Here is a 71,349-nt window from a genome sequence, read left to right as displayed (position 1 = left end):
GTTTTGGCTATGTTTGCTTTTTTTTCCTTCAATTTGATCGCCGTGGTTGGCTTTTTTTTTTGCTTCTTCGAACCAGAAGGACAAAATGCACTGTAATCCGTGCAACTCGGTGACCAAAAATATCTATCCATCCACCTCAAAACTCCTGAGACGAACAATCTGCCAGAAAAGCGTGCCGGATCATGTGCCTGATCTCGCCGGCAACCCGCATGTTCGTGCAGCGTGATCTCGCTCCCGGCATGGCTCGCCGCGCCTCAGCCGGGACGAGCCGTCGCCCACGCGAGGCGCGCGCAGCGCGCTGCGCGATTCCTGGCCGCAGAAGCGGGTGGCCCTGGACGATGCTGTGGGCGCCATGGACGATGCCGTGGGCCGCTGCCGATCAAATTCTTGACGCCGGAGGTGTCCACTGGGGCAGCTTCCATCGCTGTCTGAACCCCTCTCTAGGTCTCTATCCACTCACCTATCCTTGATCTCAGCCTCTTATCCAGTTTATCCGGGGTGTAAACTCTGCTAATCCGCCATTGCTGTTGCCGAATGATTGAGTTCAAATCCACGAGCGGTCAAGCACATGAGGATGGATCGACGCCCATGCGGCGGTGCCTCCGTCCCTGGACAATTGTACACGAGCTGAATTCGCCATGGATGCCGCTTGTGGGCTGTGGGGTCGCACCCATTTGTATTGTCCAGTTGTCGCCGCCGCTGCAGAGCGTGCAACTTGGCTTTGAGAACGAATCGATCGCGAGGGAGCAGGCGTTGGATCGCTGTGACGCGAACACACGACAGCCACAGGTTCTTAATTCTGAAGCGGGTTATCCATGTCCGCCATGACTATACCCTTCGCATCGAGCGTGGCCGCATCTTGTGTTCATCATCAGAAACTTTCAGCAAGTCCTTGACGATGTTTTTTTTCCGGTAAAGAAATTAATCCCACTAACAAATTTTGCCAGTTTGTTTCAATCCGCAGGTTGTCATGAGTATACCGAATTACTTTACTGTTATGTCTGTGTTAATTGGTTTTTGCCCTGTGATTAATAATCGAGACCAACCCACAAGCTCAGATATTCAGTTTGTCACTTCAAAAGCACACATAACTACTCAACAAGAAACGATATGAGAGCCCAACTTGAGACCATTCGAGTGTCCATATTAGCCGCATATGTCATCTCAAGTGGACTCATCCTAACGAGAAAGCTACAGGCCTGAGAACACTCATGTGCCAGTGTTCCTTGGTCATCAACACACACGAAACAGAACAAATTAATTCCACTTCAGGAGGTTTAACAACTGACAGCACGCAGAAAAATATACTAGTTCTCCACTACTATATATAGCAACAGCATTGTTGAGCTGCTGCAAACTGCAACACAAAGCTAGCCACCACTCACCCACACTCACACTGACACTAGCTACCTAGTTTGACGGCTGAAGCAAATACTGCAAAGTACACTTCCTCTAGTACAAGTAGCTAAGCTGCTAGCACCATTTTCGAGCGAGGTGAATGTCATTGCCATGGGCGGGAAGCTGCAGCAGCTGATGTCGAGGCTCCACCTGGCCAAGGGCGGAGGCGGGAGGGGCGGCGCCGCCGTGCCGAGGGGCCACTTCGCGGTGTACGTTGGCGAGTCCAGGGCGCGCTTCGTGGTGCCCACGGCGTACCTCAGGCACCCGGCGTTCGTGGCGCTGCTGGAGAGCGTGGAGGAGGAGTTCGGCTTCGACCACCACGGCGGCTCCGGAATCACCATACCGTGCTCCGAGAGCGACTTCGTCGAGCTCGTCGGCAGCCTGGGCTCGTCGTCACCGTCGTCGTGGCGGCATTGATTGCGTTTCTTCCTCGCCGTCGACGAGGAGATCTTGTTCATTTTCCTTTTTTTCGTGGCAGTGGCACTATGTACATAGCTGTCTTTTACCGTCGTGGCAAGTCTGCATGCATGCGCCAATGTTCTAAATTCAGGCATTCTGGAGCAGCTAGTAGAATGCTTTTTTATTACGACGGGCCATGTTTCGATCCGATGGATCTGATCCGTATTTAAGTCCAAATATAGGATAGATGGATTTAAAATGATATTTGAATTTCATGGGGATCAACCGAAATTTTGTCTAAAACTGGAACACTGAGTTCGGTATGAACTAGTAAAAAAAGGAATTTATTTTTGTTTCAAGCTGGGGTTAGAAATAATTGCTCATTAAGAATAACATTAACACATGTGCTGATCACGTGCACCTAATCATCATCAATATATGGTGATTAGAGTAACTTACGGGTACATGAAGAATTTTACATGTCTGCTTAATGCAGGCATGGTGTAACCCATGATGTGGTCGAAGAAGATGTGCAGCAGTGCCGACGACACTACCCTCCTGGTATGTCTTAGCCTCTCTTAGCACCTCAATTGTATCTAGGTTCTGGACATGACTTTTTATGTAGATTGTTAGTTTACACCAGAGGAGTCATTTCCCTTTTATACTTATTAGGCGCTAAGGAGATGGGACGGGGACCAAGTTGTTAATATTTGTTGCCTCCAATTAGGGCGAGTACGTGGGATTCTCCATTTTCTTTTAGTTTGTTACAAGTGACATATCAAACTCCAACATTCTCCTTCCTTGATTGAAAGGTTAACAAACATCATAGATATCACTCTTAATAAAAATAATATACCAAAATAAAGTGTTGCAATGGCCAATGAAATGTCATTGAACCTCTTTATACACAATACATCATTATATCGAAATGGAAAACATAAGACTTCATCAGAGTTGGTTTATTTGGCGGTCCTTATATCCAGGATCAAAAGGCCTCCCATCAACCCACGCCTGCAGCATAATCATGAAATGAGTGATAAGCCTCCGGGAAACTGATCTGTAGAACATACAAATTGTATGTATGTGCTTAACGTTAAAAACTTGATCTGAATTCTATCTTTCACAACATGAAACATAGTGTCAATGATCTTGGCAACACCATTTAACTTGTTACTCACATGGACGACCACATCTCATAACGTAGTGAGTGAGATTTAAAATGTTTCTACAACCTTAAGTACGGGAATAACCTTTTGACATACTACATGCCCGGTGGCATCTTAACATGTCACATAATAGTTTGCATCATTATGATGCCATCAATGCCATTTTGAAGCTTTTCCACCATATAACTCCACATGCGAGGGTGAGGATTTAATATTAAGTGGAAACCTTAATATCTACACACCTCACAAAAACAATGTCTAATAACCCATAATATTGAGGATACCATATTTCTTATTTGTGAGCATGCATACTTTATTGCCTTGCATGTTGAAATGACAAGATGTCGCCTAGAGGAGGTGGGGGTAAATAAGTGTTTTAAAAATAATTACGAATTTGTCTGGTAAGAATGAAGAATTAAACTAATATTTATTCTACAAGTGCAAAACCTAAATAAGTTAGGTTTAACTAGGTGCACCAACAAAAACTTAAACTAACCATGATAGTACAAGATATATATATATATATATATATATATATATATATATATATATATATATTCTACCGCAAACCCATCTTTAGGAAAGAAATCTCCACATAAACATTTTTAGACCTTATGTTGAAGCCACCACGATGCTAGACAACGCCACCACCCTACACATGTCCAACATGTCTCCGTTGAAACCCTGTTGCGCGACGCTGATGCATGTAAAATGCATACATGAACTTTGTAGTTTATTGTGTCAAGATCATTATTATTATGCAACTTTATTATATTTATTTCTACTAACCTATTAATAGTTGTAAAAGTGCACAATTCTTGTTTTATACTATTTTGTGTATAAATAAGGAAAATATGGAAGGATCCCGGTTATTATGGTGAAATCTCGAGTTTCCTCAAATCTACCCCTGCAGAACACTTTTCAAAATATGACACGTAAATCTCCGAAGACAACGTCCAATGAAAAAGTTGGTAACACAAAGTTGTAGGAAATTTTCTGAGCATGCTTCTAGATAAAAAAAATCGTCCCAAACGGACAACATAAGCTCATTTGAAGCCCAATTATTGCGGTGTCTAGATGCAATTTCGGGATTCCAAAAGTTGGTGAAGTGATTGATACAAACTATTGCCATACTTGATGGCATTGGCCAAGCCACAACTTTATGAACTCATAAAGGACAGATGGGGGGTCCTAGGAAGGTTCCAGAGGTATCCAAGAACTCTTGGATCAAAGGGGCATCAATCCCATGGCCTATGTTGCATCTCCACATCTATATATTGAGGGGAAACCCTATTTTTGCAAGAAGTCCCCCATAGCCATGAAATTCTTCCTCCTCGGAAACCGCCAAGGAGGGGAATATTATCCTAAAGATCAACACCATGGCCAAAGAAGAAGAAGGGGCAAGGTGCCTCCGCCCCTAGGGAAGCCACCGCCCTAGGAGGGGCGTCAAGGCACCGCTGCCTCCTCCATGTCGGCGTCGCCTCTCCCCCATGGGGAGGCACATCTCCATCACCATCTACAACAACATACCATCATCTCCCACTGTAATCTCTTGGCAAACATGATTTATGATGCAATATATTGTTTTCCCATGACCTATTGTATATCTATGTTGATGTTTGAGTAGTGACTTGTTTATGGAAATTATGATATAGTTTGTCGTTGGTTGCATACAAGTATATGTTATCTTCTCTGATGATCTTGTTGTACTAACATATGAGTGAACACATATGTTACGGATTCACAAGGTTGTCACATTTGCATGTTGATAGGATGAGGGATAGCCAGAGTTTGACATAAACCGAATCCAAAGTCTTAGAGATACATGTTGTATTAATTCATGGTTAATCAACGGGGGTATTGTCATGTGGACCTTAGATCTAAATGTGGTGGCTGGCCTTGGGATCAATCACTACGGGGTGCATTTGCTCATGTATATGGTTGCACCTATTCATGGCTCCTCCTTAGAAGAAACAATAAAAAAGACTATCTCTATGCTTCACTGATTGTGACAACCAACCAAATGAAATACTCCCTCCGGTCCTAAAAAAGAGTCGGAAGGGACATTTTGCAGAAGCATCCTTGCATTTGTTTGTATCTTAACCCGCACTCCACCCTATCCTCTTGGTCAAACTTCCCGGAACGCAAGCATACCACTCCATCGTGCTCCTTTCTCCTCCACCCAACCAAACCCTCACAATAGCGCCGGCGGCGGCGTCCCACATGAACCACGCCGGTGGAGGCGCCCCACCTGAACCGCGTCGGCGCTGGGCTTGCTCGCCGACCTGCGCATGCATCCCGCGTGGCACTCCATCGAGCTTGCATGGCCGCGTCTCCGTCCTTCGATTATCCCCACGCTCCATGATCCACGCCGTCCTTCAACCTGTTGCCGGATACTGGTGGCAGCCCAGGTGCCTGGCCGGCGATGGAGAGCCACCCTGAGTCCCTAACCCAGTCTCCTCCCGATCTGAGCGCATATCGACGGGTTTCTGGCATCTTCCGTGACCAGACAATCCACAGGGTCTTTTTCTGATTATATAAGGGTTTAATTGTAAAACGTAATTACACTAACCATCGGACACTTTTTTCGGATCGGAGGGAGTAGCAATTTGCTTAAGCACTTGCTCCCTCGGGTTATCCACCTCCACTTCACTAGCTCCATTTTACTTGCACTAGTTTACCTATAGTATTTGCATCCAAAAACTTTATTCTTTTCTAGTTAGTACAAAAAAACAACCACACACACTATAGTTCCTAGCTTTGCATAGAAGGCCATATAAGTAGGTTATAGGTATTTACAGAATATATAGTTTACCTTCAGCTTCTTGTGGGTTCGACACTCAAATACTTATCAAATTGTACTACGGTGATCCCTTCCACTTGGGGGTTATCACACGCCACCGAGACTCGTCGTAGTCGATGCACTAGAAACAACTCGGCTTCTTCATGAAACCATCCATTGGTCGCTCTCTGTGATGCACGCCTCCAGATTGATATCCCCAAGGGGGCACGACATAGCAGCATCGCCATCATTAGATCCATGAATATGTGGTTTTCACTGGAGGGTAACAGAAGGAGCTGCGAGCTTCGGCTCAATGATGCCTTCAAGAACGCAAAATATGTCGCCATCACCGCCTCCGGCCAAAGGTCGAAACATAGGATTTTCACCCGGATGTGCCACACCATGTATCCGTCCAGCAGCTTGTGCATCAGGAGCGACCAAGACGAGCACCTCCAGCGGAAGGAGGAGGCCACACCATGTCCACTTTCCTGTCGACGAGACCTCTCCGGCCACCACCACATAGAGGCAAGACGCCACAGGAACGGACGAGGGATAGGGGACCCACCGACCACCACCAAGCGTGACTGCGTCGCCTAGTGCGCTAGATCTACACGCGCGTGGTCGCCCCCACCACTAGCCGTTGAGCACCGCCCGACCACTGTATCATGTTGCCATGGCGATCTGCCTGCAGGTTCATCACGCCACCTCCACCGTCTGCCGCGTCGCCGCTAGAGCCCAAGCCCAAGTTGGACCACGCTGAGACCATGGACGAGAGGATGAAAAGGATCCTCCGCCGGCCAGGCTTCGCCTGGTCGTGCCTTGTGGCGGCAGCGAGGAGGAGGGATGGGGTGTTGGCGACAAACAAGATTAGGGTTCCCTCTCGGTGGCCACACAGGGGCGATGCATGAGGGATGAGAGGGAGATGGCTCCGCTCTTGACATTAAGTAGCAAATCATAAAAATATCAGTTGCAACCTATGTTGCAATTCAAGGTTAGCACAAATCACGACGCAATTCCATGGACTAATTTTTACTTTAGATGGGGTCTTGTGAAATAAAAGTTGGTTTTGGGTTGCGTTTTTGCAATAATTCGGGTTTCATTACTTGTCACATCAGCAAATGTGAAGTAGCTCCAGTGATCGGTGTGTATTCGGGGAGCCTAAGGGCCTGTTTGGTAGCATGGGCCGAAAATCTGCACCACTGCGCCAGGGAGAAGAACCCCCCCTCCCACATGTGAATTCCAGATGGGCCACAGGTTAGAAAATCCCTTTTGTTTGGTAACCCGTGAAGCCATTTTCTGCACCGGATAGGGAAGCTAGCCCCCATTGTTTGGTTGCCTACAGAAACGCTTTTCTGCCCAAGTGGTGCAACGCACACCTTGTTTGGTTGCAGACATGAACGTGTTGTGGTAACCCTTACCATTTGAGTGGTGAGGTTACCCAGTAATGCAAACTGCATAACAACACATTTAGCAACATTTAGTTCATCAAAAGATGTTGATAGTACACATCAACTAGTTATCGTATGGGGCGATGCATTACGAGTAAAGCAACTGTAGTTCATGATGCTGATGATGGCTACTAGCAACACCAAAAAGGTCTTGATACGTTGGGATTCCAAGTGCAGAGTGTTGTATCAGCAGAGTATCTTCCCCACAAGGGTGACTCGAGGGTTTATAACGAACCCTCGGGGAACAGGACAAAGAGTATTCTCTTCTCTCTTCTTCTAGCAATCCTGCAAGTAAAATAAAAGCCTTGTGTCCCCAACTCCACTGTGTGGTTGTCAAGCACAAGGTTTCGCGTAAGTAAATAAATACAAGTAAAAATAAAGTGAATAAAACTAGATGAAATAAACTAACTAAGTAAAAACTGTAAAGGGGTTGATTGTTTTTGGTGTTTTAGATGTAAATAAGAAAGGTAAATATTTTTGTATTTTTGGATTAAAATAGTGCAGTAAATAGAAAACAAGATAAAGGCAATATAAAGGTGTTTCTTATGATAAAAAGTGGAGCGGGGTTTATGGGTTCACTTGATTATATTCCCTCTTTTAATTTGTAGTGGACAAATAGTAATTCATCAATGAGATATGAAGATGCAAAATAATAATATGAGTAAGATAAGCATTCGTATGGGCATCACGTCCTCACATAAAGATGATGCATGCAACACATCTCTCTTATACTCCACAAGGGAAAACTCCATGCAATCTTGTATTAAGAATTAACAGAGCATGTCAATAAGTAATTTGACATGATGTTTGAATATCAAATGTGCTACCTTGAACCAACAAGATCATCACTACTGTCACGTGACGAATATAGCACATGCATTCACTTTATCCCTAGTGAGGTAAAAAAAGAAAATGCAAAGCAATAATATATCATGGATTTATTGTCACTATCCAATCACTAAAATCATGCTACTCCATCTAATACACACATCATCCCACACACGCTCTTGCATAGATGTTGGATCAGAGCAAATATTTAAGAACGGGGTACATAATATGCATCTATCAATACATATTACACATAATACGATCAGATCTCATAGAATATCTACCACATAGGTATTACAAATATGGCCATGTCATGTGAGGCAGCTCATATGGCACTAAGAACTATGAAGAACATGCGAGAAATAGATCAAGCTACTGCCACATACTCATAGTCTACAGATGGACTATTCTCCCTTGATCATGGTGATGATGATGAAGACGTTGGAGAAGGTGGAGATCCCTCCGACGGTGATCCCGGTGGAGTTTCTCCTTCAATTTTCTCTGTTGCAGCCTCCGTTTTTGTATTTCTGTCTTTCTACGGCGCTCCTCTCCCGAGAACTCTTCAGGGCCATATATATAGTGATTTTTAGGTTAAAATACGTCAGTGGGTGAAAAGATCACGCCGTTTCAACGATCGATGGCCGAAAGAGGTTGGGTCGCGCATCCTATCTTGATGGGCGCGCCACTTATGCTCTTTCGGGCCTCATGCCTCTCCAAGTGTGGTTCCAGGGTCCAGGGTGTTTCTCCCGATGAAGAAATGACGCTCCAAAAATTTCAGGTCAATTTGACTCCGTATAGGTCTCTGAAAGTGAAAAATACACAAAATAGGGTTCTCCTATTTTACAGAGTTATAAACCAAATAAAGGGGATCATTGGTGAATCCCCATAAATTAATGTAAAACATGGTATTATCATCATTTATGTTGAAAATATATGGTAATTTAATATGAAAAAGCACAAAGTTCATGTATGCATTTTACATGCATCAACATCCCCAAGCTTTAACATATGCATCAACATCAAAATACTCTTGATGACGGCTACTAGCAACGCCAAAAAGATCTTGGTACGTTGGGACTCCAAGTGCAGAGTGTTGTATCAGCAGAGTATCTTCCCCACAATGGTGACTCGAAGGTTTATATCAAACTCTCGGGGGACTGGACAAAGTGTATTCTCTTCTCTCTTCTTCTAACAATATTGCAAGCAAAGTAAAAGCCTTGTGTCCCCAACTCCACCGTGTGGATGTCAAGCACAAGGTTTCGCGTAAGTAAATAAACACAAGTAAAAGTAAAGCGAGTAAAAGTAGATGAAATAAAGTAACTAAGTAAAAAACTGTAAAGGTGTTGATTGTTTTTTATGTGTTGGATGCAAATAATAAAAGTAAATATTTTTGTATTTTCGGATTAAAATAGTGCAGCAAATAGAAAACAAGATAAAAGCAATATGAAGGTGTTTCTTATGATAAAAAGTGGACCGGAGTTCATGGGTTCACTTGACTATTCTCTCTTTTAAGTTGTAGTGGACAAATAGTAATTCATCAATGAGATATGAGGATGCAAAAATAATAATATGAGTAGAATTTACAGAGCATAGCAACAAGTACTTTGGCATGATGTTTGAATATCAAATATGTTACCTTGAACCAACAGTATCATCACTATTGTCACGTGACAAATATAGCACATGCATTCACTTTATCCCTAGTGAGGTAGCAAAAGAAAAGTCAAAGCCATAATAGATCATGAATTTATTGTCACTATCCAATCACCAAAACCATGCTACTCCATCTAATACACACATCACCCCACACAAATGCTTACATAGATGTTGGATCAGAACAAATACTTAAGACCAGGGCACATAATATGCATCTATCAATACATATTACCCATAATACAATCAGATCTCATAGCACAATATCATAGAATAAGGATCCACCACAAAGGTATTACAAATATGGCCATAATCAAGTGATGCTGCTCATATGGCACTAAGAACTATGAATAACATGAGATAAATAGATCAAGCTACTTTCACAAACCCGTAGTCTAAAGGTGGACTTCTCTCCCTTGATCATGGTGATGATGATGAAGACGTTGGAGAAGGTCGAGATCCCTCCGGTAGTGATCCCGACAGTTTCCCCCTCCAATCTTCTCTGATGCAGCCACCGTTTTTGTGTTTCTATCTTTCTACGGTGCTCCCCTCCCGAGAACTCTTCGGGGCCATATATATAGTGATTTTTAGGTCAAAATACGTCGGTGGGCGAAAAGATCAAGCGGTTTCGATGATCGATAGCCGAAAGAGGCTGGGTAGCGCGCCCTACCTTGCTGGGCGCGCTACCTATGCTCTTTTGGGCCTCAGGCCTCTCCAGGTGTGGTTGCAGGGCCGAGGGTGCTTCCCCCGATGAAAAAATGACGCTCCAAAAATCTCAGGTCAATTTGACACCGTATAGGTCTCTGAAAGTGAAAAATACACAAAACAGGGTTTTCCTGTTCTGCAGAGTTATAAACCAAATAAAGGGGATCATTGGTAAATCCCCATAAATCAATGTAAAACATGGTATTATCATCATATATGTTGCAAATATGTGGGAATTCAATATGATAAAGGACAAAGTTCATGTATGCATTTTACATGCATCAGATGCATCATAGGTTCATCACATGAGGGGTTAGTATATGCCACCTCGAACAAGTTCATTATTACAGATCGGGAATCAGGTTCAAGCAAGTTCTAGCTAATGGAGGGATATGAGAGCACTTCCCAAGATCAGCAGATCATGAAGAAGGAAGCAGAAGCACTAAGAAGGAAACTGCTTGCATAGCCAGGTCCTAAGCCAGGTCGCGCTCTCCGATGGCTGCAACTAACGGTACTCGGGATACTCTTCTTTGTTGTCTGCCATCGAGTTGATTGCCCTGACCAACAAGTTAGGTTGGTACAGCTGCGCCTTGCTGATGGTGCTTGATGTAGCGTAGTCGAACACCGTTGGGAACCCCAAGAGGAAGGTGTGATGAGCACATCAGCAAGTTTTCTCTCAGTAAGAAACCAAGCTTTAATCGACCAATAGGAAAAAGGCGTGACTTCTGAAGGTGTTGCTAGCTGACTTGTGGCAGGGCGCACTATCAGCGTCAGCAACAACGTGGAACCTGCACACAACACAACAAAAATACTTTTCCCCAACTAACACTGAGGTTGTCAATCTCACCGGTTTTGCTGAACACAAAGGATTAAACGTATCGAGTGGAAAGAGAACAGTGCTTGCAGAAAGTAAACAGAACAGGATTCCAGTAGATGAATTTATCAGTGTAAAATAAAGGACCAGGGTCTAGAGTTCACTAGAGGTGTCTCTCCATAGAGATAAATAACATGTTGGGTGAACAAATTACAGCTGGGCAATTGACAGAATAAAGACCATACATGACAAGATTATTATTATGAGATTCGTTTGGGCATTACAACATAATACATAGACCGTAATCCAACTGCATCTATGACTAATAATTCACCTTCCGGTTATCATCCGAACCCCTTCCAGTATTAAGTTGCAAGCAACAGATTATCGCATTAAGCAATGTGTGTAAAGTAAACAATAGAATTACCCTTGGATAAAACATTGTTGTTTTCTCCCTAGTAGCAACAACACATCTACAATCTTAGAAGTTATTGTCACTCTTCCATAAAACTAGAGGCATGAACCTACTATCTGATACGTCTCCAACGTATCTATAATTTCTTATGTTCCATGCTACTTTGATGATGATACACACATGTTTTATACACACTTTATGTCATTATTATGCATTTTCCGGAACTAACCTATTGACAAGATGCCGAAGTGCCAGTTCCTGTTTTCTGCTGTTTTTGGTTTTAGAAATCCTAGTAAGGAAATATTCTCGGAATTGGACGAAATCAACGCCCAACATCTTATATTTCACGGAAGCTTCCAGAGAGCCAGAGAGGGACGAGAGGGGAGCCCTGGGGGGCCCACACGCCAGGTCGGCGCGGCCAGAGGGGGGCCGCGCCACCCTATTGTGTGGTCCCACCAGGGCCCCTCCGAGGCTGCCCTTCCGCCTACTTAAGGACTCCGTCGCGAAAACCCTAGCGGAATAAGCCACGGTACGAGAAACCTTCCAGAGCCGCCGCCATCGCGAAGCCAAGATCTGGGGGACAGAAGTCTCTGTTCCCGCACGCCGCCAGGACGGGGAAGTGCCCCCGGAAGGCATCTCCAATCGACACTGATGTCTACTTCCCCCTCCTTTTCCTGTAGACAGTGTTGGGCCTCCAAGAGCAGAGGTTTGTAGAACAGCAGCAAGTTTTCCCTTAAGTGGATCACCCAAGGTTTATCGAACTCAGGGAGGAAGAGGTCAAAGATATCCCTCTCATGCAACCCTGCAACCACAAAGCAAGAAGTCTCTTGTGTCCCCAACACACCAAATAGGTGCACTAGTTCGGCGAAGAGATAGTGAAATACATGTGGTATGAATATATAGGAGCAGTAGCAACGGTGCCAGAAAATAGCTTGCTGGCGTGTAGTTGATGGTGGTAGTATTGCAGCAGTAGTAACACAGTAAAACAGTAAACAAGCAGCGATAGCAGTATTTAGGAACAAGGCCTAGGGATTAGACTTTCACTAGTGGACACTCTCAACATTGATCACATAACAGAATAGATAAATGCATACTCTACACTCTTGTTGGATGATGAACACATTGCGTAGGATTACACGAACCCTCAATGCCGGAGTTAACAAGCTCCACAATTCAATGTTCATATTTAAGTAACCTTAGAGTGCATGAAAGATCAATTCGACTAACCAAGTACTAACATAGCATGCACACTGTCACCTTCATGCTTATGTAGGAGGAATAGTACACATCAATACTATCATAGCAATAGTTAACTTCATAATCTACAAGAGATCATGATCATAGCATAAACCAAGTACTAACACGGTGCACACACTGTCACCTTTACACACGTGCAGGAGGAATAGAACTACTTTAATAACTTTGCTAGAGTAGCACATAGATAAATTGTGATACAAACTCATATGAATCTCAATCATGTAAAGCAGCTCATGAGATTATTGTATTGAGGTACATGGGAGAGATGAACCACATAGCTACCGGTACAGCCCCGAGCCTCGATGGAGAACTACTCCCTCCTCATGGGAGCAGCAGCGGTGATGAAGATGGCGGTGGAGATGGCAGCGGTGTCGATGGAGGAGCCTTCCGGGGGCACTTCCCCGTTCCGGCAGCGTGCTGGAACAGAGATTCCTGTCCCCCAGATCTTGGCCTCGCGATGGCGGCGGCTCTGGAAGGTTTCTGTGGTTTTCGCCGAACGTATCAGGGTTTTCGATCCAGGGGCTTTATATAGGCGAAGAGGCGGCGCAGGAGGGTCGAAGGGGCGACGAAACCATAGGGCGGCGCGGCCAGGGGGTGGGCCGCGCCACCCTATCATCTGGGGGCCCAGTGCCCCCCCTCTGGTCCTTCCCGGGTGTTCTGGATGCTTCCGGTGAAAATAGGAACTTGGGCGTTGATTTCGTCCGATTCCGAGAATATTTCGTTACTAGGATTTCTGAAACCAAAAACAGCAGAAAACAGGAACTGGCACTTCGGCATCTTGTTAATAGGTTAGTTCCAGAAAATGCATGAATATGACATAAAGTGTGCATAAAACATGTAGATATCATCAATAATGTGGCATGGAACATAAGAAATTATCGATACGTCGGAGACGTATCAGCATCCCCAAGCTTAGTTCTGCTCGTCCCGAGCAGGTAAAACGATAACACAGATAATTTCTGGAGTGACATGCCATCATAAACTTGATCATACTATTGTAAACACATGTAATGAATGCAATGATCAAAACAATGGTAATGACATGAGTAAACAACTGAATCATAAAGCAAAGACTTTTCATGAATAGTATTTTCAAGACAAGCATCAATAAGTCTTGCATAAGAGTTAACTCATAAAGCTATAATTCAAAGTAGAGGTATTGAAGCAACACAATGGAAGATTAAGTTTCAGCGGTTGCTTTCAACTTATAACATGTATATCTCATGGATATTGTCAACACAGAGTAATATAATAAGTGCAATAAGCAAATATGTAGGAATCAATGCACAGTTCACACAAGTGTTTGCTTCTTGAGGTGGAGAGAAATAGGTGAACTGACTCAACATTGAAAGTAAAAGAATGGTCCTCCATAGAGGAAAAGCATCGATTGCTATATTTGTGCTAGAGCTTTGATTTTGAAACCATAAAGAGAGCATAAAAATAAAGGTTTGAGAGGTGTATGTTGTTGTCAACGAATGGTAGCGGGTACTCTAACCCCCTTGCCAGACAAACCTTCAAAGAGCGGCTCCCATTTTATTTTATTTTAGGTGGCACTCCTTCCAACCTTTCTTTCACAAACCATGGCTAACCGAATCCTCGGGTGCCTGCCAACAATCTCATACCATGAAGGAGTGCCTTTTTATTTTAGTTTTATTATGATGACACTCCTCCCAACCTTTGCTTACACAAGCCATGGCTAACCGAATCCTTCGGGTGCCGTCCAACAATCACATACCATGGAGGAGTGTCTATTTTTGTTAATTAATTTGGGACTGGGAATCCCATTGCCAGCTCTTTTTGCAAAATTATTGGATAAGCGGATGAAGCCACTAGTCCATTGGTGAAAGTTGCCCAACAAGATTGAAAGATAAACACCACATACTTCCTCATGAGCTATAAAACATTGACACAAATCAGAGGTGATAAATTTTGAATTGTTTAAAGGTAGCACTCAAGCAATTTACTTTGGAATGGCAGGAAATACCATGTAGTAGGTAGGTATAGTGGACACAAATGGCATAGTGTTGTTTGGCTCAAGGATTTGGATGCATGAGAAGTATTCCCTCTCGATACAAGGTTTAGGCTAGCAAGGTTATTTGAAACAAACACAAGGATGAACCGGTGCAGCAAAACTCACATAAAAGACATATTGTAAACATTATAAGACTCTACACCGTCTTCCTTGTTGTTCAAACTCAATACTAGAAATTATCTAGACCTTAGAGAAACCAATTATGCAAACCAAATTTTAGCAAGCTCTATGTATTTCTTCATTAATGGGTGCAAAGTATATGATGCAAGAGCTTAAACATGAGCACAACAATTGCCAAGTATCACATTACCCAAGACATTTATAGCAATTACTACATGTATTATTTTCCAATTCCAACCATATAACAATTTAACGAAGAGGAAACTTCGCCATGAATATTATGAGCTAAGAACACATGTGTTCATACGAACCAGCGGAGCGTGTCTCTCTCCCACACAAGCATGATGTAATCCAATTTATTCAAACACAAACAAAAATAAGAAACATACAGACGCTCCAAGCAAAGCACATAAGATGTGACGGAATAAAAATATAGTTTCAAGAGAAGGAACCTGATAATGTTGTCGATGAAGAAGGGGATGCCTTGGGCATCCCCAAGCTTAGACGCTTGAGTCTTCTTAGAATATGCAGGGGTGAACCACCGGGGCATCCCCAAGCTTAGAGCTTTCACTCTTCTTGATCATAGTATATCATCCTCCTCTCTTGATCCTTGAAAACTTCCTCCACACCAAACTTAGAACAACTCATTAGAGGGTTAGCGACAATAAAAATTAACATGTTCAGAGGTGACACAATCATTCTTAACACTTCTGGACATTGCATAAAGCTACTGGACATTAATGGATCAAAGAAATTCATCCAACATAGCAAAAGAGGCAATGCGAAATAAAAGGCAGAATCTGTCAAAACAGAACAGTTCGTATTGACGAATTTTATCGAGGCACCAGACTTGCTCAAATGAAAATGCTCAAATTTAATGAAAGTTGCGTACATATCTGAGGATCACTCACGTAAATTGGCATAATTTTCTGAGTTACCTACAGGGAAAACAGCCCAGATTCGTGACAGCAAAGAAATCTGTTTCTGCGCAATAATCCAAATCTAGTATGAACTTTTCTATCAACGGCTTTACTTGGCACAACAAAACACTAAACTAAGATAAGGAGAGGTTGCTACAGTAGTAAACAACTTCAAAGACACAAATATAAAACAAAGTACTGTAGCAAAATAACACATGGGTTATCTCCCAAGAAGTTCTTTCTTTATAGCCATTAAGATGGGCTCAGCAGTTTTAATGATGCACTCATAAGAAATAGTAATTGAAGCGAAAGAGAGCATCCAGAGGCAAATTCAAAACACATTTAAGTCTAACATGCTTCCTATGCATAGGAATCTTGTAAATAAACAAGTTCATGAAGAGCAAAGTAACAAGCATAGGAAGATAAAACAAGTATAGCTTGAAAAATTTCAGCACATAGAGAGGCATTTTAGTAACATGAAAATTTCTACAACCATATTTTCCTCTCTCATAATAACTTTCAGTAGCAACATGAGCAAACTCAACAATATAACTATCACATAAAGCATTCTTATCATGAGTCTCATGCATAAAATTGTTACTCTCCACATAAGCATAATCAATTTTATTAGTAATAGTGGGAGCAAATTCAACAAAGTAGCTATCATCATATATAGGAGGCATATTGTAATCATAATTAAATTTATCCTCCATAACAGGTGGCAACAAAAGACTACTATCATTATAATCATCATAAATAGGAGGCAAAGTATCATCAAAGTAAATTTCCTCCTCATTGCCCGGGGGACTAAAAAGATCATGCTCATCAAAACCAGCTTCCCCAAGCTTAGAATTTTCCATATCATTAGCAACAATGGTATTCAAAGTGTTCATACTAACATGTTCCATGGGTTTTTTAATTTTCGGATCAAACCATCCATGTCTTAAATCAGGAAATAGAGTAAAAAGCTCATTGTTGTCCATTATGCCAAACTAGTGTAAACAAGAAACAAAAAGTTGCAATTGCAGGATCTAAAGGAAATAGCTTCGAGTACTTACAGCGCCGGGAAATAGCTTAGTAGCCGAGATCCGGAGTGTGAGTACCTTTTACCTTTCCTCCCCGGCAAGGGCGCCAGAAAATACTTGATGCTGTCCAGGACTGGCGCGGGGTTGACGAGGGAGGAAATCCCTGTTGTGTAGCTTTCTGGTCCCCGGCAACGGCGCCAGAAAATAGCTTGATGTCTACTTCCCCCTCCTTTTCCTGTAGACAGTGTTGGGCCTCCAAGAGCAGAGGTTTGTAGAACAGCAGCAAGTTTTCCCTTAAGTGGATCACCCAAGGTTTATCGAACTCAGGGAGGAAGAGGTCAAAGATATCCCTCTCATGCAACCCTGCAACCACAAAGCAAGAAGTCTCTTGTGTCCCCAACACACCAAATAGGTGCACTAGTTCGGCGAAGAGATAGTGAAATACATGTGGTATGAATATATAGGAGGAGTAGCAACGGTGCCAGAAAATAGCTTGCTGGCGTGTAGTTGATGGTGGTAGTATTGCAGCAGTAGTAACACAAAGAAAAAGAAACAAGCAGCGATAGCAGTATTTAGGAACAAGGCCTAGGGATTAGACTTTCACTAGTGGACACTCTCAACATTGATCACATAACAGAATAGATAAATGCATACTCTACAATCTTGTTGGATGATGAACACATTGCGTAGGATTACACGAACCCTCAATGCCGGAGTTAACAAGCTCCACAATTCAATGTTCATATTTAAGTAACCTTAGAGTGCATGAAAGATCAATTCGACTAACCAAGTACTAACATAGCATGCACACTGTCACCTTCATGCTTATGTAGGAGGAATAGTACACATCAATACTATCATAGCAATAGTTAACTTCATAATCTACAAGAGATCATGATCATAGCATAAACCAAGTACTAACACGGTGCACACACTGTCACCTTTACACACGTGCAGGAGGAATAGAACTACTTTAATAACTTTGCTAGAGTAGCACATAGATAAATTGTGATACAAACTCATATGAATCTCAATCATGTAAAGCAGCTCATGAGATTATTGTATTGAGGTACATGGGAGAGATGAACCACATAGCTACCGGTACAGCCCCGAGCCTCGATGGAGAACTACTCCCTCCTCATGGGAGCAGCAGCGGTGATGAAGATGGCGGTGGAGATGGCAGCGGTGTCGATGGAGGAGCCTTCCGGGGGCACTTCCCCGTTCCGGCAGCGTGCCGGAACAGAGATTCCTGTCCCCCAGATCTTGGCCTCGCGATGGCGGCGGCTCTGGAAGGTTTCTGTGGTTTTCGCCGAACGTATCAGGGTTTTCGATCCAGGGGCTTTATATAGGCAAAGAGGCGGCGCAGGAGGGTCGAAGGGGCGACGAAACCATAGGGCAGCGCGGCCAGGGGGTGGGCCGCGCCACCCTATCATCTGGGGGCCCAGTGCCCCCCCTCTGGTCCTTCCCGGGTGTTCTGGATGCTTCCGGTGAAAATAGGAACTTGGGCGTTGATTTCGTCCGATTCCGAGAATATTTCGTTACTAGGATTTCTGAAACCAAAAACAGCAGACGAGGAACTGGCACTTCGGCATCTTGTTAATAGGTTAGTTCCAGAAAATGCATGAATATGACATAAAGTGTGCATAAAACATGTAGATATCATCAATAATGTGGCATGGAACATAAGAAATTATCGATACGTCGGAGACGTATCAGACACCACCGCCATCTTCATCACCGCTGCTGTCTCCCATGAGGAGGGAGTAGTTCTCCATCGAGGCTAAGGGCTGTACCGGTAGCTATGTGGTTAATCTCTCTCCCATGTGCTTCAATACAATGATCTCATGAGCTGCCTTACATGATTGAGATTCATATGATGAGCTTTGTATCACTATTAATCTATGTGCTACCCTAGTGATGCTATTAAAGTACTCTATTCCTCCTCCATGATGTAATGGTGACAGTGTGTGCATCATGTAGTACTTGGCGTAGTTTATGATTGTAATCTCTTGTAGATTATGGAGTTAACTATTACTATGATAGTATTGATGTGATCTATTCCTCCTTTCATAGTCTGTCGGTGACGGTGTGCATGCTATGTTAGTACTTGGTATAATTACGTTGGTCTATCATGCATTCTAAGGTTATTTAAACATGAACATCGAATGTTGTGGAGCTTGTTAACTCCGGCATTGAGGTGCTCTTGTAGCCCTACACAATTAATGGTGTTCATCATCCAACAAGAGAGTGTAGAGTGGTTTTATTATGTGATCAATGTTGAGAGTGTCCACTAGTGAAAGTATGATCCCTAGGCCTTGTCTCCAAATACTGCAATCATCGCTTATTTACTGTTCTACTACATCTTTACTTCCTGCAATATTACCACCATCAACTGCACGCCAGCAAGCTATTTTCTGGCGCCGTTATTACTGCTCATATTCATTCATACCACTTGTATTTCACTATCTCTTCGCCGAACTAGTGCACCTATACATCTGACAAGTGTATTAGGTGTGTTGGGGACACAAGAGACTTCTTGTATCGTGATTGCAGGGTTGCTTGAGAGGGATATCTTTGACCTCTTCCTCCCTGAGTTCGATAAACCTTGGGTGATCCACTTAAGGGAAAACTTGCTGCTGTTCTACAAACCTCTGCTCTTGGAGGCCCAACACTGTCTACAAGAAAAGAAGCGTGAGTAGACATCAATCTATTTTCTGGCGCCGTTGCCGGGGAGGAAAGGTAAAAGGCACTCACACTCTGGTCCCAGGTAACTAAGTTATTTTCTGGTGCCGTTGTAAGTGCTCGAAGCTATTTCCTTTAGATCCTGCAATTGCATCTTTTTGTTTCTTGTTTTTCACTAGCTAGGCATAATGGAAAGTAACAGTGAGCTTTTTAATTTATTTCCTGAGTTAAGACATGGATTGTTTGCTGCGAAAATTAAAAAACCTATGGAACCTTATTTGCATGCTAGTAGCAATAATATTAGTATGAACGCTTTGAACACCATTGTTGCTAATGATATGGAAAATTCTAAGCTTGGGGAAGCTGGTTTTGATGAGCATGATATTTTTAGTCCCCCAAGCATTGAGGAGAAAATTTTCTTTGATGATACTTTGCCTCCTATTTTATGATGATTATAATGACAGTGGTCTTTTGGTGCCGCCTACTATGGAGGATAAATTTAATTATGATTACAATATGCCTCCTATATTTGATGATGAGAATAATAATGATAGCTACTTTGTTGAATTTGCTCCCACTATCACTAATAAGATTGACTATGCTTATGTGGAGAGTAATAATAATTTTATGCATGTAGCTCATGATAAGAATGTTTCATTTGATAATTATATTGTTGAGTTTGTTCATGATGCTACTGAAAATCTTTATGAGAGAGGAAAATATGGTTGTAGAAATTTTCATGTTACTAAAACACCTCTCTATATGCTGATATTTTTGAAGTTACACTTGTTTTATCCTCCTATGCTTGTCACTTTGTTCTTCGTGAATTTGTTTATTTACAAGATTCCTATGCATAGGAAGTGGGTTAGACTTAAATGTGTTTTGAATTTGCTTCTTGATGCTCTCTTTTGCTTCAACTCTTATTTCTTGGGAGTGCATCATTAAATTTGCTGAGCCCATCTTAATGGCTATAAAGAAAGCACTTCTTGGGAGATAACCCATGTTTTTATTTTACTACAACAATTTTGTTTTATATTTGAGTCTTGGAAGTTGTTACTATTGTAGCAACCTCTCCTTATCTTACTTTATTGCATTGTTGTGCCAAGTAAAGTCTTTGATAGCAAGGTTGATACTAGATTCGGATTACTGCGCAGAAACAGATTTCTGTCTGTCACGAATTTGGGCAGGGTTCTCTGTAGGTAACTCAGAAAAATCTGCCAATTTACCTGCGTGATCCTCAGATATGTACGCAACTTTCATTCAATTTGAGCATTTTCATCTGAGCAAGTCCAGTGCCTCTAAAAAAATCGTCTTTACGGACTGTTCTGTTTTGACAGATTCTGCCTTTTATTTCGCATTGCCTCTTTTGCTGTGTTGGATGGATTTCTTTGTTCCATCAACTTCCAGTAGCTTTGGGCAATGTCCAGAATTGTTAAGAATGATTGTGTCACCTCTGAACATGTGAATTTTTGATTATGCACTAACCTCTAATGAGTTTGTTTTGAGTTTGGTGTGGAGGAAGTTTTCAATGGTCAATAGAAGAGGATGATATAATAGGATCAAGAAGAGTGAAAAGTCTAAGCTTGGGATGCCCCTGTGGTTCATCCCTGCATATTTCAAGATGACTCAAGCATCTAAGCTTGGGGATGCCCAAGGCATCCCCTTCTTCATCGACAAATTATCATGTCACCTCTAGTGAAACTATATTTTTATTCCGTCACATCTTATGTACTTTACTTGGAGCGTCTGTGTGCTTTTATTTTCATTTTTGTTATTTTCATTCTCTGAATAAAGATCATGCTTGTGTGGGAGAGAGACACGCTCCGTTGTTGCATCACATGTGTTCTTAGCTTTATTCTTAATGTTCATGGCGAAGGTTGAAACTGCTTCGTTAATTGTTATATGGTTGGAAACAGAAAATGCTACATGTGGTGATTGGTATAATGTCTTGGATAATTTGATACTTGGCAATTGTTGTGCTCATATAGATCATGTTTAAGCTCTTGCATCATATACTTTGCACCTATTAGTGAAGAAATACATAGAGCTTGCTAAAATTTGGTTTGCATGATTGGTCTCTCTAAGGTCTAGATATTTTCTGGTAAGGGTTTGAACAACAAGGAGGGCAGTGTAGAGTCTTATAATGCTTGCAATATGTTCTTATGTAAGTTTTGCTGTACCGGTTCATACTTGTGTTTGCTTCAAACAACCTTGCTAGCCTAAGCCTTGTATTGAGAGGGATTACTTCTCGTGCATCCAAATCCTTGAGCCAAAAACTATGCCACTTGTGTCCACCATACCTACCTACTACATGGTATTTCTCTGCCATTCCAAAGTAAATTGCTTGAGTGCTACCTTTAAAATTCCATTCTTTGTCTTTGCAATCATATAGCTCATGGGAAAAATAGCTTAAAAACTATTGTGGTATTGAATATGTACTTATGTATCTTACTTCTTATTAAGTTGCTTGTTGTGCGATAACCATGTTCCTGGGGACGCCATCAACTATCCTTTGTTGAATATCATGTGAGTTGTTATGCATGTTCGTCTTGTCTGAAGTAAGGGTGATTTATCATGAGTTGAATGGTTTGAGCATGCATATTGTTAGAGAAGAACATTGGGCCGCTAACTAAAGCCATGATCCATGGTGGAAGTTTCAGTTTTGGACAACAATCCTCAATCTCTTATGAGAATATTATCTGTTGTTGAATGCTTATGCATTAAAGAGGAGTCCATTATCTGTTGTCTATGTTGTCCCGGTATGGATGTCTAAGTTGAGAATAATCAAAAGCGAGAAATCCAATGCGAGCTTTCTCCTTAGACCTTTGTACAGGCGGCATAGAGGTACCCCTTTGTGATACTTGGTTAAAACATATGTATTGCGATGATAATCCATGAAAATCCGAGCTAATTAGGACAAGGTGCGGGCACTATTGGTAATCTATGCATGAGGCTTGCAACTTATAGGATATCTTATACATAACACATATGCTTTATTACTACCGTTGACAAAATTGTTTCTTGTTTTCAAAATAAAAGCTCTAGCACAAATATACCAATCCATGCTTCCCTCTTCGAAGGGCCATTCTTCTAATTTTATGTTGAGTCAGTTTACCTACTTCCTTCTATCTTAGAAGCAAACACTTGTGTTAACTGTGCATTGATTCTTACATGCTTGCATATTTGCATTCATCATATTACTTTATGTTGACAATTATCCATGAGATATGCATGTTACAAGTTGAAAGCAACCGCTGAAACTTAATCTTCCTTTGTGTTGCTTCAATGCCTTTACTTTGAATCTATTGCTTTATGAGTTAACTCTTATGCAAGACTTATTGATGCTTGTCTTGAAAGTACTATTCATGAAAAGTCTTTGCTATATGGTTCAGTTGTTTACTCATTGTCTTTACCATTGCTTTGAATCACTTCATTCATCTCATATGCTTTACAATAGTATGATCAAGATTATGTAAGTAGCATGTCACTTCAGAAATTATCTTTGTTATCGTTTACCTACTCGAGGACGAGTAGGAACTAAGCTTGGGGATGCTGATACGTCTCCAACGTATCTATAATTTCTTATGTTCCATGCTACTTTTATGATGATACACACATGTTTTATACACACTTTATGTCATTATTATGCATTTTCCGGAACTAACCTATTGACAAGATGCCGAAGTGCCAGTTCCTGTTTTCTGCTGTTTTTGGTTTCAGAAATCCTAGTAAGGAAATATTCTCGGAATTGGACGAAATCAATGCCCAACATCTTATATTTCACGGAAGCTTCCAGAGAGCCAGAGAGGGACGAGAGGGGAGCCCTGGGGGGCCCACACGCCAGGTCGGCGCGGCCAGAGGGGGGGCCGCGCCACCCTATTGTGTGGTCCCACCAGGGCCCCTCCGAGGCTGCCCTTCCGCCTACTTAAGGACTCCGTCGCGAAAACCCTAGCGGAATAAGCCACGGTACGAGAAACCTTCCAGAGCCGCCGCCATCGCGAAGCCAAGATCTGGGGAACAGAAGTCTCTGTTCCGGCACGCCGCCGGGACGGGGAAGTGCCCCCGGAAGGCATCTCCAATCGACACCACCGCCATCTTCATCACCGCTGCTGTCTCCCATGAGGAGGGAGTAGTTCTCCATCGAGGCTAAGGGTTGTACCGGTAGCTATGTGGTTAATCTCTCTCCCATGTGCTTCAATACAATGATCTCATGAGCTGCCTTACATGATTGAGATTCACATGATGAGCTTTGTATCACTATTAATCTATGTGCTACTCTAGTGATGTTATTAAAGTACTCTATTCCTCCTCCATGATGTAATGGTGACAGTGTGCATCATGTAGTACTTGGCGTAGTTTATGATTGTAATCTCTTGTAGATTATGGAGTTAACTATTACTATGATAGTATTGATGTGATCTATTCCTCCTTTCATAGTCTGTCGGTGACGGTGTGCATGCTATGTTAGTACTTGGTATAATTACGTTGGTCTATCATGCATTCTAAGGTTATTTAAACATGAACATCGAATGTTGTGGAGCTTGTTAACTCCGGCATTGAGGTGCTCTTGTAGCCCTACACAATTAATGGTGTTCATCATCCAACAAGAGAGTGTAGAGTGGTTTTATTATGTGATCAATGTTGAGAGTGTCCGCTAGTGAAAGTATGATCCCTAGGCCTTGTTTCCAAATACTGCAATCATCGATTATTTACTGTTCTACTGCATCTTTACTTCCTGCAATATTACCACCATCAACTGCACGCCAGCAAGCTATTTTCTGGCGCCATTATTACTGCTCATATTCATTCATACCACTTGTATTTCACTATCTCTTCGCCGAACTAGTGCACCTATACATCTTACAAGTGTATTAGGTGTGTTGGGGACACAAGAGACTTCCTGTATCGTGAATGCAGGGTTGCTTGAGAGGGATATCTTTGACCTCTTCATCCATGAGTTCGATAAACCTTGGGTGATCCACTTAAGGGAAAACTTGCTGATGTTCTACAAACCTCTGCTCTTGGAGGCCCAACACTGTCTACAGGAAAAGAAGCGTGAGTAGACATCACTATCTAGCATAAATACTCCCTCTTGGAGTCACAAGCATTTACTTGGCCAGAGCAACTACTAGCAATGGAGAGCATGCAAGATCACAAATAACATATGACAAATACATATAATCGATCTCAACATAGTATCCAATATTCATCGGAGCCTAGCAAACACAACATGTAGCATTACATAAGGATGATCTTGATCATGATAGGCAGCTCACAAGATCTAAACATGAAACATAAATTGGAGAAGGCAACCATCTAGCTACTACTATGGACCCATGGTCCAGGGATGAACTACTCACGCATCACTTCAGAGGCGGGCATGGCGATGTAGAGGCCTCCGGTGATGATCTCCTCCTCCGGCAGGATGCCAGGAAGAGCTTCAGAACCCTCCCGAGCTAGGGTCTGCAATGGCGGTCACGACGGAACTTTTCGTGGATGGAGGCTCGGGTGTTTAGGTTTTTCCTAACATCGTGAATAAATAGGCGGAAGTGCAAGGTCGGTGGAGGCCAGGGGGCCCACACCACCCCTTGGCGCGGGCCTAGGCCTGGCCGCACCAAGGCATGGTCTGGCCACCCTATGCCTCCTCTTCGTCCCCCCTCTGGACTCTGTCTTCGTTACGGTAAAATATTGACTTCGGCTTTTGTTTCGTCCAATTTCGAGAATATTTCCTGTACAACTTTTATGAAATACAAAACAACAGAAAACATGGAACTGATATTGTGGCATCTTGTTAATAGGTTAGTGCCGGAAAATGTATAAAAGTGCAACAAAGTGTGAGCAAAACATATATAAATTGGTGTAAAACAAGTTGATACGTTTGCAACGTATTAGCATCCCCAATCTTAACTCCTTCTCGTCCTCGAGTAGGTAAGTGATAACAAAATAATTTTTGAGGTGTGACATGAAGCCAACACAATCTTGATCAAGTTATTATAAAGCATTGTAAGCTGGGATTAAAGTACTCTAAACATAGGCATGATAAATATAATTCTAACAATAGAACTTAGCAACCATGTTATAACATGAGAAGTAACTCAAACAAAGGATCATGAATAATTGTGCATTGAAAGAAATTGTTTGTTTATGAGCATAGAGAAAACATAGCAAAGTGGTACTCAACATGTCCTTTATAAAGTAGCAAAACATAAATACTAGGAGACCTTTAAAGTTCAAAGGGTGACTAGATACAAGTAATTTAAGAACAAGCAATAGCATAATCATGAATCAATCACTAATAATTTTGGAACTATGCACATTATACTAAGAATGACAACTATCCTCTCTTAATTGGTGCATAAACAAGAAGATGAAGACTCAACATAAAAGTAAAAGAAAGGCTCTTTGCAGAGGAAGCAAGATTAAAAAGTTTTATAATTCCAAAAAGTATGGTACTCATTAGCTTTGAGCTCTCATTACCCCTATCATAAGCATCTTGAATAGCTAAAGTTAATGTGAGGGCAAATATGAGTTATATGCTTGACAAATCACAAGTTGAAAATCTCATGCCCCTTGAATACGAGTACCTAAACCTTATGCTACTCAACTTAGGTCCCAAATAAGTTCTTGTCATTGTAAGTATACATGTATCATTGAGAACGCCAACGGGGTACCTCCTGCCCCATGATATGAAAGTACTCCTGCATAGGAGCAATCCCATACCAAAATGACAAGACAAACAGACAATGAGCTTCTCAGCAATTATTTTATTTACTATGGGCATAGCTCTTTATTGAAGATGCTTCATAGAATGCTCACTATGGTTCGCTGTAAATTTCCACCTTGAATGATGCATGGCTTAAATTGGCGGCCCAGGTGTTTCTCTAACATATATACAAACTCCATGGACTTACAAGTTTCCATTTTATTTTGCACCGCTAGGCATCCATAAACAAAAGAACATGACATCAACTAAATAGGAATAAGTGCAATGTTGAAAGTGTTCCCCATCAAAGCATGGTTGTGCTAACTCCCAACTCGCAATTTGCAAGCATATAGACTTCATAAGATAGTCACAATGACTCAAGTTTATTAAGTGCAAGAAAAGTAAATGTGCCATCAAGTTCGTGAGAGCTTTACTAACTAATTTTCTCATGATTTTTTTTAATTTGGAAGATAAATAAAATACAAAACAGCAGAAAACAGGGAACTGACACTGTGACATCTTGTTAATAGTTAGTGCCGGAAAATATATAAAAGTGCAACAAAGTGTGAGTAAAACATATATAAATTGGTGTAAAACAAGCATCCAACATCAAAAATTATAGATACGTTTGCAACGTATCACTTGCAGACAAACCGGGGCGTGAAGATCGTCTTCATCTGAGCATAGTTCGTGATCGGGGTGTTGATGTACTCACGATGCCTCGGGTAGCGCTGCAATCCAGAAGGAACAAGTGTTAGTGCGAATCACAATGACATACTGTCAGATCAATGAAGGAACTCAATGAAGCTTACTACCTTCATGTACTCATCCAACGTCTCTTTATCAACAAGATAGAAGTAGCAACCATCTTCGCTCCACTGGAGAGTGCGATTGGATTTGATCTTGCTTATCACGCTCCATTTGGTCCTCCACTTTCTGATATGGTTGTAGACCTGAAGAGTGCTCACATATATGCGAGCGGATGCAAGAACATCAGCAACTACCTTATTCATCTATGCCTATTTGAATCCCAGGTTAGAACAGACGTTGCTATGGACGAGCTCAACCAAGCGTTTCAGCACAAACTCTGACAGCTTAGGTTGACAAACCATGGCAGGTTTATTTGCAAACAAATAATGTTTAGCACTAATAGATGGAGTAGAAAGATCAGGGGAGCCCAATGGTATGATCGCCTACATGACAAATAGCAGAAGAACGTAGCCAAGCATTAGCACATCAATGAACTACCACATCCACATTCTTAAGAATTAGCACATCAATGAACTACCACATCCACATCCTTAAGAATTAGCACATCAATGAACTACCACATCCACATCCTTAAGCATTAGCACATCAATGAACCACCACATCCTTAAGCATTAGCACATCAATGAACTACCACATCCACATCCTTAAACATTAGCACATCAATGAACTACCACATTCTTAAGCATTAGCACATCAATGAACTACCAGAAAAGAAAGAGCGGTCTTACACTCAGAGTAGCCACACGCAGCACCGAGGTCGGGGAAGCAGGAGACCCTAGCAAAGAAGCAAGCATCACAACCGTCCCCGTGGAAGAGTCATATGCAACCTTGACAACCATCCCCGTGGAAGAGTCAGAAGAAACCTCGACAATTGTCTCGTGGTAGAGTCAGATCCAACCACGACCGACGACAAAGGAATTGCCTACGATGGATTCTATCAGATCCCCCTATGTACCCAAAAGTTCTAGATCTAGGGTTTGTAGAAGCTTACAACCGGAATGATCGACGCATATGAAGACGACAAGCCGTGGTCAGTCACCGCTGCCACAACCAACATCGCTGCCGCCAGCCTCGCCGACCATGCGGGTGAGGACGAGCCGGCCATGTCGCTAGATCGAGATGGGTGGATGTGGTCGAAATAGGGGGGATTTGGATTTGGCGGTGCCCCTACATGCGGTGGCGAAATTTGGAGGCCGGTTACCGAATTCATCCCGCCTATTTTTCGTTGTTACGCGCGAGCTCACACCATCTCCATTCAGTGTCTCTGCGGGAACGTGGCGTTATTGCTTTTTTGCGGAGACGAGGGTGGCTCGTTGGAAACGGCTGATTCAGACATTTCTCATGGGCATAGCTCCAGTCTACTTTAAGATGCACGCGATGCAACACCTCTAATCTAACGGGGTTTTAAAATTAACGAAATCACCACACGCAGCTGCTAACTATTAATGGAAACGTCTCTTTATAAACCAAAATCAGAGTATCAAGAGATTTAGAGCATCTCCAGCCGCGTCCCCTAAAGGGATTTGGGCGCGCCGGGCCAAAAAACCTTTCCAGCCGCGTCCCCCAAAGCCCATTTTTGTCCGGCGCGGCCCGATACGTTGTCTGGCGCCCCGAGCCCGTCCCCGTCCCACAGGGGACGCACCGGGGACGCCGGACACACCGAAAAGCGAGGCAAACCGACGCGGGCCCGGTGCGTCAGCGGCTCAGTGAAAAATCGTCTCCCACTCCCGCCAAATCCCGCCCCTCCCGCCATATCGCGCCTATCCCACCGCGCATTTCTAGCCTCCCAACACTATCCCGCCGCTGATTCATTTCTCCTTTCCCCGCCGATTTGTTTCTCCCTCCCACCGTCCACCCGCCGCCGCTACCTTCTCCCCATTCCATGACGCCACCGGTAGCCCCCAAGAAGATGGCCAAGAAAGCGGCCAAGAAGCCGCCGGGCAATGCGACGAAAGGGGCGAAAGCGCCATTCGCGAAGCCGCGGAAGGCGCCGGCCCCGAAGAAGAAGCCGGAAGGATGGACCGATGATCAGTGGCACCAAGACTGTCTGCGCCGGAAGATGTCGACGGCGGAGCGGAAAGGACGGAGGGCGGTGGAGCAGGAGAAGAAGGCTCTGGCGGCGCGCCAGCACCAGCACTTAATGGCCGGGTGTCTCGTCGCCACCAACGCGAGCCCATATAGTACGAACGTGCCGGTGTACGTTCCGGGAGTCTTCTCTCCGTCGTCATTCGTCTTCTACAACGACGGCCCCTCCGGCACTCCCGGGTGTGTGACGCCTAACTTGTCGCCGCATTACCAGGATGCGCTGCCGCATGGCGGCTTCAACCCCAACAACCTCTACTCCCCGGCGTACGAGCAGCGCGAGCCAGGACCCGGTGCGGACGACGACCCTTTCACTGGCCGCAGGGGGCCGCTCGAATTCGACGGCGCCAGTACTGAGGGTGCTGAGGAAGAGGGCGGGGGTGAGGGCGAGGAGGACGATGAAGAGGAAGGGGTGGAGGACGAGGACAACGACGAGGATGAAGAGGGCGGCGAGGAAGAAGACGAGGAGGGTGCCGGTGACGATGATCTCGTGGAGGTCGACGCGGACGACGTGAAGAAGAAAAAGAAGAAGAAGAAGAAGGTGTCGGGCACACGAGGCCCGAAGTGGACGGCTTTGGGGGATCTTTGTCTGTGCGAGTCGTGGGCGACGGTGAGCCATGACTCCATCATCGGCGCCAACCAAAAACACGGGAAGTATTGGGCGAGAATCAAGGCCGAGTTCGATGAGCGCAAGCTCATCAAGAGCGACTACAACAAAGTGACAATGAAGAGGAGCCAAAAGGCAATGTCGACGCGATGGGCCATCATCCAGGCGTCGGTGAACTCCTTCCATGGATACCATCAGGAATTACTGAGCAGAGCCGAGAGCGGCGCCAACCTCTCCCAAATGATACGACTCTTTCTTCCATAATCTGTAGCGCCTACATTGTGTTCGATGAAATGATTCCGCTTCCTTTGGCTAGTTTGATAGGGCCATGGAGGTTTACGTGAGGAACTCGGATGGGCATAAGTCGTTCGCGCTGATGCATTGCTATACCAAGCTCAAAGGGAATGAGAAATGGCGATTGACGCGTCTGTCGCTGACATAGGCATCCCCAATGGGCCTGCCGAAGATGGTACCTAGGGTTTACTGAAGGCCCACAACCCGAAGGATAAGAAGAATCGGAAGCCCAAGTTGCTAGTTAAGGAAAGCTAGAGTTGTATTAGGAGAGAACACTTGTAATATTGCGGGATGAGTTGGAAACCCTCCCGGACTCTGTAACTTGTGTATCACGAATCCCTCGGCTCCACCTCCTATATAAGGGGGAGCCGAGGGACAAAGAAAGCATCGATTCATTGTCTCACAAACCCTAGTTTTCATATCGTCGAGTACTTTTCGGCTGAAACCTTCGAGATCTACTTGCCCTCTACTTCTAGCTAAAACCCTAGTCTACAAGGCATTGACAAGTTTTCCCCTTGTCAATTGGCGCCGTCTGTGGGGATTAGAGGCGTCAAGGATCTGATCTCGATGGCACGTTCAAGATCGTCGACTTCGTCAACAGCAAGCAACGCGATGGATCGAGGTAAACAGATCGAAACTGGTCCTGTCGATTTTGTTCCTCACCCACCCTCCCGTTTGGATGCATATGCGTATCTGGAGGAGCCTATGGAAATGACGTTCGGAAGGTTCCACTTTCGTGTCGAGAAAGAGGGAGCGTATCGTCTTGAAATTCCGATCTCGTCGGGATTAGAGGCGGTCGATTCCGATTTTTCGAATTCAACATCGTCCATCGAGTCAGGCGAAGAGGAGACTTCATCGCCACGCTTCATCAGCACCAGGGCAAGCGAAAAGCTCGCCAAGATCTTCAGCGACATGTCCTTTGAGTCATCTGCGGACTCAGATATAAGCGATGACTCGAATAGCTTCGACAGCTTCAACTTCATCGACAGATCTACTACCGTTGGCAAGGTCTTCACCAATATTTATGATGGTGTTACCAAACCCAACATGGTTCAGTATCCAAAATATCATCAGATCTATGCAATCGGAGATCCGAGTCGCCCACAAGAGGAGACATCAGAGAATTTTGACGAGGCGGGAAATCCATATGTCGATCCTGCAGATCTCACGAGAGGTCTAGGAACAAAATATATTGGACCAGGAACACGAGAGATGGTGCGATTTCCGCAGGAAGTATGGGATCGAGTCGCAAGAGCTATTAATGGTACAGAGCCAATGACTGTAACGGCGACACCTGAGGAGTTACAAGCATATCAATATAGGCTTGCACGTACCAGGCGGGAGCTCGAGAAGCAGAAAATCGAGCTGGATAGAAGGCAGGAAGCAGCCTCTGCATCAAGCAGGCGAAGGACGGAGTTAAGTCGACATTCAGGAACTTCGGGAGATAGCCACAGGGCAGCTTGAAATAGAGCAAGATCTCGGCTACAAAATATACCTGAGGCAGATAGAGAGAATCTGGTTCAAAACCTCGACATGTCCTTTATGTCGATAGACACGAGGGGGAATATCATCCCTAAAACACCGGAAGCTGGGTATATGACGACGCAAGCCTTTATCCTCGCATCCAAGCCACCTCCCGGAGATCCAAGAGAAGCATTGTACAATATGGCTATGGCAGGAGTTGGGGCCATGGGGACAGCGTTTGTAACAACGCCTCCCGAAGGTTCAGCAAGGCAAAATAGTCCACGACCTGCGGCAGCAGCACCAGGTCCCGAGAGAACAGGTGGAGCAAGAGACATAGCAGCGCAAGCAAGGGTGGACAGAGCACGAAAAAATAGAAGGGAACATCGACACTCCCCAGAGATAGATGACGAGGATATGTGTGGGCTGCCGTGCTTCACAAGGAGGGTCCGAAAAACTCGAGTTCCTTCGGGGTTCAAACTACCCGATAACTTCAAAAAATTCGACGGCCTGCAAGATCCAGAGGATTGGCTAGTTGATTATCTTGAGACGGTAAAGCTGATAGGAGGAACCAGAGCAATGGCCATGCAGAGCATCCAAGTACACTTGAGTGGAGCTGCGCGATCTTGGATAAAGAAGCTTCCTCCAGGTTCTATCGACAGTTGGGATAGCTTCGATGACGTGTTCGTCAAGAATTTTCGATCCACCTGCAAAAAACCAACGTCGTTGGAAGAGTTGAGAGCGTGTCGACAAAAGCACGATGAATCAATGAGAAAGTATATCCAAAGGTGGAATATCATTAAAAACTCGGCAGAGAATATATCGGACGAGAGAGCGATAGACGTGTTTGTCGCAGGAATCCGGCGGGGAGATTTTGTCGAGGACTTGGGGAGAACCAACCCAAAGACAGTATCCGCATTGATGGAGATAGCAAACAGATGGGCAGACGGAGAAGATGCTGTTCACAACAAACGACATAGGTCACCAGAGGAGGACCGCAGTCGAAATTATCAAAATAGGCGATGATTTCTTCGGCAGTACTCGAGCTATGATGCTCCTGGACAAATTTCGGCTGGTTTTCGAGCGAGCGCTGGAGGAAACAATAGAGATGACTATCAAAGGAGCAACGAGCAGCGAGGCGACAATAGAGATGACTCCCGAAATAACAGGCCAAATAATGGGCCAAGGTTCCAGAGACCTTTCGTGTCTCCCGAGGATATGATGAACGGGTCGTGTCAGATGCATTTCTATCTCGACAACAATGGAAAGAGACAGTCAGGACACCTGCAAAAGGATTGCCGAAATTTTCAGACAATGCTAAGGTGGGCAGGGCACGCCAATGCCCAGACGACAAATAGAAACCCGCAAGGGCCCATGAGTGAGATCCACTTGCCACCTCCTCCCACAATTACGGACGAAAATCGACACCAGCTCAGAATAGCGGCAGCACCAGCGCCACCTCCATACGTTGATCCCAATTCTAATGGAGCGGTCTCGATGATTCAGAAAGGCAGGCCATCTAATAGAGCTCAGAAAGTAATCTCGCGGCAGGTATTCATGACAGAGAAGATGCCTTCACCAACGGTTGAGTACCTCAATTGGTCAGGGCAGGACGTTGGCTTCACAATAGCGGATCACCCGCAGCAAATTCCTCGACCAGGGCAGTCAGCACTTATCTTACCAACAGTAATCGCGGGATTCGACGTATCGCGAGTATTCATAGATGGAGGCAGCAGTTTAAACCTTATGTATGCAGATACACTAAGGAAGATGAACATATCTCTAGCAAATCTGAAGCCAACCGATACACGTTTCCATGGAATCACGCCAGAGAAGCCAAGTTATCCGTTGGGGAAGGACGCCATTGATCTGGACGCGGCGTCGGCAACATCGGCAGGACGTCCTACTGGCAACAAGGCTGCCAAGGCCGCCTTGGCCGACGCCGCGTCGTGTGAGAAGACGCAGGCGTCGATCACGAAATGCCTCGCGGACGTCTCCTCGACCTTTCTCTCCCGCGCCAAAAAGAACGACGAAAGGTGGGCGGAGCTGTTCAAGAGGCAAGAGGAGAAGTTGGAGCTCAAGAAACGCATGGACGACATGTCCCTGCTGAGAGCGTCGACAGAGGGAATGTCTCCCCGGACGCGGGCGGCGCACAACTTCTTCAAAGGCCAGATCCTCGACGACATCGAAGCCAAAATGGCGGCGGCCGACGCTGCGGCCGACGCGGCGGCCCAGGAAGCGGCAGCGGCAAGAATCGCGGCGCAAGAGCCGGCTGCCGCGTCTTCGACTGCTACACCATCGTCGGCCTACGCGACAGCGGCGGAGGAGACGGAGCATGCACAGCACCAGGCAGATCGCGACGAGGTCATCGTGATCGATGGGCCTGCGTCGACTCAGGATACGTCGCCGTCGACCAACCCCTTCTTCTAATTTAGCATGCACTATATGGTCTGTAATATGATCGCGCGCCTAGTACTTTGATCGCCGCTACTCTGATCGCGACGATTCGGCGGGAACGATCTCTTTTGAATGCAAAATTTGAATTCTTGATTGGGGGCGGCGTTTGGGGGACGCGACTGGGAGCGACGTCCCCAAAGGCGGCACGAACAAAACATGTCCCCCGACGCGGTTTGGAGGACGCTTTTGGGGACGCGGCTGAAGATGCTCTTAATTTCTAATGGGCCGGGTGCCACTGCATCCCACGTTTGGTTCTTCAATTCCACCTGATTTTGAAACAACCATATTCGATCGCCACGCAAATCGAAGAGAAATCTCGCGTGTCCCTTTCGCAGCTCCACAGGCCACCACCAGCACATAAATAATAAAGAAAAGAAAAGAAAAAAGAAGCAGCTCCCTGCAATTTCCATCTCAAAGGAGCTGCGAGTGCCAGCCCCACGATCTCCCCACGCGCACCCACCCCCAAAACCCCCCACGCCGCGCAAACCCTAGCCGCCGCCGCCGCCGCCGCCGCATCAGCAATGGCCGGCCTCATGCGGCTCGCCGGCGCCGCCCGATCCCTCTCCCGCGCGCTGGCCCCGGCCGCGCGGCACCACCGGACGCTCGCGTCCTCGGCGGCCGCCCTGGCCGAGGACGAGTGCTGGTCCGAGTGGGAGGAGGAGGAGGAGGAGGCGCGGCGCCAGCGGGCCCGCGCGTCCGCGCCCGCCGCGGAGTCCTTCCCGGCCGGCGGCGGGCCCGCGGGCGTGCAGTGGGTGGTCATGGGCCGCCCCGGCCCGCAGAAGCACGCCCACGCCGCGCGCCTCGCCGAGGTGCTCGCCGTGCCCTACATCTCCATGGGCACGCTCGTCCGGCAGGAGCTCAGCCCCACCTCCTCGCTCTACAAGAAGGTTCGCCCTCCTCCCCACTCGGAAATTGTCCGATTCCTGTAGGATTTCCTTTTCTTCTGATTTGAGCTGCCCCCCTCTATCGATTTCGCGATCACGGGTCAACCCGAATCCCCCGAGCCGGATCGGCGGCGCAAATTCTTCTCAAGTATATGCTCTCTCAGCAATTTGTGAGATCTTCCAGGCGTTTCGGTGTTTGAAAAACATTTCCGCGAACCAATTGCCTGATCGAGGAAGAGCTGCGCCTTTTCTTCACTTAACCCAAGCCTCCGCCGTCAATTTCCTGCGCGCTTCTCGAGCTTTCTCGTGACCTGCCGAGGGACTCATGTGATCCTGTGCGATATCCGCCCCCCGAGCTCTCCAAGACCACAACTTTTCTTTGGACGAGCAAAAGTTCTTCAACTTTTCCTCATTTATTTATTCCCCACCAAGTATTACACAAATCGAAAGAATTTTCCTTGGCCACAATTTCCTAGTCCTTAATTAAATGCCACGGCGCGAACAATATCACACGAGTATCTTCTTCCACATTTTGTATGCTTACATTGGACCGTGTAATGCTGGGAGGGGAGTGTGGCGGCCATGTCTTTCCCTGCGTCCTCCTCTTTGCAGATTACCACGATGGAGACCCCGTAGTTTGCTTGGGTTTTATAAGCAAGTTTGGAACATTCAATACTGGCGTCTTGTGGAGGGCAGCCGTCTGCATATGCATGCTTCCAATTTTGCCCTGCATTTGTCCGGCCTTTTTGTTCTACCTATCTTGGACAGCTGGAGAGTAGTTGGTAGAGTTTCCCAACCCTAGACAATGAGAACCATTTTAAAAATGGACACTATCATATAACAATTGTACTAGTATTTAAAAAATGTAACGCCAATTGGTTGTGGTTTTTGTGGTTATTGTATGGTGCTAAACTGCTTTTTTCCATTGCATACCAACAGATTGCTAATTCGGTGAATGAAGGGAAGCTTGTACCCGAGGATATCATATTCGGATTGCTGACAAAGCGTCTCGAGGACGGATACAACAAGGGTGAAACTGGATTCATCCTCGATGGAATCCCACGCACTCGTATGCAAGCTGTAGGTTCCGAGTTACCCTGTATGCTTGAACAAAAGAAGATACTTACTGTTACCATGTGGTTAACCAGTTAGCCTAGACAATGAAATGCCTTGGTGGTTAGATACTTGCAGTGTTTTGACTAGTCTCATATTTCAGGAGATTCTTGATGAGATCGTGGATATCGACTTGGTTCTGAACTTCAAATGTGCTGATAACTGTTTCATGAAGAGGCGTTCTGGGGGTGACATCTGTACCCATTGTGGCCAGCTTTTTGATGCCAGCAGTACGGTTTCTAGGGAGCGTAATCTCTCCCTTGGAAGCCCGACTTGGCATGGTCAGGCACAACCTGCTTCTATAGTAGGCCTGGAGAACCCAAGGTTGGAGAAGATGCGTGCTTATGCTGAGCAGGTATTTTTCAGCTTGGCCAACCCTTCTGAAGCCATATATTTAGTTAGGATAGTTCTCAATTTGCCTTGCACTCAAGGCAGCGGAGGACTTAAAATTTATCTGACAATGCCAGTAGTATCTTATGCTCCCTGAAACACAATAAAAGCCAATTTGTAAACATATATATATAGTTTTGTGCTATTACAACTGTACTGATGGTGTGAATGTGTGATTACTTCTAGTAATATGTAACACTCAATGTGCAGGCCAAGCAGCTGGAAGATTACTACAAGAAACACAGAAAGCTTGTGGAGTTGAAGACATCAGCTCGCCCTGGGGAAACCTGGCAGGGGCTCGTCAGCGCCTTGCAGCTCCAGCATCTAGACCCATCCCCAACACCACACAAACTCACCGCGTAAATAGTGTCCACTGAGTGTTAAGGATCTACATTGTGATCCATGCCTGCGACGTACGTAATGTACGTAGTATAACTATAAGTTTAAGTCCCTGAGGATTCAGTGGCTGTGGTATTTCGCTCTTTTCTGCTATAGATAAAATGTAAGCGATTTTGTAGACGCGCTTGCTTATATGTTTGTAACTGAGTATTGAACTTGCAAATGCAAGTCTACGGTGTGCCAGGCTCTCTGCCGTGCTGTTGTCTTGAGTACCAGTATAATTGTTCTGTGAGTTCTGCCCCCTCGAGTAGCCAGGCGGATATGGTGCTTTGTTCCTTTTTGTAATAGATAAAGTGTAAGCGATTTTGTAGACATGCTTGCTTATATGTTTGTAACTGAGAGTATTTAACGTGCAAGTGTGCGGAGCGACAGTCTCTGCTGGTCTGTTGTTTTGAGTACCAGTTTCGCTCAGTATTAGTTGCTTTTCAATCACCAAAAAGCAAGTTATTAGGTTAGCCATAGTGCTACATAGCTAGTATAATGCATATTGGTCCCATAAAAATACTGATGTGGTAGCTAATTAAGTAGGAGAGGAGAGATTAGAGTTAGCTAGTATAATGCACATTGGTTTCACAAAAATGCTGATGTGCTAGCTAATTAAATAGGAAAGGAGAGATTAGAGTAACATAGGTAGATACTGTATCATGGCGCAACAACGAGAAAAGTTAATTCTAAAAATCCTGTACACAAATTTATATTGAGATTCTAAAAAATAATAAATATGATATAGCTATAATGCTACTCCATGATACTATCCACTATAGAAATAGTATTATAACTACTACATGATACTTACCACTATACCAGTCTTATGCGTTTTCTCGTGCGCATCTATCTTATGCGTTTTCTCGTGCGCATCTATCATGTCCTAATGTGTGCTTTACCAGGGAAGAACATGAGACCAAGACGTGTATGGTAACTGGTAAGCAGCAAAACTGATGGGTCTTTTCATGGAGGTCGACCACTAGCTTTGGCATTGGGCTGTATAGTCTGATGTACATCCTGCCCCAGTTCCGTGTTTAAGTTTTAAAATCAATGTGCTGCATCAGTGTTTAAGCTTTAAAATCCATGTGCTGCTTCACTGTCTAAGCTGTCGTTCGTGCTACGGAGTACTTGCCAACCGGTCCAGTGTTTCGTGCGTGAGTTTAACCTGTGGCCACAGTCGTGTAGCCTGGGAGGGGATTGGAGTACGCTCTACGGCCTCATTGATTTGGTAGATCTAGTACTCTGACGTAGTGATAGCTGGGTGTCAGATCTGAATCTCATCTTGCGTTTGCACTATACACCCTTCTCCCACTCCACTTATCAGGAGTAACTTCTTCTCAAAGCAAAGACCATATGATTGTAATATTCTGGTAACCAATATAAGTGCACTTTGTTACAACTACCAGCAGCAGAGTTGTAGCTACTAAAACCCCAATACTTTCTAGTTACATTTCCTGCACACCTAATTGACAGAGAAACAAAGAAGGAACCGCACCTAATTTCATTGCATTGGCACCGAAACAATGCACTGAGTTTCTTGGAGCAATCGATTAGTGGATCACAACCAGAGCTCCCGAAGAAATCTTGCAGTAGTAGTAGTTCATGTTCAGTTTCATGTATACTCTTAAATACAGACTACACAAATATGAAAAGAGCAATACTACTAAAGTCTTCAGATACAATTTTATACCACTCTACTGCCTTTCTTCCATTTTGACCCCTTTCTCATTTTCATCGTGGAACGACACGGCCTTAAAAGTATTGTTGCTCGCGCTCCTGGACGGGTTAGCCGAGTCCCATTTCGACGGGTGTGCTTCCTCGCAGACTCTGCGAAATCAATCCAGTGTAAAGAGAAATCAGCGTAAATATGTCAGTACCAACGATATAGAGGGCGACCGGTGCACATACCCATCCTGGTGACCGCGAGACGAAGAGGGTTTAAGCTTGCCCGAAGCACTGTCGAGCCGGTTACTCGCGGAATTCTCTGTCTCTGAACCTCCGGCGGTGAACGCACTAGTAGTCCCAGGCTTCAGCTCGCCAAGAGGGTACAGTTCTGGAGATGACGACGGGTACTCGAGCCTCGTGAACCGCTGCTTATTGGAGGTCCGAACGAGGCCAGAGCCAGGGTTGTGCGGCCCGCAGGTCATGAGGCACATGAGCAGGTTGGCCGGCTTCAGCCTGCCGCTGACGGAGATCGTGGCAGTTCTTTCATCCTCCTCCAGCAGACCTCTCCTCCTGCCGGCTGCTTCCGCCCTTATCAGCGACTGCAGCGTACCGCTCCTTCTACCAGAAGGTTGCTCCGCTGCAGCTCGACGCTTGGAGTGGGACTCGCAGACGATTTCTGGGTTTTCCGGGGTTACTCCTGCCGTGTCTTGTCCCTGTTGATGCTTTGTGCTGTCCCGCCTCGCTTTATCATCTGTCTGTGTGGCTGCATCGTGCGCTGCTGCCTGATTGTTGAGGCCAGGTGAGCTTGCGCCTGAGGACGGCATGCTCGCCTTGGGGGACGAGTCGCTTGAGGAGCCTGAATGTGGCATTCTGCATTGCTCGTCGTACCCGATGGTGGAAGCAGATGGTGGTGACAGCAATGCTGGTTGGGGAGCTGGTGGTGGCAATATCTTTTTGGTGGCTGAAACAACAGCAACACGAGGAGGCGACAGTGGTACTGCCTCTTCTTTGACGACTGCAACAGCAGGTTCAGTAGTAGGAGCAGGAGATGGACACGTTGAAGGCCACCCTTGATTTGTTCCAGTAGAACGAGGTGACTCTTGCTGCTGAGCTGGCTTGGGAAGCTGAACCTTTGCATTGTTTGCACTACTATCCTGCTGGTGATCTGAAACTGTATCTACTTATAAGCGGCGGATCCAGGAACAAAACACAGTTGATCGCTATTCATGTAATTAATACCTGGTGTCGACTGGTCAAGTTGGAGCTCGGAGCCCTTGAGGACGTACTCGGTGCCTTGTGAGGGCAGCAGCAGATCCCCCTCGGACAGGTCATGCCACACAAATCCATTCTTGTATCTCCTGCATGGCATCATTGCATCATCAATACAATGTTGGGTAAACGATGGATCTTGAGACGGCAATTCGATCCATGGGTATGTCGTGCATACCTTTTGCAGGACCAGGAATACTTGGCTGCCATGCCCTTCCCTCTCAGGGCATCCAATCGGCTCATCACATCTGAACAAATTGCAATTCTGGTAAGGCAACTCTATAATGACCAATAGCAACAACAATCGAGTGCCAGTGGCAACTAACCTCGCAGGTAGAGGCCTTGTGGGGAGGCGAGGGGCACCTCCATGAAGTGTGGATGCTCCAGGTGTTGGTTGCGGCACAGGTAATACACCACCGCCACCCTCGCCGTCCCTATCTCGTACCTCTTGGTTGGCGGCGGCTCCGGCTCCACCCTGGCAGGCCTGGTACGTATCCCGGCTGGGCTGGCACGCCGTCTGGCTGTCCCCTCCATTCTGTTCAGTGGCTCCTCCGACATGTACGGGTGTATCAATCTGATGAACTTACACTGCAGTCATATCAGAAACAGAAGAGTCAGAGATCAAGCAAGATATGAACAAGACAAGGCAAGTAAGCAGAACTGGAATGTGGGACAAACAAGAAATCGTAGGAAAAACGAACAAACCTGCTGCCTTCTCTTCGCGTTTCAGGGATAGAACTGGAGATGTATTCTTGTGCTTCCTCTGGGTTCAGAAGAAAACGAGAGCCCTTTTGTACAGGGTGTGTTGTGCACGGCCAGGGTAGGAGGAGAGGAGTGCTGGGTAAGAAAGAAATACGGGAAAGACCTGGTGTTGCTGCCCACATGGGGCACATGTAGGATGGGCAGAGTACAGTTGGACTTACTTGTTCTGCCTGCTGAGTGTTGTACGTGAGATTTGGTTGGTTTTACTTTTACTCCATGCAATGCAGTGCAGACACCTTTCTTCTTTCCTGAGCTTTGCTTTGCCTTTGCATCTCCATCTATAGCTTTTTCCACACACCGATGCATGCAGTGTAGCCTAGTGGAGCTTTTCCGGGCCTCTTTGATTCCCCTGATCTGGAGGTGATACAATACAAGTAAAAAGTGATCCTTATATACTCAGCATTACTAAAGTTAGGTTCAAATTTTCAAACAAAAAGTTGAGTTCAAATTTTCATGGAAGATAGATATTTGGATACACCGAATAGACCATGGATCAGGCACGGGAATCCAGGGATTAGAAGAGTTGATCTGGGATAAATCTCATATTAACCGGAACAAGCTTCACTGTTATCTCGAATAAATGACCAAATTTTATGGTCTACAGTAACAAAAAGCTAACTGTTACCTGCCAGTAGTTATCCCTGGTCCTAGCATACCTGCAAAGATATAAGGTGCTAACCACTCTACCAGATGACGATCTTTGGATCATGATGTTCTGCAAAGAGCAGTTCAGCAAGAAGGACCTGCTGTGTTTGGTATAACCCCTTTCAGGATTCCTAACAAAGGTAGAATTATTGTTGGTTATCTCACTTTATCTTTTGGCTGAATGGAATGTCAACTAAGAAGCATGTTTAGTCAACCTAATGCATGCCTGCCATAATATCACAGCAACAATGTCGTTGAAGCTAGTTATTTCCTTCTTTTGTTAGATCGTCACATGCTGGACGATCTCTGATCAAAATTGCAGCTCAGCTGTAAAGGTTCCCATGAGGGTAAGTATATTTTGGTCCAAGTACCTCAAGCAATAAGTTCTATTGATCAGGAATTTACGAGAAGCCATACAGAAAATATGGCTTATCATTTTAGCGAGGAACACACACTGTTTATCTCAAAGCAAAGAAGCATAACATCTGGAACATATGCTTTATTGCAGCTATCTCTTCTCTACCGTATCCACTCTATCGAGGAGATAGTGCATAGTGAAGAAACAAGAACAACATAGGCTAGTTATATTTTAAATTTTGCTTGCTGCGGATAACATAATGACTCATACCTGGAAAGAATATCAAACACTGAGATGAAGTCTTGATCAGAGAAGGTCCCATAGCACAGAACACATGTTAATATGTCACTATGTGCTGTTTCAGTCACTCCAGAGCAGAAATGTTCCTCGTTTACCAAAGAAATATCTGTTGTTACCAGGATTGCAGGTCAAGCAGCAATGTTGCATGAATTAAGATGAAAATTTCCCATTAAGGATGGGCTCTAGAGAGTCTTGCTGTTATATTTGAATTTCCAACACCCTTAGTAATCAAGGAAGACACCATATTGTTGTAACTAGCAATATGCTCCTAGGGAGACCATAACACATAGCACCTACGTGGGTTCTACATCTGTGTGTCACTTGCAGAAAAGATGCAAATAACGCATATGTAGATGATAACACTAAAAATCGTGAGCCACTCGTACCTACCATAAGTTGAAACGCGCTGCAGAAACACAAAGTCATAAAATGAACTAAACAGACAAAATGATATGATAATGTGCTGTCAGTGATGCTAAGAAACCAATTTAATGAATGGAAAAGGTGCTCTTAGGAGCACCAAGGTATACATTATATGCGAACCTGACAATAAAATTAAGACACAGATTGTATTTCTGGGCATCACTTAAAGAATAGATGCCAAGAACACCTACGTAGATCATAAAGATATAAACCATGGACAAGCCATAGCTATCATATGTTGAAATGCACTGGCGAAATACAAAGTCGTGAAAGGAACTATTTAGCCAAAAGGATATGATCATGTGAATTAGTACAATATTTCCTTACAGGAAATGAGTATATCACTCCCAGTCTCTAGCGCTGCAAATACAAATTCAAGGAGGAGTTGGCACTTCTGGTCCATAAAGCCAAGAGGAAATCTTATATTGGCCTTAAGGCCTGGGTAACGAATTTCTTGTAAATACCCTGTATCATAGTGTAGCTCTTCTTAGCTTAGTTTTTGCTTCCTTTTTAGTGCTACTCTCCAGCACTCTGTATTTCTAGTTTTATACATTATACCAAAAATCAATAAAAATATATGCAGTGAGGAAACTCATTGTACAGCTTCAAAAAAAAAAAAAAAAGCAGCGACTACCTAGTGCTAAAAATTTAATTGATTGAGTGGAAGAGGTACAGGTACTCTTAGCAGCACTGAGCTATACAAGTATACATTGCTGGTTACCAAAATTTCCCTCAAACTAAAGTGATACTGACTGAATCAACTACAGGCGAACCTAACAACAAAACTGAGGCACGATCTATACAAGACTCACTTGAAAAAAAGAGCATGTTCATGTTCTTCAACACCTTATCATGGAGAAGAAATCAAAGCTGCACCTGGACCCTTCTGTTCCCCTTGAGGAAGACCTCCTTGTCGACCAGCTCGCGCGTGTACCCATCAAACTCCACGGGAACTCCACCATTGAGCCCCTTCATGTCCAAGAACCACTTGCTGTCTTTCCGCCAGAGCCCCCGAAACTGATCCAGGTAATGCAGGTTGCTGTGATTTGCCTGAAGCGCCTCCGCCAGGACCATGTTGACCCCCTCCCCCGCAAGATAGACCTGCCGCCCTGCACCAACGCTCTCGCCGATTTTCCACTTGAGGTCCTCGGCGGCATTGGCATCAGCATGGATGGAGTCAAAGTCTGGTTGCATAGTTGAGATGATGGCATCAACGATTCTCATCAGGCTTGGCGCCAAGCGTATCGCGAGGTGTGGCCGGGCGAGCACGTTGCCCTCGCACACATGGTACCAGTAATTCCCTGGCTCGACGTCCCCGAATTTCCTGACGATGAGGGTGGCTTGACGTCCTCCCAGAAGCGTGGTTCCTCGACGATGCCGGCGCCCGAGGAGGCGCGGAGGTTGTCGACGTCGAAGTAGAAGGCGAGGAGCTTGGGAGATGAAGGCGGCAGTGTGGGCGGCGGCGAGGCAGAGGGTGGGGTCGAGGACAAGGGTGCGGTTGAGGTAGCGGGCCTCGGCGAGCGCGCAGAGGAGGCTGCGCGTGTAGTGCGGCATGGGCTTGCAGCGGTCGCCGCCGCCGTGGTAGGCGGCGGCGGCGAACTGGGCGCGGGAGGGACGCGGCGGGGGCGGGGCGGCGGTGGAGGCGCCGGGGCGGGGCTTGCGGGCGTTGGGGCCGGAGTGGTAGTCGCCGATGGAGACGACGGAGTGGGCGCAGGTGCGGGGGGTCAGGGAGATGGTGAAGCGGCGGTAGTCCTTGGTGGGGGAGGAGGAGTTGGAGCGGGCGCGCCAGGCCATGTCGCAGGAGGCGGAGGGCGGGTCGCCGGGGACGGGGCGGCTGAAGCGGGTGAAGTGGAAGGCGTCGATGGCGCTGCGCGTCATGAGGTGGAAGAGGCGCGGGTCGGCGCAGTCCAGCGGGGAGGAGAGCTCGCATTCCTGCTCCTGGTCTTCGTGGGAGTCGGCCAGCGGGGCAGGAGGGGTGGAGAGGGAGGGAGGGAGGCGGAGGAGGGCGATGAGGATGACGGCGGCGACGGCGTGGGCGGCGGAGGAGAGGAGCTCGGGTCCATGGCGACACCGCGACAGATGGCGGCGAGATCTGGTTCAGCTCGGTTCCGGCTGTGTTGTGGGAGTGCAACTGGAAATGTTTCTCCGGCCCATCAGCATCTTTTTTTTTTTCAAAATTAAAAGTCTATTTTGAAATTTGAACCACGAGTGACGAGTCTGGTTCAACCCTGATTTTTGAGAGTAAGGATGGCCGTAGCGCTAGTATCTTAGGTAGTATTATACATTGTAGGTTTATAAAAGTAATGATGTGGTATCTAATTTGTAAGAAGAGATATGATTAGAGTTAGGGGTGGAAACGGATCGGATGCGGATCGGATAGTACCCTTCCCATTTCCATTTCCATATTTTCAAAACGAATACGGATGCGAATACGGATGTTGTCGAATACGAATTCGGACCGGATATTACTCGGATACGAATACGGATCGGACGATTTCTCAATTCGGAGCGGATACGAATATAAGGAAATAATAGACTCATGTCTTATAATGAGCCAACAATAAAATTTTAGAGAGATAAATATACTTATATAATGCATAGTAGTTCCAAGTTCAGTCACATAAAAGAGCATTTGATCGATTTCTTAGCTTCTCTATGTTAGGTAATTGGCATATTGGGGTTGAAATACTAAAATTGTCTAACATAATCTTATTGGGATACGGATATTTCCATTTCCATATCCATATTTGCTTCAAAATTCAATACCACATTTGTATTTGTTTTTGAAAAAACGGATCCGAATAGTTACCATATCCATTTTCATTGACAGCCGGATTCGGATATTACCACTTCCATTTTTAATTTCTCGAATACGAATGTCGGATAATATGGACTATCCATTACCAGTTTCCACCCCTAATTAGAGTAAGATAGGTGGATACTGTATCACAGCGCGCGTTATGAGAAAAGTAAATGCCAAATAGATCTTGTACACAAATTTATATTGAAATTCTAGAAAATAATAAATTTAGAAGATTATGATACTACTCTATAATACTACCCACTATAGAGATAATATCATAGACAAGTATCATATACATGATACTAGCATACAATACTATGCACTATGACTAGCTTGAAAAATGTAAAATGCACCCGAGGCTGGAATAGATCCAAAGGTGAAAATTTAGAGGATGTTTGCTCCACATCCATTTATCATAGAGTTAATTTGATTTTACAAAGGTTTAGCTTCCGTATTTTAAGCCACACTTTTGTGGGTAACTATACTTTGATTTAATAAATTGTGGCTAGAACTCAAACAAATCCTTAGTCATAAAACTTCGTGGCATATATCTGCAAAGTTCTTATGGCATTGTACAAGATTGTAGATCAAGTCTACCATCTCAGCTATGCCAACTTTGAATATGCGTGCAATGATAATGCATCTTACAACTTTTGCTCGTATTGAGAAAATCAAGCACAACACTCCTTGGGAGAGGGAATGCCATCAACAAGCATGGTGATATTATTACTTGGGTATAACTTATTTGGAATTCATATAATGAAACTCCTTTTTTTCCTTTTTTAAATCTGTGCTTTGTTTTGTAAAAGGATTCTCGCACCACTCTCGCTTTGTAATTTTGATTGTATGACTTTACTTGTAAGCGGTGTCAAAGCCTATTTTAAAAAGCGGAGGAAAAAAAGGAGTTAGGGTTGGAATGCAGGGCGGGATGCAACACAGATTTTCTCATCCCTAGCCAATCCCCTTCGGGACCTGTTTGAAACACAAGATAGGAAATACTATACAACACAAGATAGGAAATACTATACCGAAAGAGAAAAACCGAAGGAACATGATATGGATGCAAGGGAAAAACTATATGATTTTCCTATCCTATGAATCAAAAGAGGCCTATAGGAATGTAAAGCACATGAAGGGATTATATAAGCTTGTTTGAAACGCAACAACCTAGTCGACATCGCCAGGGAGTTGAGAGTACAAATCATCATTATCGAGGATGTAGTAGTCAAGACAAATATTGCAAGGACAATCATCCTCGCGGTAACAAAAAAATAATCCAAAATCAATCTAGCGAAGCAGGATCTAAAGGTCTATACCTAGAAAAGCGTAATCTCCCAACACCACCATTAGCATCGGGAAGGAGATCGCGTCGTCGAATGAAGTGCCGAAGATTAGTTATTGTAGAGGATGCCATCTCCATCGAGGTGGATGCCAAAAAGAAGATGTCCAAAAAAGGCCCATTAAAAATTGTACACATAGATTGGGTTTCCTCCTCCCGACGCTAGCATGGCTGGCCAGAGAAGGGGGAGTCGATCTACATAGAGGCGGAAGTGGAGGAGGTGCTGGGTTTAGGAGGCCGCGGTTATGTTAGACAATACGCCTTATATATTGTCACTACTATTTTGGGTTTCTATAAAGTTGGTCAAAATTATTTGTAGAGGCTCTATGAACAGTGCAGATCACAGATCGAAACCGACGAACGGTCCAGATTCTCTGACGTAAAATCCCAAGCACAAGACACCTTCGGTCCCGTCCCGTGCCCACAAAAGCACCGTCTGCTCGTCTCGCCTCCCCCAAACCCAAACCAAACCAGGCGAGACGCCGCATCGCGAACCAAACCCCGAACCCGAGGCGGCGACGAGGAGCAAGGGCAAAACCCCACCTCTACCGGCGGCGGCGGCGGCGATGGAGTCGGTGGAGACGCTCGTGGCGCACATCCAGGCGCTCTCCGGGTCCCCGGAGGATCTGGCGCAGCTGCACGGCCTCCTCAAGCAGGCCGACGGCGACGCCCTGCGCGCCCACTCCGCCGCCCTCCTCCCCCTGCTCCCCCAGCTCCACCCCGCCGCCCACTCCCTCGGCTACCTCTTCCTCCTGTACGCCACCCCCCTCCCTCTCGTTCACCCAAACCCTAACCCCCATCCGAATCCGTCACCCTATTCTCCCTTCCGCATCTGACGCCTCTTCGTTTGCTCTCTGCAGGGACGCTTTCCTCTCGGCGCCCGCCAACCTGAAGGCGCACGCCGGCGGGGACCTCCTCGCGACCGTCGCCAATTTCCTCACCTCCTGCTCGGCCGAGCAGATATGCCTGTCGCCCGACAAATGTGCGCGCCGCGCGAGTTTCACCAAACCAGATCGTTTCCTTTTTGTTCCGCACCGGGGATATATATAATTGTTCATCTGTTTGTCGTGCAGTTCTGAACGTGTGCAAGGTGCTCAAGAGCGAGGCCATGCAGCTCAACGCGCCGATCAGGGGGATCGCCCCGCTGCGCGCGGCCGTGCGCAAGGTCCAGGCGTCGTCGGAGCACCTGACCCCGCTCCACGCCGAGTACCTCACCCTCTGCCTGCTGGCCAAGCAGTACAAGGCTGGCCTCAGCGTCCTGGAGGACGACATATTCGAAGTTGACCAGCCAAAGGACCTGTTCCTCTACTGCTACTATGGGTATGGTGGATTAAGTTTGATGTGTGGCTTGTATTATGGTTTTTATTTGAGTAAGTATGCACGGCTTGCTTGCTAACTAGTTTGCCTTGTCTTCCAGGGGGATGATATATATCGGGCTCAAGAAGTTCCGTAAAGCATTGGAGCTTCTTCACAATGTCAGCCTTCCAACTATCCTGGTTTTCTTTTGTTGCTAGTTGTTTGCCCATTTATCGCTTACCAATATATATATTTCTTTTTTTCAGGCTGTCACTGCCCCAATGACGTCATTGAACGCAATTACTATCGAGGCTTACAAGAAGTATGTCCTGGTTTCGCTCATTCAGAATGGACAGGTATTTCACTTGCATCCTACACTGCTTAATGATGCTACTTTTAGGGAAAAATTGTCTTATGGGATTGGGTTCAGATCAATTATTTCTCCTTTTAGGCAAAATAACAAATGTAACTTAAGACCACACTAACATATAGAGAATAGTAATTTGATCAAACAAACTAACCTGTAGTTATTTATATAAGATATAAGGATGTAAAAGGCATTGCACCAGATGAGATGCTCGAATACTGCATTAGTATAGGAACATATTTTGTCCTTGAAAAGAGGTAAAAGTACATTAGCACTCCAAGTGGGTATGCATGCCCTCCTCTTTCCTTCTCATGATGGCATAATAGTCTAGATCTACTGCATCAGGCCTCGTTTGCCATCAAGCTATTTTTTGAAGTATTCATGGAACACTTCAGTTTCTAAAAATACTCAAGTATTAAATACTTTAAGGTGTTTTGGATCCGATAAATATTGTGGTTTTGCAACTGAAGTATTCTCTAAAACTGTGTTTTTTTTTTTTGGAGTATATTGAATAAAGAGGTCTGACCCTCTTTTTCTAAAACTGAGAAAGGTGAAAAACCATATTATTGCTTTGCAAGGCACTAAAATACTATGGTATTGATATACTTCAGTTTTAGAAAACTTTGTTACAAAAACTATCCTTATATGCTTCCTATATAGCACTTGCTAGATTAAGGTAGTTCTTTATATAAGATAAGAATGTAAAAGGCATTGCAACAGTTGAGATGCTCGAATACTAGATTAGTACAGGAACATAACTTGAAAAGAGGCAAAAGTACATGTATTGGCATTCCTAGTTGATATGTGTGCCCTCTTTCCTTCCCTTGATGGCATAATAGTCTTGATACAATCACTGATTGGTGATCATAAATTCATAATCCCTTTTTTTTGTTATCTTTGGTTAGTACAAGTAGGGAGCACAAGAATATAATTTTTGCTAGTGAATAGAGAAAGTTGATAATATGCTCATGATCCCCTCATCAGTGCACAAATATCCAAATCATTAACGGTTGCCCATCAATATTTGTTTGGAAGGAAAACCAAGGTTCCTGTAATTGTGCCTTTTGCTCTACTGGTGATTAGTTCACATAGATATTGAGATGCCTTGTTACATTCTTAATTGATTCAGTTGAAGCTTATGTGGGAATATTGAATTTGCTTAACAGGTTCCATCATTCCCGAAGTACGCATCTTCTACTGCTCAGAGGAACCTGAAAAATCATGCTCAGGTTTACTTCCATCCTGCAAATCATAATTTGTAGTGCATAACGTGAAATAAAATGCTCTTGTTTTCAAGTTGTTTGACGCAATGAGAGTCATTTGCTCTTCCTAGTTTCTTCATTGGTTTTGGTGTAACTAGTCAAGTAATTAAGTTCCGATAATTGTTTATGGTGGCTTTCTTGCCATTCCTAGTTCACTAATTAGTTTTGGTGCCACAGTAGTCAAATTGATTAGTTCTGATAATTGTTCATGGTGGTTATTCACCCATTGTACTTGATGACAGTGGATTGCATTACACTATCAGCTACAATTGGTTGGTTCTTTGTACTATGTGCATTTCTTACACTTTTAAAACTTAACTAACTTCATGTGATACGTTTAACACAATTAGTACACACATCTACCGCCAGATGCGACAGCCTAACACTAATACATCTTTACTCTTTTTGCGTTACACTAATAGTACATCTTTTACTGATTCATGCTAGATTCTGGTATTAATGATGTACTTTATCCTTTTAATTACATGAAAATTCTTTTATAGGTATTTCAGAAAGCGTTCATGCTGTATACTGTTTAATTTTCAGATTTACGTCGATCTGTCTACATGCTATGGCAATGGTAGCTACTCTGAGTTGGAGACGTTCATCCAGTCAAACACAGAGAAATTTGAAACTGTGAGTATTTTTTCCTTCCTGTGTTGTCTATCAGAACTAGTATCAGTCTGTTACAGGGATACCCAGAGCTGTGGGCTGCAGCTACTTCCTTGTTGGGAACTAATTGTATTAATTTTTCTGTCCATGCTAATATTATTCGTCAATAGTTTTTTCATGGTGAAGTACTATGTGTTGATTTTTTTTTGATTGTTGCCTTTCCTCCTTTCTTTCAGGATAACAACCTTGGACTCGTGAAGCAAGTGCTCTCCTCAATGTACAAGCGGAACATCCAGAGGCTGACCCAGACCTACCTAACTCTTTCACTTGAAGACATTGCCAGCTCTGTTCAACTCAACACCCCGAAAGAAGCTGAGATGCATGTACTTAGGATGGTAGGTGTTGTTTATTTGCAGTCTGGTGGTGTTTAGCATCTATGCAAAATAGAATCACACAGTTTTGACTGTTTTACAATTCAGATTGAAGATGGTGAGATACATGCAACGATAAACCAGAAGGATGGCATGGTCAGCTTTCATGAAGATCCTGAGCAATATAAGAGTAGTGAGATGGTGGAGCATATTGACTCTTCGATTCAAAGGTACGTTCGTTGTATTTTCCACAATTATCTGTTAATTATAATCTGTGCATACTTGAAGATTTCTGAAATTATCAGTGTCGTGGACCTCTATAGTCACTAATGGCCTGCCTTATGCATAGTTGACTTAGGATCAGTTGAGAATCTGACATATAGTTAATGCATTGCTTAATTTCTTTTGAGTAGGCGACTTACGTTACCGGAATTGCTATCATGTTTTTCTCGAGAATTCATTCATAGGCACATGCAGTCGTGGACAATGTTTTATCTAACCTATGAAAAAAAATTAAACATGGAGTGGTGTCTTTTTGTGACTGATTCAATGCTCTAACAAATATTCTCCAGGTTGATGGCTTTGTCCAAGAAGCTGACCTCAATTGATGAGAATATATCATGCGATCATGCGTTTTTGATGAAGGTTAGCCCAAACTTGCAGATATATTTTTCCTCTCGATTGTCACTTTGCTTTGTTGTTTTCTAACTATGAATCTGGCACAGAGTGGAAGGGAACGTGGAAGAGGATTCGACTACGACGACTTTGACTCAGTTCCGCACAAATATTTTTGAGACAAACTGTGTCTTAGGTGACCTAAAAGTACTGCCTGTCAAAGCCCTTTTCCTGAGGTCATTATCGGTTTGATCCGTATATTCCGCCACCAAAGTTCGAACCCTGTAAATGCTGGAATTAAAGGATGAGAGCTTTTGCCTTAAGTTAGTGACACTCGGAAGAATTTATCAAGCTAGTTATGATTTTGAGTACCTATTATTCTGCTGTGTGAACATTCTGGTTGTTTTAGCTGCTGCCTGCTGGTTTTGTTAGCTGCTGCATTTTTGTGGTGCTGTGTTATATGCTGCGTTTTTGTGGTGCTGTGTTAACCTGGTTACATATTGTGCGGCAAGGCTTACAGTAGTATTTCGTTGGGCAGAAATGGATTTTATCTTTGTCGTGACTGGCAGTTGGCTAATTTGGCTTGAAAGGTGTTTTGTGTAACGTAATACTGTATAACAGTGCGGTCGGAGAACAAAGACACAAAATCTGTCTTTTCACCCGTTGTACTGTTACGATATCCCTTTGCTCTTATGCTGAAACTGGAGATGAGCCTATGCGCATTAGAGATGCAACACTCCAAAATCACTGGAGATGAGCCTTTACTCAAGCATATTGCAAAACAATGACACCAACACTTTTATTCAAGCTTGACATAAAAAAAGCTTTTGATTCGGTGAGATGGGGTTACTTGATGGACATGCTTCAACATTTGGGCTTCCCAAGTAAATTTTGTGATTGGGTTGTGCTCTCCTATCTACCTCATTCTCAAGAGTGATTCTCAATGCTATTGCTGGTGACCCAATAAAGCATGGTAGAGAGCTAAGATAAGAGGACCCATTATCGCCGCTTCTTTTCGTATTGGCCATCGATTCGCTACACCATATCCTTGCAAGGCCACCGACCAAGAGCATATTAAAAAGCTTTGGGGGAGAGCTCCCATGATTCACACGTCCCTTTACACCGACAATGCCACTATTTTCATGGCTCCAATTAAGGATGACATCAACTTCCTAGCTTCCACCTTGCATCAGTTTGGTGATGTCACCGGGTTCGGAACAAATTACACAAAAAGTCAAGTGGCATCCATTAGGTGTGCGGGTCTTGACTTTGACAACATCCTCCAAGCTTTTTTTTGGCTTCTTGCACAAATTTTCCAATGAAGTACTTAGGCCTACTTTAACGGTCACAAGACTAAAGAGAATCCACTTTCAACCTTTGGAGGATAAAGTGGCCGCCGAGCTTGTCCCGTGGCTTGGCAAGCACGTCACCATGGCCGGCCATGCAACCCTTGTGAAGTTGGTCCTCACTAGCATTGCCATCTACTACATCGCTGCGATGAACATCCCGATAGAGGTCCTCATGAAGATTGATAGTATTAGAAGGGCTTCTTTGGATAGCTTGTGACAAGGTTACTAGGGGGAAATGCAAAGTTAATTGGAAAATGATGTGTGAACCTAAATATTGTGGATGACTTGGGATCCTTAACCTCACAAAATTCGCTTCGGCTCTTTAAATGGGATGGTTATGGCATGAATGGAATGACAAAGCAAAGCCATGGGCCAGCCTAGGTACGTACTCCTTGCACTCCTCAATACAATGATCTCTTTGCGGCGACTACAAAGGTCATCATAGGGAATGGAAAGAAACCGCTCTTTGGGGAGGCTTCTTGGATAGATGGAAGGATCAAAACGGAAAAAAATCACCGTCAACAAAGCATTGGAGGATAATTTTTGGGTCACACAAGTCGACATACAAGACGGTCTCTCCCTTGAATACATTGTACAATTTCTAACCTTTGGGAAATGCTTCAAACAATGTACTTGAACCCCAACACGCCGAATTCACTTTCTTGGAAGCTCACAAATGATTGATGCTACTTGTCTAAGCTGGCCTACAACATGCAATTTTCAAACAATTCGAAGCAAAAAGGCCACGACGTCCCTTACAATATTGATTTCATGGCAAATATGGAAGAAAAGAAACGCACACGTTTTACGGAACACCGCCTCCACCTTGAACATGCTTGTAACCAAAATGAAAGAGGAAGTGGCAATGTGGAGCTTAGCCGGGGCAAGGGCCTGGAGTAATGTAATGCCACGAGAGTAGACTTAGGTTTTGGGCTTGACCTGTTTTGGTGAAGTCGTGGTTTGTAAGAGCTCTAAAATTTCTCCTTAATTAATAAAAATGGTAAATCTTTTACCTTGTTTAAAAAATACTTTCAGAAAAATACGGTATGGTGCAGAATTGCATCATATTCATTAATGCTTCTTTGGTTTTCACGATTTTGAGAACATACGATAGGGATGGTATGCCAAGTTTTATTTTTTTGCGAAAATTCCGCCAATCTATTAATAATCATCAATAGCAGTACAAACAGACCCAAAAGTAACAAAAAATACAAGTAGTTTTTTTGGACCACCTAGCGACGACTACACACAATGACGTGAGCCGAAGACACGCCGCCATCCTTGGCCCTCCACCACCGGAGCCAGCCAACACTTGTAGTAGTAGAGCTTGTTGTAGTAGACAAACAAGAAGTCGTCGTGCTAAGGTCCCAAAGGACCAGCGCACCAAAGCAGCAACCGTCACTAAAGATGACAACTGTCGTTGCCTATTCGACGGTACCTCGGAGGAGGGATCCTCACGAGGGGGAGAAGAAGTAGGGGCTATAGGGCGGAGAGTCCTCGGGACGGTGGTACGCGATTTACCCAACTTCGGACCACCTGCACGATGGCAAGGCCTACTGCTGCTTGTCTGGAATTATCTGGGCGCTTTCGCGTTGTTACAATGAGTTGTGGTTGTCCCTCTAGGGCTCCCGGGATCCGGCTTATAAAGGCGCACGGATCTAGGGTTTACATGGAGAGTCCTAGCCGGATTACAGATTGCCTAACTACAGTACAATGTCTTGCCGTGTACGTCAAGGATCCGCCTTCCATATACGTCGTACTGGATCCGGGTTCCTTATGGGCCTCCACGGATCCGGCTTCCTCCGAAGGTCGGTTAGGATCCGGCTTACTGATCCTGGGCTAGACTTCATCCTTCATGATCTACAGCAACTGGGCCGCCCGATGGGCCACATGCCACATCACCGTCTATGGGCCACCCGGGCTCGCCGGATCTAGGCACTGTCGATGGTACACCCATGAAGTATACCCACAACAGTAGCCCCCAGAGTTCTCCGAGTTTCACCTCCTGTTTCCGCCTTTCTAACGCTTCATGAATTCCGGCAATTTTGGTAACGCGGAGAAACTTGAAGAACTCCAACTTCACATTTTCTTCTTTCCCAACTTTTGGTCGGAAAATACCCTCATCCTGCGGGACTTCATCCATCGACAGCATATAATATGTCTCCGGGTTACTCCCTGCCTTCGGACAAGAGTTTTCTTATCTTCACGCTGCTACCCGGAACCTTAAAAGATTCAAACGGTTCCGCCAAACTTGGCGCCATTTTTGCGCGATTTGAGCGGTAAACCAGCCTTAGCCATTTTTACTGCCTAGGGTTTTCGACACGTGTCGCTCATCCAACGGCGCGACGCTTGCGTTCCGACCATAGGATGCGGAGCACGAATCTCTTCCCTCGGCCTATAAATATCCACCGTCTACCCTAATTACCTCATTCGCACCCCATTCCCTTCTCAGCGCAGCGCCGCCTCCGAGCTTTCCCTCCGCCGCACCGGAGTCTGCCGGAATCCCACCGGAGTTTCGCCGGAGTCACTTCGCCACCGTGCGGTGTTCTTCCTGTTCTTAACTTCAGCGAGCCACCGCGCCAAAACCTCGTCGCCGGCGACTCCGACCATCGCGGAAACCATTCCGGTAAGCTCTTGAGCTTCGTCTTCGCACCGTAGTTGGTAGGGATGAGTCTAGGGTTTCAGCTCTGGATCCGACTAAGCTAGTTTTTCCGCCATTGTTTTTTCTTCAGATGTCTTCTTCGACTCCGCCTCCCACATCCGAGCCAGTCATGGCAACACCCCTTGCTGGCGTGAAGTTGGCGTGGGAGATAGAAATCTTTGTGGTGTAGCTTTTCTTCAGGTCCCCGGCAACGGCGCCCGAAATTTGCTTGATGCGTGTGGTTGACACGTCCGTTGGGAACCCCAAGAGGAAGGTGTGATGCGCACAGCGGCAAGTTTCCCTCAGTAAGAAACCAAGGTTTAATCGAACCAGTAGGAGTCAAGAAGCACGTTGAAGGTTGATGGCGGCGGGATGTAGTGCGGCGCAACACCAGAGATTCCGGCGCCAACGTGGAACCTGCACAACACAACCAAAGTACTTTGCCCCAACGAAACAGTGAGGTTGTCAATCTCACCGGCTTGCTGTAACAAAGGATTAACCGTATTGTGTGGAAGATGATTGTTTGCAGAAAACAGTAGAACAAGTATTGCGATGGGTGTATTTCAGTAAAGAGAATTGGACCGGGGTCCACAGTTCACTAGAGGTGTCTCTCCCATAAGATAAACAGCATGTTGGGTGAACAAATTACAGTTGGGCAATTGACAAATAAAGAGGGCATGACCATGCACATACATATCATGATGAGTATAGTGAGATTTAATTGGGCATTACGACAAAGTACATAGACCGCCATCCAACTGCATCTATGCCTAAAAAGTCCACCTTCAGGTTATCATCCGAACCCCCTCCAGTATTAAGTTGCAAAACAACAGACAATTGCATTAAGTATGGTGCGTAATGTAATCAACAACTACATCCTTAGACATAGCATCAATGTTTTATCCCTAGTGGCAACAGCACAACACAACCTTAGAACTTTCATCCTTTGTCCCGGTGTCAATGCGAGGCATGAACCCACTATCGAGCATAAATACTCCCTCTTGGAGTTACAAGCATCTACTTGGCCAGAGCATCTACTAGTAACGGAGAGCATGCAAGATCATAAACAACACATAGATATAACTTTGATAATCAACATAACAAGTATTCTCTATTCATCGGATCCCAACAAACGCAACATATAGAATTACATATAGATGATCTTGATCATGTTAGGCAGCTCACAAGATCCGACAATGAAGCACAATGGGGAGAAGACAACCATCTACCTACTGCTATGGACCCATAGTCCAGGGGTAGACTACTCACACATCACTCCGGAGGCGACCATGGCGGCGTAGAGTCCTCCGGGAGATGAATCCCTCTCCGGCAGGTGCCGGAGGCGATCTCTGGATCCCCCGAGATGGGATCGGCGGCGGCGGCGTCTCGCAAGGTTTTCCGTATCGTGGCTCTCGTGACCGGGGGTTTCGTCACGGAGGCTATTTGTAGGCGGAAGGGCAGGTCAAGAGGCGGCACGAGGGCCCCACACCACAGGGCCGCGCGGCCAAGGGGGGCGCCGCCCTAGGGTGTGGCCCCTCGTGGCCCCTCTTCGTCTCTCCTTCGGACTTACGGAAGCTTCGTGGCAAAATAGGACCCCGGGCGTTGATTTCGTCCAATTCCGAGAATATTTCGTTACTAGGATTTCTGAAACCAAAAACAGCAGAAACAAAGAATCGGCACTTCACATCTTGTTAATAGGTTAGTTCAGACAATGCACGAATATGACATAAAGTGTGCATAAAACATGTAGATAACATCAATAATGTGGCATGGAACATAAGAAATTATCGATACGTTGGAGACGTATCAGCATCCCCAAGCTTAGTTCTGCTCGTCCCGAGCAGGTAAAACGATAACACAGATAATTTCTGGAGTGACATGCCATCATAATCTTGATCATACTATTTGTAAAGCATATGTAGTGAATGCAGCGATCAAAACAATGTTTATGACATGAGTAAACAAGTGAATCATATAGCAAAGACTTTTCATGAATAGCACTTCAAGACAAGCATCAATAAGTCTTGCATAAGAGTTAACTCATAAAGCAATAATTCAAAGTAAAGGCATTGAAGCAACACAAAGGAAGATTAAGTTTCAGCGGTTGCTTTCAACTTGTAACATGTATATCTCATGGATAATTGTCAACATAGAGTAATATAATAAGTGCAATATGCAAGTATGTAGGAATCAATGCACAGTTCACACAAGTGTTTGCTTCTTGAGGTGGAGAGAAATAGGTGAACTGACTCAACATTGAAAGTAAAAGAATGGTCCTCCATAGAGGGAAAGCATCGATTGCTATATTTGTGCTAGAGCTTTGATTTTGGAAACATGAAACAATTTTGTCAACGGTAGTAATAAAGCATATGTATCATGTAAATTATATCTTACAAGTTGCAAGCCTCATGCATAGTATACTAATAGTGCCCGCACCTTGTCCTAATTAGCTTGGACTACCGGATCATCGCAATGCACATGTTTTAACCAAGTGTCACAATGGGGTACCTCTATGCCGCCTGTACAAAGGTCTAAGGAGAAAGCTCGCATTGGATTTCTCGCTATTGATTATTCTCAACTTAGACATCCATACCGGGACAACATAGACAACAGATAATGGACTCCTCTTTTATGCATGAGCATGTAACAACAATTAATAATTTTCTCATATGAGATTGAGGATATTTGTCCAAAACTGAAACTTCCACCATGGATCATGGCTTTAGTTAGCGGCCCAATGTTCTTCTCTAACAATATGCATGCTTAACCATAAGGTGGTAGATCTCTCTTACTTTAGACAAGACGAACATGCATAGCAACTCACATGATATTCAACAAAGAATAGTTGATGGCGTCCCCAGAAACATGGTTATCGCACAACAAGCAACTTAATAAGAGATAAAGTGCATAAGTACATATTCAATACCACAATAGTTTTTAAGCTATTTGTCCCATGAGCTATATATTGTAAGGCGAATGATGGAATTTTAAAGGTAGCACTCAAGCAATTTACTTTGGAATGGCGGAAAATACCATGTAGTAGGTAGGTATGGTGGACACAAATGGCATAGTGGTTGGCTCAAGTATTTTGGATGCATGAGAAGTATTCCCTCTCGATACAAGGTTTAGGCTAGCAAGGCTTATTTGAAACAAACACAAGGATGAACCGGTGCAGCAAAACTCACATAAAAGACATATTGAAAACATTATAAGACTCTACACCGTCTTCCTTGTTGTTCAAACTCAATACTAGAAATTATCTAGACCTTAGAGAAACCAAATATGCAAACCAAATTTTAGCATGCTCTATGTATTTCTTCATTAATGGGTGCAAAGCATATGATGCAAGAGCTTAAACATGAGCACAACAATTGCCAAGTATCACATTACCCAAGACATTTATAGCAATTACTACATGTATCATTTTCCAATTCCAACCATATAACAATTTAACGAAGAAGAAACTTCGCCATGAATACTATGAGTAGAAGCTAAAGACATACTTGTCCATATGCTACAGCGGAGCGTGTCTCTCTCCCATAAAATGTGAATGCTAGGATCCATTTTATTCAAACAAAACAAAAAACAAAAACAAACCGACGCTCCAAGTAAAGTACATAAGATGTGATGGAATAAAAATATAGTTTCAGGGGAGGAACCTGATAATGTTGTCGATGAAGAAGGGGATGCCTTGGGCATCCCCAAGCTTAGACGCTTGAGTCTTCTTAGAATATGCAGGGGTGAACCACCGGGGCATCCCCAAGCTTAGAGCTTTCACTCTCCTTGATCATGTTGCATCATACTCCTCTCTTGATCCTTGAAAACTTCCTCCACACCAAACTCGAAACAACTCATTAGAGGGTTAGTGCACAATAAAAATTAACATATTCAGAGGTGACACAATCATTCTTAACACTTCTGGACATTGCATAAAGCTACTGGACATTAATGGATCAAAGAAATTCATCCAACATAGCAAAAGAGGCAATGCGAAATAAAAGGCAGAATCTGTCAAAACAGAATAGTTCGTATTGACGAATTTTAAAATGGCACCAGACTTGCTCAAATGAAAATGCCCAAATTGAATGAAAGTTGCGTACATATCTGAGGATCACTCACGTAAATTGGCATAATTTTCTGAGTTACCTACAGAGAATTTTGCCCAGATTCGTGACAGCAAAGAAATCTGTTTCTGCGCAGTAATCCAAATCTAGTATGAACTTTTCTATCAACGACTTTACTTGGCACAATAAAACACTAAACTAAGATAAGGAGAGGTTGCTACAGTAGTAAACAACTTCTAAGACACAAAATAAAAACAAAGTACTGTAGGTAAAAACATGGGTTGTCTCCCATAAGCGCTTTTCTTTAACGCCTTTCAGCTAGGCGCAGAAAGTGTGTATCAAGTATTATCAAGAGACGAAGTGTCAACATCATAATTTGTTCTCATAATGGAATCAAAAGGTAACTTCATTCTCTTTCTAGGGAAGTGTTCCATACCTTTCTTGAGAGGAAATTGATATTTTATATTACCTTCCTTCATATCAATGATAGCACCAACAGTTCGAAGAAAAGGTCTTGTGGAGCTCTTTCCATGTGCTATTCAGAGTAGTTGATCATCATATTATCAAGAAGCTTTGTTGCTTCACCAAGAGTGATGGACATAAAGGTACCTCCAGCAGCTGAATCCAATAAATTCCGCGAAGAAAAATTTAGTCCTGCATAGAAGGTTTGGATGATCATCCAAGTAGTCAGTCCATGGGTTGGGCAATTTTTAGCCAAAGATTTCATTCTTTCCCAAGCTTGAGCAACATGTTCAGTATCTAATTGTTTAAAATTCATTATGCTACTCCTCAAAGATATAATTTTAGCAGGGGGATAATATCTACCAATAAAAGCATCCTTGCATTTAGTCCATGAATCAATACTATTCTTAGGCAGAGATAGCAACCAATCTTTAGCTCTTCCTCTTAATGAGAAAGGGAACAATTTTAATTTTATAATCTCACCATCTACATCCTTATACTTTTGCATTTCACACAATTCAACAAAATTATTGAGATGGGCAGCAACATCATCAGAACTAACACCAGAAAATTGCTCTCGCATAACAAGATTCAGTAAAGCAGGTTTAATTTCAAAGAATTCTGCTGTAGTAGCAGGTGGAGCAATAGGTGTGCATAAGAAATCATTATTATTTGTGGTTGTGAAGTCACACAACTTAGTGTTTTCAGCGTTGGCCATTTTAGCAACAGTAAATAAAGCAAACTAGATAAAGTAAATGCAAGTAACTAATTTTTTTGTGTTTTTGATATAGCAAACAAGATAGCAAATAAAGTAAAACTAGCAACTAATTTTTTTGTATTTTGATTTAGTGCAGCAAACAAAGTAGTAAATAAAACTAAGCAAGACAAAAACAAAGTAAAGAGATTGAGAAGTGGAGACTCCCCTTGCAGCGTGTCTTGATCTCCCCGGCAACGGCGCCAGAAATTTGCTGCTGGCGTGAAGTTGGCGTGGGAGATAGAAATCTTTGTGGTGTAGCTTTTCTTCAGGTCCCCGGCAACGGCGCCAGAAATTTGCTTGATGCGTGTGGTTGACACGTCCGTTGGGAACCCCAAGAGGAAGGTGTGATGCGCACAGCGGCAAGTTTCCCTCAGTAAGAAACCAAGGTTTAATCGAACCAGTAGGAGTCAAGAAGCACGTTGAAGGTTGATGGCGGCGGGATGTAGTGCGGCGCAACACCAGAGATTCCGGCTCCAACGTGGAACCTGCACAACACAACCAAAGTACTTTGCCCCAACGAAACAGTGAGGTTGTCAATCTCACCGGCTTGCTGTAACAAAGGATTAACCGTATTGTGTGGAAGATGATTGTTTGCAGAAAACGAGTAGAACAAGTATTGCGAGATTGTATTTCAGTAAAGAGAATTGGACCGGGGTCCACAGTTCACTAGAGGTGTCTCTCCCATAAGATAAACAGCATGTTGGGTGAACAAATTACAGTTGGGCAATTGACAAATAAAGAGGGCATGACCATGCACATACATATCATGATGAGTATAGTGAGATTTAATTGGGCATTACGACAAAGTACATAGACCGCCATCCAACTGCATCTATGCCTAAAAAGTCCACCTTCAGGTTATCATCCGAACCCCTCCTCGTATTAAGTTGCAAAACAACAGACAATTGCATTAACGATGGTGCGTCATGTAATCACCAACTACATGCTTTGACATAGCATCAATGTTTTATCCCTAGTGGCAACAGCACAACACAACCTTAGAACTTTCTGTCACTGTCCCAGGTGTCAATGCAGGCATGAACCCACTATCGAGCATAAATACTCCCTCTTGGAGTTACAAGCATCTACTTGGCCAGAGCATCTACTAGTAACGGAGAGCATGCAAGATCATAAACAACACATAGATATAACTTTGATAATCAACATAACAAGTATTCTCTATTCATCGGATCCCAACAAACGCAACATATAGAATTACATATAGATGATCTTGATCATGTTAGGCAGCTCACAAGATCCGACAATGAAGCACAATGGGGAGAAGACAACCATCTAGCTACTGCTATGGACCCATAGTCCAGGGGTAGACTACTCACACATCACTCCGGAGGCGACCATGGCGGCGTAGAGTCCTCCGGGAGATGAATCCCCTCTCCGGCAGGGTGCCGGAGGCGATCTCCTGGATCCCCCGAGATGGGATCGGCGGCGGCGGCGTCTCAGTAAGGTTTTCCGTATCGTGGCTCTCGGTCCTGGGGGTTTCGTCACGGAGGCTATTTGTAGGCGGAAGGGCAGGTCAAGAGGCGGCACGAGGGCCCCACACCACAGGGCCGCGCGGCCAAGGGGGGGCCGCGCCGCCCTAGGGTGTGGCCCCCTCGTGGCCCCTCTTCATCTCTCCTTCGGACTTCTGGAAGCTTCGTGGCAAAATAGGACCCTGGGCGTTGATTTCGTCCAATTCCGAGAATATTTCGTTACTAGGATTTCTGAAACCAAAAACAGCGTAAAAACAAAGAATCGGCACTTCGGCATCTTGTTAATAGGTTAGTTCCAGAAAATGCACGAATATGACATAAAGTGTGCATAAAACATGTAGATAACATCAATAATGTGGCATGGAACATAAGAAATTATCGATACGTTGGAGACGTATCACCCCTCTCCTCCGCTCCTCCGCCCTTTGCCCCAGTTCAGCTGGAACCTTCCAAGGATTCCGGCAAGAACGTAGAGGGAACATCCACTAACCAGGAGAAAGCCTCCGGAGCAGATCAAACAGAGCAGAAGGCGGAAGAAGCGACCGCCAAAAAATCCAAGGCTCGCCAGCGAGACAGCGAAGCCAAGGGGAAATGGTGGCCCTGCACCACCACCATAACAGAGCTCAACAACCTCGAAGCGGAGGGATTCCTAAAGCCCGGATCCTGGCGGACAGTTCCGGGTTCTCTGGCTCCAGCTCCCGAGGATGGAGAAATGGTGGTGACCAAGGCACTTGTGGAGCGCGGCTTCTCATTTCCTCCGAGTGATTTCTTCTCGGAAATCTTGAAGGAGTATGGGCTCCAGCCCGACAACATATCCCCAAACATTGTCTTGGCGATCAGCAATCATGTTACCCTTTGCGAGGGCCATCTCCGGATACCTCCAAAACTTCCTCTATTTCAGTACTATTTCTCCGTGAAGAAGGAGAAAATTCCTAAAGCTTCCGAGTTGGCCACCTGCGGGTCAATCACCTTTATGCTCCGCCCTGGCCGCGTCTACCCTCCAACCGATCACCACGAATCCGCACGATATTGGTCGGGAGGTTTCTTCTATTTGAAGGACGTTTCCGACCCAGCGAGCGAGAGGGTGCTGCCGCCCTTCAAAAATAGCCCCGCCAGCGAGGATCCGGCCTGGACACAATGTCCTCACCTTTCCGAGTCGCCTCAGCTGACTCGTGCAGTTAGGCGGATCTGCAAGCTGACGAAAGAAGGTCTGTCGGGGAAGGACCTCACCATGTCCTGGTTCACCAAGCGGATCCAACCACTTCAACATCGGGTCCGCTTGATGTTCCAATACACGGGGCGCGACGATCCTATGCGCGCTTCTAAGGACAACCTTTCCGCCGACGCCATCGACAAACGGATCCGACTCCTCATCAAGATTCCGCGTGATCTTCATATTCACGTGTGTAACAAGGACATCCACACCAACAACTCCGGGACCGCGGTATGTTACCTTGACCCACCTGTCGATTCCTTTATACTCTGAATTATGTCTAAGTATTGGCTTGGTAACAAAGCTCGAAGCCCTCGAGGAGGGCTAACTCGGAACTCTCCTCCGGGTCCCCCAAGCGGGCAACACTGACCTGGAAGCCGCATCTGAGGCGGAAGCCCCCGAAGCTCCGCACCTCTCCAAGAGGAAGAGAGCTGCTCCCTCCAGCCCTGCAGCCAAACGTGCCCGCGAGGTGCCTAGCACCGCGGCTACCCGTAAGGCGGAGGCGGAGAAGAAACGCCTCAAGCTTATCGACACTAGCAACCGTGCTCAACCCAATATCCAGCGATTTTTTATACCAACTGGGTAAGCGTCTGGTTTCCGTCAAAAGATCTTGTTGCTACTGTGAATCAACATACACTAACTTGTTATGCCTCTTTTTCTTATATTGCAACAAAAGCTCCGGAAGCCAGGCCCCCAAGATCACCAAGAAGAGGGTGAAGCCCTCTCCGGCTTCTGTGCCCGTCACACCGGAAGTGGAGGTTCCACCCAAGGCCTCCTCAACCGCCAAGCCGGATCCCAAGGACGTCATCAATCTTGATGATCTTCCGGAGGATCCAACTGTCGAGTCCGACAAGGGCGATTCCGGCAAGGGCGCATCCTCATCTGCACCTCCGCCTGAGCAGCCCACTACTACCTCAAATGACGCTCCGACTGACAAAATCGAGAGAAAACTCACCTTGAGCGGCGCCACTGGAACGCCCCAAACTCACCCTCACTTCTTTCCGATTTTGCAAAAGGTCCCCCTCTCACAGCGCCACGCGGAGATCTCCGCCATGATGGATCAGGTGTGGGGGCCTGCGAACACGGAAGAGCAAGAACTGACCGAGCTTGAGAGCGGCATCAAAGCTTTTTTCGCCAAGCACAAGAATGTGCGTCAGGTAACACCAGCCCCCAGGCATTGGTTAATGCATTTTTCTGAGTAACATGTATGAGCCAATGTCTTAAACTGTAGATTGTAGCGGAAAATCAAAATTTTCACATGCTAAAGATTTGAACTTCCGTCCAGCCCCCAAAAGTTTGAATTTCCGTCTAATCCTTAAACTGTTTTCACAGAACACGCGGAAGCTGCACGATGACTTGCGCACCCATGTGCTGGAGCAGAAGAAGGAGATAGAACTGCTTCAAACCAGGGACACGAATAGTCAGAAAGCCATCGCGCTGCTGGAGACCCGCCTCAAGGGTTATGAAGGTAATAACTCCGACTGAGCCCCCAGGATCGTCAATGTAACTATATTATCTGAACTAACTATGTTGTTGTATTTCCGAGTCGCAGAAGAAATTGCCAAGCGCCCCACCATCGACACCCTTGCCGCCAAGGTCGAAGTTCTTGAGGCGGAAAATGAATCCCTCAAGAAGTTCCTGAAGGAATCCTCCGAGGAGGAAACCAAGAAGAAGAAAGATCTCTTGGAAAAGCATACCCAGAACTGTCGGATCTCGCTGAGAAACTCAAGAAGAGCCAGCAAAGGATTCAGACCTTGGCAGCAAAGAACAAAAATTACGAGGCGGAGGCTATTGACAAGATGATCTTCCGTAAGGACCTCTTTGTGTTTTTTTGTGACTCCGACTTCCTCAGATCTTTGCTTTTGTTCGCGGAAAAAACTAATGATGTTTTTCACAGCGTCCCTTGGTTTTGAGTGGATAAAGGATGCCACCCTCAAAAGGACTGAAGCGTATGAAGAGGCGTAGAGCTCCATTGATAACCTCTTCGAGGCATGTCGTGGGGTCGCCAAATCGCTGTCCCTGAAGAGAGCCGGAACCACGGTGATTGACACCATGACCAAGCTGATCAAGCAGGTGCCGAAACTCATCAAGGATTGGCAGGAGTCTTCCGCCCGCGGAGTTGCTTCCCTCGTGTTGGCGACGTGCAAGGCACACTTCCCAACCATGAGCTTTGCTGATGTTGCACGCGGAGCCCCCAAGGGCACCAACATGAGGATCCTTCTCGCGGAGACCCGAGGGTATGACCGGCTATTTGTCGGACGAGTGAACCACTCGTTCTGGTACAACAAGCACGATCTTCCCGAGGGATTCTCTGACGCGGAGGATGACGATGAAGATGACTGCCCCGAAGATTTTGTGGAAGAGGGCTCCGGGTCAAGCGCGGATCATGACGAAGACAACTCCGGCGACGACTCTGGCGATGGCTCCGCCTACGTAGCGTCTGATGAGGATCAGTCCTCCGAGTAGAACCTGTGAAACAATCAAACTGATGCATCATTTTGGCCCCGGAGTGGGTTTGTAATATAACTTAAATTCTTAAGTAGCTAGGGACGAAACACTTATGCGTGGGCGGAAAATACTTATCCTGCTATCCGTTAATATTATTTGCATGTTTCGTTTATTGAAAGCAAGTGCTGATTTTATATTTTCCGGCTTGCCCATTTGACCTTCCACGAGCCGGAAAACTTTTAGCCGGAATCGCTCGCCAGCGGCGACGAAGCCCAATGGCAATCTGTCAATAACCGCGGAAACAAGCCCCCAGCCCAAGTGTTGGAAGTCGCTACCAGGAATCCATGAGTTTGCAACAGAAGATATTTCCACCAGAAAACTTAAGCTTACGTCCTAAAGGATGATTTTGAAAATCACAACTTTCATACACGCCTAGGCGGAAATATCCAGCTCTGCGGTTTTAGTCGGAAAACATACATGATCTAAAAATGAACAAGTAAAGGGGTAAAAGACTCAAAGAGTGAACCAAAAGCTTTATTTCATTGATCATGTATAACTATTACAAAGTATGTAATTCTATGCTAAGTGTGGAAAGGACGTAGCTGTGCAATGTTCCAAGGACGTTCTGTTTCATCGTAAATGTCATCCGGATCCTCCCGCTTGCGTTTCCGGTACCAATTAGCAGGTCTATCCTTTAGCTCTCGGAAATCAACAAGGTAGTACGATCCGTTGTGAAGCACTTTGCTAACGACGAAGGGTCCTTCCCATGGAGATTGCAACTTATGATCTTTCACCTGGCGAAGGCGGAGGACCAAGTCTCCGGCCATGAACGAGCGATTCCGAACTCGACGGCTATGGTAGCGTTGGAGCTTCTGCTGGTAAATGGTGGAGCGTTGGTCTGCTAAGTTCCGAGCTTCTTCGATCAGGTCCACAGATAGCTGTCTGGCCTCGTCAGCAGTTTCTTCATTGTAGGCGGAGACTCGCGGTGAATCATGGATGATGTCGGAGGGGAGCACAACCTCGGATCCGTATACTAGGAAGAACGGAGTGAATCCTGTTGACCTGTTGGGGGGTAGTTCGTAAACTCCACAGGACGGAGTCTAACTCCTCAGCCCAAGCTCCGACTGCGCGGCGCAGCGGTTCTTCAAGGCGTGGTTTTATTCCGGATAAGAGGAGTCCGTTGGCTCTTTCGACCTGACCATTAGACTGTGGATGAGCCACGGATGCCAGGTCTAGCCGGATCCCAACGTCATGGCAATAATCCTTCAATTCTCCTTGGGCGAAGTTTGTGCCATTATCTGTGATTATGCTGTTCGGGATGCTGAATCTCGTCACGAGGCTGCAGACAAATTTGAGTGCCGTAGCACCATCGGCTTTTCTCACTGGCTTTGCCTCGATCCATTTACTGAACTTATCAATGGCGACCAGGAGGTACTCAAAACCGCCAGGAGATGATTTCTTTAACTTACCAACCATGTCAAGCCCCCAGACCGCGAACAGCCAGGTGATAGGGATGGTCTTCAGCTCTTGGGCTGGAGCATTTGGTTGAGTAGCGTAGTACTGGCAACCTCGGCAGGTTTTTACCAACTTGTCAGCATCTTATTTAGCCGTGAGCCAGTAAAATCCAAGCCGGAAAGCTTTTGCAATGAGGGACCTAGAGGCGGCGTGATGCCCGCAATCCCCTGCGTGGATCTCTCTGAGGATTTCAATGCCTTCTTGATTGGAGACACATTTGAGAAATACTCCAGTTGCACTTCGTTTGTAGAGTTGTCCGTCAACTATTGTATAGGATCTAGCTCGTCTGGTGATCTGTCGCGCGAGGACCTCGTCCTCTGGCAACTTCTGATCAATAAGGTAATCCAGGAAAGGCTGCGTCCAGGCCGGAATGATGACCATCACTTCCTTTGCCGGAGATACTGCCACCTCTGGGTTTTCCGGGTTAGCGCCCTTGACTGAGGGTATCCGTAAGTGCTCCAGGAAAATACCAGGCGGAATTGGTTTTCTGCCGGATCCGAGCTTGGATAGCATATCTGCCGCTGCGTTATCGTCTCGTCTGACGTACTTGACTTCGTATCCGAGGAAACATTTGGCGATCTCGTCAACTTCGTCTCTGTAAGCCGCCATGACGGAGTTTCTGGCGTTCCAGGTTCCGGCTACTTGTTGTGCCACCAGGTCGGAATCTCCGCAGCATATAATGTGCTTGATCCCAATTTCCTTAGCGATGCGCAGATCGTGTAGTAGAGCCTCGTATTCCGCCATGTTGTTTGTAGCTTCGAAGTGAATCTGCAAAACGTATTGCAGTTCTTCTCCGGTAGGGGACTTCAGGGTGACTCCGGCTCCTGAGCCTTGATGCTGCTTGGATCCATCGAAGTGCATGACCCATGTTTCTGGTTCCGGCTCCAGATTTGCATCCGGAGCCTCTGTCCAATCTGCGACGAAATCTGCCAAGACTTGGGATTTAACCGCAGTCCTGACTTTGTAAGCGATGTCGAAGGCGGACAATTCGATGCCCCATTTTGCTGTGTGTCCTGTTGCGTCAGCGTTGTTGAGAATCGTCGACAGTGGAGCTTTGCTCACAACTGTTACTGGGTGCTCTTGGAAGTAGTGTCTCAGCTTCCTGCTACCTAGGAACACGCCGTAGGCTAGCTTCTGAAAGTGAGGATATCTTTGCTTGGATTTCGTCAGTACCTCGCTAATATAATAGACAGGCCTTTGGACTCCGTATTCGTGACCTTCTTCCTTTCGCTCTACCACGATGACGAGACTGATGACTCTGTTGGTAGCTGCCAGGTATAGGAGCATGGGCTCTGACTCTTCTGGAGCTGCTAGGATAGGTGGAGAGGTGAGTATTTCCTTCAATCCCTGAAGTGTTGTATCTGCTGCGTCGTCCCAGACGAATTTGTCTGTTTTCTTCAGCAGCTTGTACAAAGGTAGCGCTTTCTCGCCAAGACGGCTAACAAACCTATTGATTGCTGCGACACAACCAGTTAGTCGTTGCACATCTTTGAGACAAGTTGGCCTTTTGATACACAGGATTGCCTTGATTTTTTCCGGGTTAACCTCAATGCCTCTGTGAGAGACTATGAAGCCAAGGAGTTTTCCGGCTGGCACGCCAAAGACGCACTTCAGCGGATTCAACATCATCTTGTACCGACGGAGATTTTCGAAGGTTTCTGTGAGGTCACTAATCAAGTCGGATCCTTTCCGGGTCATGACCGCGATGTCGTCGACGTAAGCGTGCACGTTCCGGCCAATTTGGTCCTTCAGGCACCGCTGCATCGTACGTTGGTAGGTGGCACCTGCATTTTTTAAACCAAAGGGCATGGTGACATAGCAGTAAGTGCCAAAGGGGGTGATGAACGAGGTCGCCTTTTGGTCGGACTTCTTCATCCGGATCTGATGATACCCGGAATATGCGTCAAGAAAACACAGAAGTTCCGCCCCTGCCGTCGAATCAATGACTTGGTCAATGCGCGGCAAGGGGAACGGATCCTTCGGACAATGCTTGTTCAAGCCGGAGTAATCAATGCACATTCTTAGTATTTCAGTGTTCTTTTTGGGTACAAGGACGGGATTTGCGACCCAGTCAGTATGGATAACTTCCACTACAAAACCTGCCGCTAGTAACTTAGCTAGTTCCATTCCTATGGCGCGGCGCTTCTTATCTCCAAAGCGTCGCATAGCTTGCTTCACCGGTTTAGCCCCCGGATTTATGTTGAGGTAGTGCTCGGCGAGTTCTCTAGGTACTCCGGACATGTCAGAAGGTTGCCATGCGAAGATACCCATGTTAGCGCGGAGGAACTCGACGAGCGCGTCTTCCTATTTGGGGTCCATGTTGGCTCCGACTGAAACCTGCTTGGAGCCGTCTCCTACGATGAGGTCGTGCTTCTTGGTTTCTATCGCGGCCTTGAACGAGGTCTTCTGTTAGGAGATCTGCTTCTTGGTGGTCTGCATCTCAGTCGTATCCACCGCGGCTCTGTAGCCTTGCAGCTCCTCTCCAGATATCACAGACTCTGCGAAGGCGGCTTCGCCTAACTCGCATTCATGAGCCTTCTTGTAGTCTCCGGATACGGTAATCATACCTTTTGGACCCGGAATCTTGAGCTTGTTGTAGATGTAGCACGCTCTTGCGTGAAACTTGTGGTAGTTGGGCCTGCTGAAGATGACGTGGTAGGAGCTCTTGAAGGGCACAACCTCAAACGTGATCATCTCTTGGCGAAAGTTATTTGCATCGCCGAAGGCCACGGGAAGTCTGATGCTGCCCAAGGAATTTGCCTTTTTACCCGGAACCACACCATGGAATTCAGTGGTGCTGTGCTTTAGCTGTTCCTTGGTAAGGTTCATCCGCTCCAAAGTTTCCAGGTACATATTGTTCAAGCTGGCTCCGCCGTCCATGAGGCACTTGGAGAAATCATACCCGTCGATGCGGGGACTTACAACCAAGGCATAGCACTCTTTCGGAGTGACAGTAGGATGATCATTCCTATCAAACGTACACGGAGTTTCCGACCACCTGACATACTGCGGCACAGCTGGAACTGTGGCGTTCAGGATCCGGAGAGCTGATTTGCTTGCACGGACTGTTGGAGTTCCAAGGAAGGTGTGGTACGCACCCGCACTCTTTTTATCGAAGGGGTTGGGTTTAGCTGCGGATCCGGATTTGGGATCCGGCAAAGCATCGTCCTCGTCCATCGCCTCAGAACTGTCTTCCTCCTTGTCCTTGTTCTTGCCCTTGCCTCCTTTGCCGCGTGGGCGGTGCTTCCGGGCTCGCTTGTATCCTGCTTCCGGGTCAGATTTGAGATCATTGACCCACTTGCAGTTGCGGTTGGTGTGAGTGGACTTCCATGTAACAGGATCCAGATGGGCCAGGAAAGGCATGTCTCTGTACTCTTCATAAGTTTGGGGGGCGCGGGTTCCGGCAGTGGTGACCTCATCGCCACGCTGCTAGCCCCTTCCAGCTCCGCCTCCGCGGCCGCGGCCTCTTCCGCCTCCTTGGCCTCCGCGCTGGAAGGCCATGGCGATCAAGTCGGATCCGCCACTCCTTTGGTCATTAGGGGGATTTTTCCGCTTGGTGCCGCTGCTGCTACCGTTATCACGGTTCTTCTTTTGCTGATGCAGGGGGATTGCTGTAGCTGCCAGATCTCCGCCTGTGTCGTCATCGGCGGCAGTATGATCGCTGGCGATGGTGATCATGTCATCCAACGTCAGTTTGTTTGCATTGACCAAGCAAGTTAGCATGTGCCGCAGCAGTCCTCCTTGCTGCAAGCCACCAATAAAGGCGTGCATTGCTGTGCGGTTATCGACGTTCTCGCACTCGTTCCTGGTTTGCAACCATCGGGTGAGAAAACTCCTTGATGTTTCACCCTTCTTCTGGATACATGCCTGTAGGTCGCCTGTCGTGGCAGGTCTCTTGTAGGTGCCCCTGAAATGTTTCTCGAAGGCGTTCTCCAGGTCAAACCAGCAAAAGATGGAGTTCTTCTCGAGGTCACTGAACCAGATCCGGGCTGGACCTACAAGGTACAGCTGAAGCATGCGGCAGGCAATATTAGGGGTTCCTCCGGCAAAGGTTACTGCATTATAGTAATCCTCAATCCAGGTATTCGGCCTTTCCGTGCCATCATAATTCTTCAGGTTTCCGGGTAGCTTGAGGTTCATCCTTGGCTTTGGTTCCTCTCGGATCATCCTGCCGAAGCACTTTGGGCCAATGTAATCAGTTTTGCACTCATTGAGGCGTTCTCGGGCATCACGTGGGCCGCCGCCCGGGGTTTTTGAGCGGGAGCGAGATCTCCGGCCACCGCCTCCGCCTCCGCCACTTGGTGGTGGTGAAGGAGACCTGCGAGGGGGCCTGTGAGATTTTTTGCTTCCGCCTTCAGATTCCCGGCGGTCTTCCCGTGGTTCGCTCCGGCTCCGGTGGCTACCTTCACCTTGGTGATAGTCTCCTCCGTCGTTCCGGCTTCGACGGGGTTCCGGCTCACGCTCAGCATTCCGGCCCCTCCTGGGCTCAGGCTCGCGATCATTGTTCCGGCTCCTTCTGGGCTCGGGTTCACG

General features: G+C 45.5%; 4 protein-coding genes and 1 pseudogene across 7 annotated transcripts; 3 read left to right on the top strand and 2 right to left on the bottom strand.

Moving 5' to 3' along the window:
* Window positions 1-1,416: 1,416 nt before the first annotated feature.
* Window positions 1,417-1,986, top strand: LOC127312318 (auxin-responsive protein SAUR24-like). Its single transcript, XM_051342853.2, has one exon. It carries the CDS (start codon window positions 1,510-1,512, stop codon window positions 1,813-1,815), a length of 306 nt encoding a protein of 101 aa, XP_051198813.1. The 5' UTR covers window positions 1,417-1,509; the 3' UTR covers window positions 1,816-1,986.
* A 32,461-nt stretch (window positions 1,987-34,447) lies between these two features.
* On the top strand, window positions 34,448-37,200 carry LOC127314342 (probable adenylate kinase 7, mitochondrial). The gene is made up of 4 exons (XM_051344797.2): window positions 34,448-34,906; window positions 35,843-35,983; window positions 36,120-36,371; window positions 36,617-37,200. The coding sequence occupies exons 1-4, from the start codon at window positions 34,541-34,543 to the stop codon at window positions 36,767-36,769; spliced, it is 912 nt and encodes a 303-aa protein (XP_051200757.1). The 5' UTR covers window positions 34,448-34,540; the 3' UTR covers window positions 36,770-37,200.
* Window positions 37,201-38,270: 1,070 nt separating this feature from the next.
* LOC127314343 (uncharacterized) lies at window positions 38,271-41,891 on the bottom strand. 4 transcript variants are annotated; one of them, XM_051344798.2, is made up of 7 exons: window positions 41,760-41,891; window positions 40,430-40,840; window positions 40,051-40,312; window positions 39,903-39,972; window positions 39,695-39,813; window positions 38,699-39,626; window positions 38,271-38,617 (listed from the first exon to the last, which is right to left on the bottom strand). In XM_051344798.2, the coding sequence occupies exons 3-7, from the start codon at window positions 40,280-40,282 to the stop codon at window positions 38,485-38,487; spliced, it is 1,482 nt and encodes a 493-aa protein (XP_051200758.1). In that variant the 5' UTR covers window positions 40,283-40,312; window positions 40,430-40,840; window positions 41,760-41,891; the 3' UTR covers window positions 38,271-38,484. The 4 variants fall into 4 exon arrangements, with proteins under 4 accessions (XP_051200758.1, XP_071679580.1, XP_051200761.1 ...); XM_071823479.1 differs by lacking the exon at window positions 41,760-41,891 and having other exon boundaries at window positions 40,430-40,512; window positions 40,648-41,672; XM_051344801.2 differs by lacking the exon at window positions 41,760-41,891 and having other exon boundaries at window positions 38,699-39,620; window positions 40,430-41,677.
* Window positions 41,892-42,840: 949 nt separating this feature from the next.
* LOC127312319 (uncharacterized) lies at window positions 42,841-44,192 on the bottom strand (annotated as a pseudogene).
* A 2,617-nt stretch (window positions 44,193-46,809) lies between these two features.
* On the top strand, window positions 46,810-51,250 carry LOC127314344 (COP9 signalosome complex subunit 3). The gene is made up of 11 exons (XM_051344802.2): window positions 46,810-47,108; window positions 47,215-47,336; window positions 47,428-47,674; window positions 47,772-47,829; window positions 47,917-48,006; window positions 49,184-49,246; window positions 49,826-49,915; window positions 50,128-50,286; window positions 50,371-50,492; window positions 50,835-50,907; window positions 50,988-51,250. Exons 1-11 carry the CDS (start codon window positions 46,921-46,923, stop codon window positions 51,054-51,056), a joined length of 1,281 nt encoding a protein of 426 aa, XP_051200762.1. The 5' UTR covers window positions 46,810-46,920; the 3' UTR covers window positions 51,057-51,250.
* The last annotated feature ends 20,099 nt before the right edge of the window (window positions 51,251-71,349 follow it).

The sequence above is a fragment of the Lolium perenne genome, chromosome 7 (assembly GCF_019359855.2).
Source record: "Lolium perenne isolate Kyuss_39 chromosome 7, Kyuss_2.0, whole genome shotgun sequence".
NCBI lineage: Eukaryota > Viridiplantae > Streptophyta > Magnoliopsida > Poales > Poaceae > Lolium > Lolium perenne.
Note: the sequence above shows the minus strand (reverse complement) of the source record. Positions and strands in the feature narration are given on the sequence as shown.

Bases quoted from the DNA above. Each gene is read 5' to 3' on its own strand.
- LOC127312318 (XM_051342853.2), top strand. From the start codon at position 1,510: ATGGGCGGGAAGCTGCAGCAGCTGATGTCGAGGCTCCACCTGGCCAAG.
- LOC127314343 (XM_051344798.2), bottom strand. From the start codon at position 40,282: ATGTCGGAGGAGCCACTGAACAGAATGGAGGGGACAGCCAGACGGCGT. The intron at 39,814-39,902 runs GTATGCACGACA...GATGCCATGCAG, and splicing joins TATTCCTGGTCCTGCAAAAG to GAGATACAAGAATGGATTTG. The intron at 38,618-38,698 runs GTATGTGCACCG...TTGATTTCGCAG, and splicing joins TCTCGCGGTCACCAGGATGG to AGTCTGCGAGGAAGCACACC.
- LOC127314344 (XM_051344802.2), top strand. From the start codon at position 46,921: ATGGAGTCGGTGGAGACGCTCGTGGCGCACATCCAGGCGCTCTCCGGG. The intron at 47,675-47,771 runs GTATGGTGGATT...CTTGTCTTCCAG, and splicing joins TTCCTCTACTGCTACTATGG to GGGGATGATATATATCGGGC. The intron at 48,007-49,183 runs GTATTTCACTTG...TTTGCTTAACAG, and splicing joins CGCTCATTCAGAATGGACAG to GTTCCATCATTCCCGAAGTA.
- LOC127314342 (XM_051344797.2), top strand. From the start codon at position 34,541: ATGGCCGGCCTCATGCGGCTCGCCGGCGCCGCCCGATCCCTCTCCCGC. The intron at 34,907-35,842 runs GTTCGCCCTCCT...GCATACCAACAG, and splicing joins CCTCCTCGCTCTACAAGAAG to ATTGCTAATTCGGTGAATGA. The intron at 35,984-36,119 runs GTAGGTTCCGAG...CTCATATTTCAG, and splicing joins CACGCACTCGTATGCAAGCT to GAGATTCTTGATGAGATCGT.